This window comes from Miscanthus floridulus, chromosome 3 (assembly GCF_019320115.1).
Source record: "Miscanthus floridulus cultivar M001 chromosome 3, ASM1932011v1, whole genome shotgun sequence".
Lineage (NCBI taxonomy): Eukaryota > Viridiplantae > Streptophyta > Magnoliopsida > Poales > Poaceae > Miscanthus > Miscanthus floridulus.
In genome coordinates, this window is record NC_089582.1 from 112,853,298 (window position 1) to 112,918,022 (window position 64,725).

General features: G+C 45.0%; 3 protein-coding genes across 5 annotated transcripts; 1 reads left to right on the forward strand and 2 right to left on the reverse strand.

The window, feature by feature from the left end:
* Nucleotides 1–11,667: 11,667 nt before the first annotated feature.
* On the reverse strand, nucleotides 11,668–41,730 carry LOC136547610 (uncharacterized). Its single transcript, XM_066539568.1, has 2 exons — nucleotides 41,451–41,730; nucleotides 11,668–11,831 (listed from the first exon to the last, which is right to left on the reverse strand). The coding sequence occupies exons 1-2, from the start codon at nucleotides 41,728–41,730 to the stop codon at nucleotides 11,668–11,670; spliced, it is 444 nt and encodes a 147-aa protein (XP_066395665.1).
* Nucleotides 41,731–44,365: 2,635 nt separating this feature from the next.
* On the reverse strand, nucleotides 44,366–47,540 carry LOC136546530 (probable sarcosine oxidase). The gene is made up of 2 exons (XM_066538506.1): nucleotides 46,847–47,540; nucleotides 44,366–45,333 (listed from the first exon to the last, which is right to left on the reverse strand). The coding sequence occupies exons 1-2, from the start codon at nucleotides 47,433–47,435 to the stop codon at nucleotides 44,651–44,653; spliced, it is 1,272 nt and encodes a 423-aa protein (XP_066394603.1). The 5' UTR covers nucleotides 47,436–47,540; the 3' UTR covers nucleotides 44,366–44,650.
* Nucleotides 47,541–55,072: 7,532 nt separating this feature from the next.
* On the forward strand, nucleotides 55,073–60,660 carry LOC136546531 (KH domain-containing protein HEN4-like). Of its 3 annotated transcripts, none has more exons than XM_066538508.1 (7): nucleotides 55,074–55,686; nucleotides 56,193–56,612; nucleotides 56,905–57,156; nucleotides 57,872–58,249; nucleotides 58,511–58,593; nucleotides 58,724–58,749; nucleotides 60,297–60,660. In XM_066538508.1, exons 1-7 carry the CDS (start codon nucleotides 55,204–55,206, stop codon nucleotides 60,323–60,325), a joined length of 1,671 nt encoding a protein of 556 aa, XP_066394605.1. In that variant the 5' UTR covers nucleotides 55,074–55,203; the 3' UTR covers nucleotides 60,326–60,660. The 3 variants fall into 3 exon arrangements, with proteins under 3 accessions (XP_066394606.1, XP_066394605.1, XP_066394604.1); XM_066538507.1 differs by having other exon boundaries at nucleotides 55,080–55,686; nucleotides 58,724–58,835; XM_066538509.1 differs by lacking the exon at nucleotides 56,193–56,612 and having other exon boundaries at nucleotides 55,073–55,686; nucleotides 58,724–58,835.
* Nucleotides 60,661–64,725: the final 4,065 nt, after the last annotated feature.

Sequence of the window (64,725 nt, forward strand, 5' to 3'; positions counted from 1 at the left end):
TTGCAAAGGGGTTCTCTCAAGTTGAAGGCTTGGATTTTAGAGAGACCTTTGCATCAGTTGCAAGACTAGAAGCCATTCGTATCCTACTTGCATATGCATCACATCATGAAATGAAACTATATTAAATGGATGTGAAAAGTGCATTCTTAAATGGCTTTATCAATGAACTAGTCTATATTGATCAACCTCCTGGGTTTGAAGACCCTAGATATCCTAATCATGTCTATAGGTTGTCCAAGGCACTATATGGGCTTAAGCAAGCCCCAAGAGCTTGTTATGAGCGCCTTCGGGACTTCCTCATTGAGATGGGCTTCACCATTGGGAAGGTCGATACTACACTATTCACCAAGAAGCTTGATGGGCATATCTTCATTTGTCAAGTATATGTTAATGATATCATCTTTGGATCATCAAATGAAGACTCATGCAAAGAATTTGGTGAATTGATGTCGAAGGAGTTCGAGATGTCAATGATTGGTGAGCTTACATTCTTTCTTGGTTTTCAAGTCAAGCAAATGAAAGAAGGCATCTTCATCTCTCAAGAGAAATACACAAAAGATCTTCTCAAGAGATTCAAGATGGATGAATGTAAGCCAATCAAGACACCAATGCCTACAAATGGACATCTCGACCTAGATGAGGGAGGTAACCCGGTTGATCAAACTCTCTACCGTTCTATGATTGGTAGCTTGTTATATTTAACCGCATATAGGCCTGACATCATGTTTAGTGTGTGTATGTGTGCTAGATTTCAAGCTAGTCCTAAGAAAACACATTTAATTGCCGTAAAAAGAATCCTTAGGTATCTTAAGCACACACCAAGCATTGGCCTTTGGTATCCCAAAGGAGCTTTGTTTGAATTAATTGGCTATTCTGATTCGGATTACGCCAGATGCAAGGTTGATAGAAAGAGCACATCCAGAGGGTGCCATTTGCTTGGTAGATCACTTGTATCTTGGTCCTCCAAGAAACAAAATAGTGTGGCTTTGTCCACCGCCGAAGCGGAATACATTGCCGTGGGTGCTTGTTGTGCACAAATTTTATACATGAAACAATCTTTACTAGACTATGGAGTAGTCCTAGAAAAGGTACCTCTTTTGTGCGACAATGAAAGTGCGGTAAAACTTGCAAATAACCCGGTTCAACACTCTTGCACCAAGCATATAGATATCCGTCATCACTTTCTAAGAGATCATGTGGCTAAAAATGATATATCACTAGAAGGTGTAAGATCCGAAGATCAATTAGCGGATATCTTCACTAAACCGCTAGATGAGACTACATTTTGTAGATTGCGGAATGAGCTCAATGTACTTGATTTTAGTAACTTCACTAAAAATTGAGCTTGTGTTTCCCTTGCATTCATTGTAATATACAACATGCTTAATTTGTGGCAATGCATATAGGACTTGTCTAACATGGTTAAGATAACCGCCAAAAAGCATGTGAAGAAGCTTAACCTTGGATCAAACTTGACAAGCAACTAGATTTACTTACAAGTATTACATATGCATGAATGTTGTTTTGTCGTTTTGTTCCATTTGCCCTCTTGTTGCCTATTTTCTTAAAAAGAATTATAGCCTAAGGCAAAATATTTTGAAAAATATGAGGGTTTGAGAGAGGTCACTCACATCAGTCCCAATTGGTGTTTATTTGGATCTTATTCAAGTTGGGACTTGATTGGGAATAGGCAGCGCGAAGGAAGTTTGAAGATTTGCTGGAAAAGGTGCACCGGACGCTGCACCGGACGCTGTTGTCCAACGTCCGGTCAGTTCATAGGAGGTGAACTGCTACCGAAGGAGTGACCGGATGCTGCGTCTGTGCGTCCGGTCAGGAGGGGATCCAGCGTCCGGTCGATCAAAGGAAGAACAAGTTGTACTGACCGAACCCTGCCTGCGTCCGGTCATGGACCACCGGACGCATCTGGTCCCGATTCTAGAGGAACTGGACCTCTCTGGTATCGACCGGACGCTGGGTGGTAGCGTTCGGTCGCTACCACCGGAGCGTCCGGTCAGTGGATCTCGCGCGTTTTCAAGACTCTTTTCCGTTTCCTTCTCTATCGCATCGGGGGATCTATTTATTTTGGCCGTACCTTCGTTGTGATTCCCCATGACCTAACCTGAGTCCTTGCCACCGCCTCCTATGCCTCCACAGCTCGCCAGCCGCACGCCGCCGTGCTCCTACCTCGCCGCACCACCGCAACCTCGCGCCGGCCACCTTGCGCCTAAGCTCGCCACACCGTCGCAGCCCTGCAGTTGAGCTCCTTGCGCCGGCCACGCAAGCCACCACGCCTCCCTTGCCCGCACTCGCCCGACCCTCTTGCCACCACACCGCCGCCGAGGAACCCTCTGCCGAGCCTCACCACCCGCCTCTCGCGTGTCTGTGACGCCAGAATCAAGACCGAGGGGTTCTCAAGACCTTTGATCCAACCCTTACCCTACCTCCTTGATTGGTAAGGCCAGACTTTTTCAATCTTGATCTGTTCAATTGTGACCTAGATCAAATTGTAGTGCACTGATTCCCCATTGCATTCAGGGCTTTTGACCTAACCCTAGCCGGTTCCGAGGACCCCCCGCGTGACATCTCATCTTTTCTTGGATTTCGTCAGGTAGAAAGCCATTTGATTCAAGTTCACATCTACATTGCTTTCTCTATTAGGGTTTCACATCTATTAGATATATTGTATTTATTTGTATATCCATCTATTCTATCGTGTAGCGAGTCGGTGCCTTATGGTTCTTGTGGTAGTTGGCAGTCAACTTGGAGCCAAGCTCGCGAGTAAGGATCGAGGCCAAGCCTTGAGAGTGTCAGTTTGTCTGTTGATCTTCATCAGCATCAGTTCATCCTCTTGTCAGATCAGATGGCTCACACCAAGAACGTTGGTGGTGGCCCAGGTGATGATGATTGGAGGCCCCCGCCTCGCCAGCTAGTAGGATCGAAGGGCAAGTCAACCAAGCAGGTGACATCCAAGAAGCGCAAGTACCCCAACACAGAGACAGCGAGAGTAGTAGCTGTTGCAGAGGCCGTAGAGCGTGCTAAGAGAGGTGGTGCCCGCAGTGGTGTTGTCATTGCAGATTAGCTAGTTTCACCAGTAGTCAGAGCTACGATTGAGGAGGTTGAGCATCGTCACGGTAGTCTAGCTGGGACCGCCATGTTTGTAGGACGATGGGTTGCCATTGAGGAGGGTCAGTCAACAGTGCAGGAGCTAGTTCAGCAGACTTAGGAGGGTGAGCAGGCACAACAAACCTAGGAGGCCAAGGAGACAGAGCCGACACCCCAGCTTCGCCGCTCTAGACAGACCCGTGTACCAGTCTCATCGAGGCCACCGACACAGCGGAGGGGATCTCGTCCACCACCTAGACCATAGGGTCCACCTCCAGTGGTTCACCTCAACTTGAGGGCCGCCACAGCTAGACAGGTTCAGCAGCTGTGATTTGTAGAGTTTGAGGTTTGGTTTCCTCCGAGGAGGGATGAGAGAGCAGCTGAGGGTTTCTACATGCCACTATAGGAAGATTTCTACAATGCTTATCTCAACAGTGGGGTAGTGTTTAGATCTCAGAGAGTCTGTCGGATAGAGTCTATTATGGCAGCAGCCGGAGAGCACATTCGGCCTTACTTATCATATTTGCCAGGGCTGACAGATTTGATTGGACGAACAGGAATATATGTACCATCTTGGGTTCGTCAGTTTTATGCTTCACTCTTCATCGATCCACATCACAGATTTATTCACTTTGCTTTCAGAGGCAAAGATTACAGAGTGACGAGTGGCAGGGCCAGAGAGATACTGAGGCTATAGGAACAGCCTATCAAGATGCATGAGGTTTGTTATGGACAGCAGGAGCCTCCCAGGCATCCTCATGGAGGGCAGGTGCCCCCTACAGATTTAGTGCAACATTGCTTCAAGGAGCCCTTTGGTGAGGGGTCGAGCAGGAACCCCCGTGACTTGACTCCTACAGCGAGAGTGCTAGAGGCCATTATTAGGAGGACACTGCTTTCCAGGTTGGGATACAGGGAGGGCCTAACTTGCTTACAGCTCTGGCTTCTCAATGCCCTGATGTAGCAGATAGTATTTGATATCTGGGACCTCCTTCTTTCAGAGATGGAGGATACAATAGCTGAGGGATTCAAGAGTCGCAGGTAGCTTCCCTATCCTCACTGGATCATGTTTCTCATCCACAGAGTTGTGCTTGATAAGACTCCAGGTATGATGGATGAGTATACAGGTGCCACTATAGAGTTCCCAACTTATAACCTATCATAGAGGATCAGACATAGCACTCCTTAGGCACCCAGACAGCCTAGCCGTTGTCTCGATGTGCCAGAGTCCGTAGCTCAGTAGGATGAGATTATCAGAGGGATTACAGCCACTGAGGAGGAGGAGCTAGAGGCACATCAAGATGTGAGTGAGTATAGTGACAGCTCTAACGATGACTACCAGCCTATTCCTTAGATGCCTCCACGCAGACATGATGCAGAGGCCGGTAGCTCCAGTTCTGTTCCACCTACTCCGTAGACAGACCCCGTTCTCATTGCTATTCTTGAGCGGATGCAGCAGACACAGGATAGACAGGCACAGGAGACAGCTGCTACTTTTGCCCAGTTTTAGACTCGTCAGGACGAGTTCCAGAGGCAGCAGCAGGCCATGCAGCAGCAGCAGTAGATGCATCAGTAGCAGATACTCTTGTAGCAGCAGCTTATGGGTTTCATGTAGCATGTAGTGACAGCTCTTGGGGCCCCATAGCCACAGTCTTCGCCCCAGCTTGCTCCGCCTGCCACCACTTCGATGACTCCAGTGGTATAGCCCAGTGGGCTCCAGAGTCAGGGACAGCCTCTAGCTAAGTTTGCTTCACCTCTTGTACAGGTGTCCTAGTGGTTAGCCTCACCTGTGGTAGCCCCACAGTTCACTCCACTTCAAACGGGCTTCACACTAGAGCAGTCTTCCTCGCTATTCGTGCCTGACATATCAGTCTCTAGGAGTCTTGGAGCATCCTTCAGTGAGTTGACCGGCATGCCTACTCCGCCTCATATGCATACCACCGGTCCATCTATAGCAGATCCAGTCGTAGTGACTACTCAGAGGCTCCCCTCGTCTGTCGCCTCGTCAAATCCTATGACAGACATACTAGCAGCTTCACAGGTAGCACCAGCCCCAGCTCAGACCCAGACCACTTCAGCGACACTTCCTGCCATAGAGGGTCAGTCAGTTCAGAGCTCAGGGTCAGATGATGATGGCGCTCAGTTCCAGCTTGCCCCATGTTCTTTAGTGCCTGGCTCGTCCGCTGTAGCCCCACCGACCGACCCCTAGGTTTTGGTGTTTGACGCCAAAGGGGGAGAGGGTTCGAGTATGTAGACTCAGGGGGAGCTACATTTAGGGGGAGCTTGTTATATAGTATTAGCTTATTATATACATTTGGAGTTCTATTTGTGTGATACACTATTACTTATGCATTCATGTGTTTACTTTCATGCATACTATTATATTTATGTGATAGTGCTATCTATGTGATTGTGATATATGACATGTGTGCTTTCTACTTTGCATTATTTAAATGTCATATCACTTGTGTCATGCTCATTTGCCTTTGCTTCCGCGTTTATACTCCGATGCAAATGAGCTTTGTTAGTCGTACTCATTCTTAATTCACATCCTTTGAGTACATTAAGTTGGCTTGGGTCATATAAGCTTGACTAACAATTTTGTTCTTATCGACAAAAGCTTATATGAACCAAGCCCGTCAAAAACCTCACTCTTTCACATACTTGAGGTGGTATTGTCATCAATCACCAAAAAGGGAGAGATTGAAAGTATCTAGGCCCCTTGGTGGATTTCGGTGATTAATGTCAATACAAGATTACTATGACTAATGTGTGTTTTGTAGAGGCAATTAAGTTAGGTCATGGTAATGGAGATCAATTGGGCAATCGAGTTGGTCATGCCCCTATGATGGAAATCATTTTGGTTTTCAAAGGATTGATGACAAGGTTAAGGATGACTAGTTCTAAGTGTCGATTGGAGTTGGAGAGACACTTAGAGTAGTTTAGGTCTTTGTTTTTCCTTTGGCCATACTATTAAGGGGCGTATAGATGGGTAGCTTGACCTAGTTGAGACTAGTGAGTTAGGTGTGGTGCACACTTGTTAAAACTAGCTCTAGGTAGCTCCTATGAATGCCTAAGATCCTTTGGAGCAAACTTCATTCACAAATGATTGAGAGTTGGAAGTGAATGGAGGGTCAAACACTGACCGGACGCTGGCTCCGGTGCGACCGGACGCTGGCCGCAGGGTTCGGTCAGTTCATTTGACTAAGGTGAACAAGTCTGGTGTGACCAGACGCTGGAAGGTCAATGTGACTGGACACTGAGGACCAGTGTCCGGTCGACTCCAGTAAGGGTCCAGACTTGAGAAAGTGTGACCGGACACATCCGGTCAGTACTGACCGGACCCTGAGTATCCAGCGTCCGATCGAGTCCAGTAAGGTTCCAGTAAGGGTTTTATGCGACCGGACGCGTCCGGTCAGAGCTGATCGGACCCTGTCAGCGTCCGGTCAACTCATTACTACTGGTTCGTGGGTTGAACTGACCGGAGCATCTGGTCAACACGACCGGAGCATCCGGTCACCCCGTAGAAGCTCATAACGGTTTGTTTTTCAGGCTGCCTTATAAATAGAAGCTCCACTCGTGTGTGGAGTTACTTTTGCTCATTTCAACAGCTGAGAAACACGTTTGTGAGTGCCAAGAAGAGCAAGGTCCTAGTGAGGTGTTTGTGATTTGAGAATCCAAGAGAGTAGCCTCACTAGCAAATCAAGAGTAGCAAAGTGTGCATCCATCTTCTCATTAGGCTTCGTGTGGTCAAGTGAGAGTTCGTGCTTGTTACTCTTGGTGATCGCCGTCACCTAGACGGCTTGGTGGTGATTGGGAGCTTGGTGTTCACCCGACGGAGCTTGTGGGTGACCCAACTCAAGTTATGAGCAGCTTTGGCCAGTGTTATCCTAAACGCTAAACGGTAAACAGTCGGTCACCTACCGTTTAGCCTATTATTCGGGCAAAACGGGTGTTTAAACGGGAAAAACGGCCGTTTAAACGGTCAAAACAACCGATTAAACGGAAACGGTGTACCACCGTGTAGCGTTTAAACGGTGTGTAAACGGGCTAAACGGCCGTTTAGGCAAACAGTGGCTTTGGGTGATTCGCCGTGACGGAGTGTCAAAGAATCAACCCGTAGAGAGCACTTGATCCTTGCGCGGATCAAAGGGGAGCTACACCCTTGCGTGGGTGCTCCAACAAGGACTAGTGGGGAGTGGCGACTCTCCAATACCTCGGCAAAACATCGCCGCGTTCGTCTCTCCATTTACTTTGAGCATTTACTTTAAGTATTTACTTTGAGCAATTCAATACTTATCTTTACATTCATAGAATTGCCATGCTAGAGTAAGTTTGGAACATAGGTTGCAAGTCTTTTGTGCATTAATTTGATAGAAACACTTTTCTAGGCACAAGGGGTTAATTGGGCTATCCATAGGATTTGATTATTGCAAAAAAATTTAAAATTAGCCCAATTCACCCCCCCTCTTGGGCATCTTGATCCTTTCAGGGAACACTCCAGAGTATTGCATCAGATGGCGGATGATTGGTAATAGAATGGTGAGCTCCCACCGACTTCTTAAGCTGTGAAACATGGAACACATGGTGCATCGAAGAAAAAGCCAGAAGCTCAAGCATGTAAGCCACGGATCCCACGCGAGCCAGAATACGATAGGGTCCGAAGAACTTGAATGCAAGCTTCTGATTACTATGCTGTGCCAAGGATGATTGCACGTATGGCTAGATCTTGACGAAGACTAGATCACCAGCTGACGAATGACATCGGTCATCAGAGCACGATCAGACAACCAAGTAGCCAAGTCGGTGACGGGCGTGTCTGGAGAAGTGGCAAAGCCGAAATGGCATGGTGCATAACCATACAACACTTCAAAAGGAGAACGCCCCAAAGCTGAATGCCAATTGGTGTTATACCAAAACTCGGCCTGATCCAACCACTATCGCCAATGATGAGGGCAGGCATGCATGAAGCAATGCAAGAACGTCTCAACACACTGATTGACCCGTTCGGTTTGACCATCCGATTACGGATGGTAAGCGGTGCTCATCCACAATTCAACTCCTGCCAACTGAAATAGCTCACGCTAGAAATAACTTGTAAAGACTTTGTCATGATCTGAGACAATGGCTCGCGGCATATCGTGTAGCTTATACACTTGAGAGAGAAAGGACTGAGCAACTGACCGAGCAATAAAAGGATGTTTGAGAGCCAAGAAGTGAGCATACATGGAAAAGAGATCAACTATCACCAATATACAGTTAGAACTCCTTGAGGATGGAAGCCCTTCAATAAAATCCATGGATATAACAAACTAGGCAATGTCAGGAACTGGCAATGGCTGCAAGAGGCTAGGCAGCTTGGTATGGTCAGGCTTAGCTTGTTGGCAGATAATGTAAGCAGCGACAAAAGATTGAACTGCTTATTTCATGCCGGTCCAGGCAAAGATTTGTTTCAAATGGCGATATGTGATGGTCATGCCTGAGTGTCCATCGACAGTAGTAGAGTGCACCGCCGTAATCAATCGAGTCTGCAACTCAGGGTCAGCACCCACCCAGATATGAAACTTGTAACGCAGCAACCCATCATGAAGAGTGAAGTTGGGTACCGAATCCGAGGAAATGGCCAGCTTGGCAAGCAATTCTCGTGCTCGAGCATCATGAGAGTAGGAAGCCACCACTGCCTCCAGCCACTAGGCCTGACAAACTGACACTGTGGCCAAATGTACAGGAGGACAATGTGAGAGAGCGCCAGCCATGCCATTGTCCGTGCCTTTGCGGTACACAATTTGATATTGGAGGCCAATGAGCTTTGTAAAGACTTTTTGCTACCGGGGCATGTGAAGCCTTTGTTCTGTTAACTGCACCAGGCTATAATGATTGATGATGATCTAAAACTCGGCATGTTGCAGATAACTATGCCAGTGCTCTAGTGCTAGCAAGATCGCCATATACTCTTTCTCGTATGTGGATAACCCTTGCGAGCGGGGTCCTAAGGCTTTGCTCAGAAATGCCAAAGGATGCCCCCTTGCATAAGCACTGCACTGATTCCAGTACCACTAGCATCAGTTTCAACAGTGAAAGGATGAGTGAAATCTGGTAGGGCCAAGACCGGGGCGGTTGTTAGAGCTTGCTTCAGGGCTGAGAAGGCCTTGTCCTAGATATCTGTCCACACATAAACTACACCTTTGCGAAGAAGATCCGTCAAGGGTTTTGATATGATGCCAAAGTGCTTAACAAAGTGTCTGTAGTAGCCTGCTAGGCCCAAGAAGCTGTGTAATGCTTTAACTGATTGTGGAACAGGCCATTGCAAGACAGCATTAATCTTATCAGGGTCGGTGGCCACACCATCCTCCGAGATAACATGCCCCAAATAACGAAGCTGTCTTTGTGCAAAGTGACATTTAGACATCTTAACTTGCCACTAATCTTGCTAAAGCAACTGAAAGACCAACCACAAATGCTCAACATGTTCTTCATATGAACGACTGAAAATGAGAATGTCGTCGAAAAAGACTAGTACACACTTCTGCAATATAGGGTGCAGTGTAGTGTTCATAGCCTTGAGAAACGTTGTCGGGGCTCCGATGAGACCAAAGGCCATGACACGAAACTCGTAATGGTCGGTGTGAGTTTGAAAAGCAGTTTTGAACTCTTCCCCGCTCTTCAAACGTATCTGATGGTATCCGGCTGTCAGATCAAGACAAGAAAACCAAGATGCATATGTGAGCTCATCGAGGAGCTCTTCAATGACTAGCACTGGATATTTAGCCTTGACTGTGATTGCATTGAGCTGCCTAAAGTCCACACAAAAATGATACGTGCCGTCTTTCTTCTTGACCAGCAAAACTGACGAAGAGAATGGGCTAGAGCTAGGCTGGATGATGCTGGATTGCAACATTTCAGTAACTTGATGCTCAATTTTGTCCTTGATCAATGGAGGATAACGGTAGGGTCTCACTAAAAATGGACTGGCACCAGGTATTAATGGAATTCATGATCACAATCATGTGCTGGCGGATAGCCACCCAGAGGAGCAAAGATAGATCGGAACTCAGTTAATAGAGCTGCAATTTTAGACGGTACAGGCTCCTGACGAGCTACAGTGTCATCCGGCAACAGAGCGGTAACCTGAATGACAAAACCAGCAGGCAGAATCATCAGCTCACCTTGCAAGAAATCGTGGCCTTGACCATAGGGAATTAAAAGCCATTTGTGGTGCCAATCCACTTGCATTGGACTACAAGAAGCCAGCCAGTTCATTCCAACAATCAACTCATAAGATGTCAAAGGTAAAATCTTGGCTACAGAGACAAATTCACATTGCTGAACAGACCAAAACAACCGTTCAATATGAGAACAACAAATCAACTGAGAGCCATCAGCCACTATAACATGGAGAGCAGGACTGCAAGTAGATAGTCTAGATAACTAAGAGGCTAGAGACTGACTGACAAAAGTGTGAGTGCTACCGGAGTCCACCAAAATCTGAGCCTGATGTCCCTACATAGTGCCCATAAACTGAATAGCACGAGCAGTACCAGATGCTGCCATAGAAATAGCCACACACTATGGTGCATCATCTTCTTGTACCGATGTAGAGTCTAAACAACCATCCAAATGACAAATGTCCTAGAATTCCTGTAAGACATGGAGTTGGATAGTATCTGAACATTTGTGATCGCGTGACCACTTCTCACCGCAATGGATGCAGAGGCCATGAGCTCAGCAGTAGTCACACAGTGTGTTCAGCTTGGACTCAATACCATGGCTACGCCTGTCATTAGGCACAGCTCCTGCCGCGACCGGCTTGTCCTAGCGCTTAGGCCAGAGTGGCGGTAGAGGAAGGCGCATGGGACCCCATGGCATCGCCTTGGCAAATGTGAATGGTTCCGGCCGCCGAACATCACGCCGACGCACCAGATCCACCAGTTCTTCCTACAACAAGGCGAGCATGCAGGCAGTATCTAGAGTAGCAGGTTGTTGTAAATGTATAGCAGCACGAAGACCGTCAACAAATCACATAGCATAATACAGAGGATCGGTATTGCGACCATAAGCAATCAATTGCTCAACTAACCCAGTGTACTTATCAATATACTCCTGCACCGACCCAACTTGATATATGTGGAAGAGCTGGCGGATCAGAAGAGCATGATGATCCTTGCCAAAACGCTCCATGATAGTCTAACAAAAGAATTCCCAAGTGCCTTTATGAATCTGATCCTCCACAGATTGAAACCAGCAAGCCGCGGCCACGGCCATGTGCATGGTGGCGACCTTAACCTAGCAGCGGTGAGGCACCGTGTACATGTCAAAGTAATCCAAACAACGACCTAGCCACAATTTTGGGTTCTCGCCATCAAATGGTGGGAAATTCATTGTGGGTATGTGTTCGTGAGTTCCCTCCCCATGCCAATTGCAATTAGGAACCCCATCCCCATGCCAAGTGCGACGCGGAAAGCCATCAACCCCACCCGATCCACTAGGAGCACCCGCCATGAGAGCGGACCCAGAGTAAGAGCGAAGGAGCTTGGGGTTAGGGTTGGGATTGGGTGGAGTGAGCATACCCTAGACCGGGGACTGAGTTGGATACTCAAATCCCCGGTGGCCTAATTCCTCGCGGTGCCCTATCAGGCTGAATTTGGTCCAGCCAGCGGGAATAGTCGCCACGGACACCTTTGGAGGCGACGGCAGGACACCGGTTGGCATGGCCGGTGTGGCGTTGTAAAACCCTGGTGTTATGCCAACATTTAGGCACTGCAAATCATGCATATCATGCATCATCAAGCATCCTCATCATACATGCCTAATCATGAAAATAATAACTGAAACACTGCTTCGAAACATATGAAACATGCTCGTGAAACCTAAATGTTGCATACATTTGTTTAGAGTTGTTTTGCCCTAATTATGCTTGCTAGGTTAGTAGAACTTGTTTGGCAATGATTGTATATCATCTAGAATTATTTAGCATAATTTTTGGAGCAAAGTTTGTATTCAAATTATTGCAAAATTTTGCCTTAAAAATAATTCCCCAAAAATTAGGGTTTTGAGTTAAAATCGACTTTGATTTTATAATTCAAAATCTAGATAGAATTGGACTTTGGTTATAAAAGCAAAGTTGTAGAGAATTAATTTCTAATCAACTTTCATTTTTGGTACATTTTCAAAAGATGTCATTTTCTTGCTCAAAATGATATTTGAAAACTGGTATTTGAAAATCTCTTGAAAACATAATTTGAAAAAGGCTTTTCTTATTTCGCGGGCCGCCGCCTCGCTTCTCGGCCCACGGCCGAAGCCTGCCCAGTGAGCCTCCCGTAGCGCCGCGTGCCTCACCTTGGCCCAGCCTAGCCCCACGTGCATCTGGCCTGCTGACCGCGCTGGGTCGTGCCGTTCGCCCGCGTTGTGTCCCGACCACGGCAGAGCACGCCCGCCGCGTGGTGGCCATGCGCCGTCGACACCGCCGCACGTCGTTGCCGGCCTACGTCCGCTCCCACACGCCCGCCTACACCTACCGACTGCGCTACGCTCCTCTCCACTCCATCCTACCCGCTCTCTCGCTCTCCCGTGCTCGCCCCTCCTCCCGTGCGCAGCCAGCTCGCCACCGAGCGCCACCGCAGCCGCTAAGTGAATTCGCCACCCCTCCTCCACCATGGCCAACAATCAAGCGCCAGTAGCTCCACCTCGCTCTCCGACACTTGGTGCTCATGGTTGTGCCGTCTTTTGAGTCAAGGTAGCGCGTTCTCACGATTCCCCGACGTCAGCCATGGCGCCATCGTGCTCGACCACCGTGGAACTCCCCCTTCCTCCCCTTCTCCACCCTGCCTAGCTGCCTGCCCGCATTTGCCAACTCCTCACGAACCTTAGGCGCTCGCCCGCTTGCCCTGACTCGGCCGACAATGGCCGCCGGCCCCGATGGCCGAGACGCACCGCCGCGACATCTCGGCGCTGTCATGGCCTTTGCCTCGGCCGAGCTAGGCCATGTGGCTGTGGGCCGAAGCCCCTGCCAGGCCGCCGCTCTTTCCCTTCGCTCGGACCACGCAGGCCGAGTGTGGCCGTGGGCCAGCGGTTCCCACGGGCCGGCCCAGTAGCAATAGGATGTTTTATTTTCAGTTTTTCTTTATTATTTGAAAAGAGAAATAATTTGGAAAATGTTTGGATACTCAAAATTGCTCCAAATCTATTGAAATAAATTTTGCTAGGTTCCTTATCACCAGATCTACTTGGGAAAATTATTGCATGTCATTTTTTAGATACTTTTCTGTAGAACTTTATTTAATCATGAATATTGCTGATAACTTGAAAAATGTGTAGAAAAACCTATAAGCTTCAGAAAAATATGATTTCCAAGTTTGTTAATCTTCTTATGTAATGTACTTCCTAGGAAAAATATGTGTCATGCATGTACTGAAGAAAAATTTTGAGGTGTAGTTCAAGTGCCTTTAATGGTTGATTTTTGTTATTTTTGCTAGAGAACAAACTTTGTATAAAACGTGCATGTGATAATTTTTGTACAGTGATTGTATGCTATGAAGATCATAGGAAAAATGCTAAATCTATTGTTTGACACTTTTCACAGTACAAAGTATTTTCATGTTCATAATCATGCCATAGCTTGTTATTTTAGTGTAGGCTAATCCACTTATTCAAATACCATGAAAATCTGATGATAGACTACTTAGGGTAGTACTGTGCTATGGTAATTTTCTAAGATTTTTCTAAGTAATAAAAATAGATGTTACTATTCAAACCTATTATTAATTAGGGTTTAATCAAGTGTTGCTTTATGTGTGATTAAGAAATTAGTAAAGCTTTGGTGTATCTTTGAAGCATTTAATAAGATGTGTTGATTTAAGCATATTAGTAGTAGAAGAGAATGCAGTAGATGACATGTGCTTGTAGTATATGTTCTTGGATGATGTTGACTACCTTGCATTCAAACATATTCATTGTATTCATCTCATTCGATGCACCGATTGCATAAGCGCTTACGCACATTGCATCATATAGGATCGCAAACCGAGAACCCAGTCATCATACCTGAGGAGCCCGAGGAGCAGCTCGAGGTGTAGCCGTAGGAAGTGCCCGAAGCCGACGAGGAGGACGTTGAGGAACTTCTAGAGTGCCCCGATCACCGCCTGAGCTCCTTCGAGAGAGGCAAGCCCCGGAGCATTTTCTCCCGGTTTGCAATTATTAATTAAATGCTTTACTTTAATTAATGTATTACATTCAGGAGTTGTTTGCAACCGTTGCTGCATTATACCTTGTCTATCTTTGTTATACTATATCCTTGTTACCCTAGTATCTGAAGTTGAGTCAATGCTTAGCTAGCTTAGACCGATAGAAGTTGTAACAGAACCGACCAAATCATAAGAACGTAAGTACAAAAACAATCACCGAAGCGATCAAATTCCTGTACTTAAGCTCCCATAATCCCGGTAGTCCGGAAATCACGAAGGATTTCAACCAACTCTCGACATACAAACCAAGATCGTAATGATTCAACACAACACCTCATCTGTTACAACATTTCACAAGTAGCATTTGGATTACATCCATCAAAGTTGAATTAGAATATTACAAACCAAGTTTGAGTGTGCGAAAGCAACATCGTTTAGTACAAAACATCAAGGTTTTCAAATACATTGCCAAGTCTGAGTCATGTCCCACAAAAGCATTATCAGGTACGAGAACTAGTAGAGACCGCGCCCAACGGTCTAGTCTTCATCCCCAGCTAGGAGAAGGCAGTACTTGCAGCAACCAAAGTAGAACTGGTCATCTGCAACAGGTGGGAGATAAACCCTGAGTACGAGAAGGTACTCAGCTAGACTTACCCGACAAAAACAGAAATAAAGACACCAAGGATCATGCAAGGCTTTTCAGGTGGGCTAGCTTGACACAGTTGCAGAAAAGAGCTTAAGATTATGGTAACCAATTTAAACTTAGCATCAAGCTTATCATTATTTACCTATCCACTAGATTAGCACCTGTACTAGAGCACTCACTTATTAGGAGCAAACAATATTAACCATAGCAGGTATAATAAGGCTGTCATCATCATATCATCATTTCCGAACCATTATGTTATTAAGTGTATCTACATTGGAGATAAGCCCGTCAAGTTCTCACTAACCGGGAGAGACGGCGATTCGAATCGAATTACAACTCAGCTGAGGGGGTATTCCTAACTCTCACCCAGGCATACTTAGCAAGGGTAGCCGTGGGTTACCTTTGGTACAACTCAGGAACCAAATTCGTGGGTTCAATCAGCGCCAGCGCTCTCAGGGATTACCCTTCTGCCAGGACGATCAGGACTTTTAAATCACCTGCCCTTGGACTCACGCCTATGGCTCCCTTCCGAGGCGTACTTTATACTTATCGACTCCTGGCCTGAGTTGAGCTACTCGACTTCGCGGTCGGTCTCCAGACCTGGCCAACTAAGAGAGAGGCATGCGTTCAACATGAACAGGAAAGGCTCCAAGAATCAGTCCTTAAGCGACGCAGACGGAGTCACTGCAAACCGGCAAGCCTCCGTCCGGTCTTCATTTCAAATTAAGACTGGTTCTTTTCCACGATAGCAAATATAGCCAACCGTGCCACATGTATATTCCTATATCTCGCAGGTGACAGGAAATCACCCGACTTCTACCGCATTTAAGCAGGGCTAAGCACTACTCGAGCCTGAGCTACATAGGATTTAGGGTAACAATATCTGGACAAGGAATTGGGTAACCAATGCAGCAAGTGTTTGCACCCAACATCTAAACTTAATGCAACAATATATATATGTAACAATAATACTGTACTACATTTCGGAAATTAGGAGGCTTAATATGCTCCGGGGCTTGCCTTTCACAAAGTTGCAAGGACGGTGATCCGGGCACTCAACGGCGACATCGTCTGGCACTTCTCCTGAAGGCTGCTCCTCCTGAATCTCTGGTGTCGGCTGCTGCTGCTCGCTCAGTTCCTCGAATTCCAGCAGGGTTACTCCTTCTAGTACACCTATTGCATGCCGATGCAAAAGATAAATATCATGGATGCATAAGGAATGACATGATGCTCATGATGAATGGACCACAGTAAGTGTTTACGAAAGTATCACTGGACACTCGTTTACCGAGTAATTAGCTCTATTCAAATCACTTTAAGCATGTATCTACTTAACTTAAAGACAAGATCAACTTACCTAACTTGCATAACCTAAGGTAAAGATGCTCATCTTCAGTTAAAGGCCTAACACCTAGGAACATTACCACAACTTAGAAATAATAAAGGTATACATAATTGAACATTTAAGTTTCATATGCATACAAGTAGTCCCTTAATTAAATCACAACTGAAGTTCTACAATTCCAAATGACTTGCATAAGGACATTCTGGAAAGCTTATGAAATTCTCTACAAAACATTTGTAAACATCAAAGCATGATTCTTATGTTAACTAAATCAATTTCCAGCAAACCTAGAATCTGTCCAGAATGACGGGGTTACTAACTTAATTATTTAATGATTGTGCAAAAGCATACTTTGATCAAACCAAGTTTACCAACTTGTTTTGCATACCTAATAAACATCAGAAAGTATAGTGTCAACTTCTAAATAAATCATTTAATACCCTTTTCTAATTTATCTAGTTAATTAGGTGATTAAAGCAATATATAGTAAAACTATTTATAAAAATCTACAAAAATTACAGTAGCTATCTCATGCTGCACATAGACCATCATAAAAATTTCAAAGCCATTGAGTAAGTATAACAGTCTACACAAAAATGATAAGGCATACTGGCTTAAAATGGCATAATTAAGAAATCCTAATGAAAAGTGTCAAGCAACAGATTTCACATTTTTCCTAGCATCATTCTAGCATAAGAATAGTACCCACCAAATTTTACCTTTACTGGATCTATAGAAAAATTATGAAAATTCACACAAGATCCACCCATTAATAAAAGGAAATTCTATAACTTAAAAACTACACATGCACTAGCTCTGAAATTTTAACCAAAGACTCTACTAAACCAAAATAGAGGACCCACAAAATTTCATAATTTTTGGGCCACAGAAACTCAAGATAAAATTCAAACAAGTTTGCATGCTTCTAAAAACACATTTCAAACTCCTATTTAATTCATCTTATTTTTCTAAAACATGTGCTCATATACTATTTTTGTTAAATACTAGACAATACTAGGAACTCAACAAAAATTAGAACCATGGCATTTGGATCTATATACTAAGAAATACAAATTTTTGAATATCAATACAAATCTGTGAAATAATAAAACAAAATAAATAAGGAAACAAAACTCAGCCACAGCTGGGCCGGCCCGAAGAATCACGGCGGCCCGCGACTCACGCGCTGGCGTGGCCCAACGCGACGCGGCCCACGCTGGGCTCCCACCTCAGCCACGATGGCTGACAGGGAGGACCCACGCGTCAGCGAGACAGGCAGGGGAGGAGAAGGGGACGACGGCGAAGCTCGTCGCCGGTAGCTTCTCCGGCGAAGGCAAGGGTGTCTACGTGCTCGCCTCATCCTAGCGGACCTAGGGAAACCATCAATTGCAGCTAAGGAAGTGGCTAAAGGGGGTGGCGATGGCCACGACGGCGCTCGGCCACGGCACGGCCGGCTCCGGCGAAGGCAAGGCATCTCGGCCCTTATGGCCGACTCTATGAGCTTCAGTAGGGTTCACATAATCTAGCGCAAGGGGGAGAAAGGGATGGAAAGGGCTCGAGCAGCACGGCCACGCGCGCGCTCAGCCGGCGGTGGTCATGGTGACCCGGTGGGGCCGCGCTCACGGTGAGAGCTACCTGAGGTGAAAATGGAGTGGCGGTGGGGTCACGGACGTGGAGGGGCTCATGGTGGTGCTGCGTCAGGGACGAATTGGGCAATGGCGCTCGGTTTTGGGTGGGAAATGGCTCGGCAGTGCTTCGGCATTTCGGTCGCCGTGCGCGCGGAGGAAGGAGGGGGAAATGCGAAATGGAACGGCGACTCAGCTGGCAGACACGGGGTGGCTTCAAGGCGCGGCTACGACGCCAGGACATCCACAGCGCGTGGCCTGTGCGACAGAAGGCCGGCGACGAGTGGCGGACACGCGGCGTCAAGACTCTGCGTCGGTCGGCCACGGCGACTGAACGTTTTCTGAAAACAAACGCGATTCAGTGTTTATCGATGATGACTGACAGCACATATTCGACGATCATCAACTCCTAATCCGTGGTGATTTAGACCATGCCGTAGTTAACAAAGTTGCTCATCTACACGTTAACTACAACTCTTTCCACTGGAGCTCAAGCTGGTTTGGCTCGGTTAGGGAGATACATGGCTCCAAACATGTGTACACGAAACTGTACTACACTTTAGGACTTAGAAAAATTTGCTGAATATGAAATCAGCATGTACTTCTGACTTGTGGGCCATGTTTGACCATGTTCTAGACCTTTTCATGAGTTGACCATAAAACAACTTTTGTTCCTTGCTAAATTAGCTACAACTTTTGTAAAGAGTGTACAGCCATGCAAAGCTTCCAAGTTGGACTTTTTAAATAGTCAAACTATGACACTCCTAGGGTCAATTCAAGTCAAACATGCAATCAAGGGCATTTTGGTCATTTTGATCTACATGAACAATGTCCAAACAAGTAACCTAAGTGTAGTTAAGGTGTAATAGACCATGATCAACCATTTTACAAAATTGTTATACCATTTCAATTGATCACATGTGATGAAATAATCAAAACAAGCAATTTACCCAATGTTGCAATGAAATGTTTCAATGATAATGGCATGATGACATGGATAATGCACATGTTTATGAAATGACATGCAATTAGTAGAAGCCAAACACCTAGGGTGTTACAGCCCTCCCCCCTTAGAAAAAATCTCGTCCTGAGATTTGGAAAGCGTACCATTTAGTATAGAAAGTTGGATGATTTTCCTTTAAATAATCTTCCCGCTCCCAGGTTGCATCCCATTCACTATGATTACTCCAAACTACCTTGTATAATTTAACTACTCATGTATGAGTCACTCTTTCTTGAGTATCCAGGACTTGCACAGGCTTTTCTTCATAAGAAAGATTAGATTTCAAGTTGACTTTCCTTGTTGCTATTCTCTCCTCAGGAATACGAAGACACTTCTTAAGCTGGGACACATGGAATACCGGGAATATAGCTCCCATCTCCCGTGGTAGATCGAGCTTATATGCTACTCTTCCACTTTTCTCGATAATGCGGTAGGGTCCAACATATCGAGGCTCAAGTTTCCTTTTAATTCCAAAACGCTTGACTCCTTTCATAGGGGATACCTTCAAATAAACATGATCACCTACTTCAAACTCAATAGGTTTTCTTCTCTTGTCAGCATAGCTCTTTTGTCTAGCCTGTGCGGCAGTCATATTCTTCTGTATAGTTCGGACTTGCTCTTCGGCTTCTTTTACAAAATCAATACCATAGAATCTTCTTTCTCTGGGTTCCACCCAGTTCAAAGGAGTTCTACACTTGCGGCCATAAAGAGCTTCAAAAGGAGCCATTTTGATACTTTCTTGATAACTGTTGTTATAAGAGAATTCAGCAAGAGGTAACCAGTCTTCCCAAGAGCCTTTGCAAGAGATAAGATAAGCTCTAAGCATGTCTTCAAGAATTTGATTAACACGCTCGATCTGTCTTGATGTTTGCGGATGATAGGCAGAACTGCGGATTAGATGAGTGCCAAGATTCTGATGTAAGCACTCCCAAAAGCGAGCTGTGAACTGAGGTCCTCTATCCGAAACAATGGATTTGGGTACACCATGGAGACGTACCACTTGTTGAAAATAAATCTCAGCATAATTGTGAGGGTGATAGGTAGACTTGACCGGAATAAAGTGAGCAGATTTAGTTAGACGATCTACGATAACCCAGATGGAATCACAACCCTTTTTGGTAGTGGGTAATCCAACACTAAAATCCATGCTAATTTCTTCCCACTTCCAGCCAGGAATAGATAGTGGCTGCAATAGTCCGGGCCTTATGTGAATAGCCTTGACTCTACAACAGTTATCACACCTTGCCACATAAGCTGTGATTTCTTTCTTCATCTTGGTCCACCAATAATACAGCTTGAGATCTTGATACATTTTACTGCTACCAGGATGGATGGACAATTTTGAAGAATGGGCTTCATCCATAATTTGATTTCTAAGTTCTTTATCTTTGGGTACCACAAGCCTATCATTAAACCAGAGAATTCCCTTGTCATCGACTTTAAAGTGCTTGGTCTCTTTCTCTTTCATTTTCCGCTTGATGTGAAATACACCCACATCCGTCTTCTGGAGCTTGATAATTCGACTTCTAAGAGAGCAATCCACAGTGATATTATGGAGTACTACAGGATGAAGGAGGTGTGCCAGATGAAAGTCTTCACTAACTAAGGAATTGCAATGGGCCTTTCTGCTTAGGGCATCAGCAACCACATTTGCCTTACCAGGGTGGTAGTGCACTTGAAGGTTGTAGTCTTTGATCAATTCTAACCATCGTCATTGACGCATGTTCAACTCAGGCTGCGTAAAGATGTACTTGAGACTCTTATGGTCAGTATAGATGTTGCACACATTACCAAGCAAGTAATGTCTCCAGATCTTCAGGGCATGAACGACTACGGCTAGCTCTAAGTCATGGGTAGGATAGTTGACTTCATGCTTTTGGAGCTGGCGCGAAGCATAAGCAATTACTCGACCCTCCTGCATAAGAACACACCCCAAACCAGTGCCACATGCGTCACAGTAGACATCAAAAGGCTTCTCGATGTCAGGTTGTGCCAATACAGGAGCAGAGGTTAGTAAGGTCCGCAAAGTGTGGAAAGCCTCTTCACACTTCGGAGTCCACACAAACTTCTCATCCTTTTGCAGTAGCCGAGTCATGGGCTTGGTGATTTTTGAGAAATCCAGGATAAAGCAACGATAATAGCCCGCTAATCCCAAGAAACTTCGGACTTCTGTGACCGTAGTAGGTGCCTTCCACTCAAGGACTTCTTGCACCTTAATAGGGTCAACTGAAATTCCATCACCAGATAATACATGACCAAGAAAAGGTATCTTGTTCAACCAGAACTCGCACTTGCTGAACTTAGCATAAAGCTGGTTATCACGTAACCGAGTTAAAACAATTCTCAGATGTTCAGCATGCTCTTCTTCATTCTGAGAATATACCAGGATATCATCAATGAACACGACGACAAATTTATCCAATTCTGGCATGAATACAGAATTCATCAGGTACATAAAGTGTGCCGGAGCATTTGTCAACCCGAATGACATGACAAGGTATTCGAACAAGCCATAACGAGTAGAGAAAGCTGTCTTAGGTATATCTTCAGGACGAATTTTGATCTGATAGTAGCCAGACCTCAAATCGATCTTGGAGAATACCTTAGCCTTGGAGAGCTGATCAAACAGAATATCGATGCGAGGAAGAGGGTATTTGTTCTTGATAGTAACAGCGTTTAGGGGACGATAATCCACGCACATGCGTAGAGACTCGTCCTTCTTCTTCACAAATATAGCCGGACAACCCCAAGGAGAAGAACTAGGCCAAATCAACCCTTTCTTCAATAGCTCATTCAACTTACTCTTCAGCTCAGCCAACTCATTGGGTGGCATTCTATAGGGCCTTCGAGAAATGGGAGCCATACCCGAAATGAGTTCTATCTTGAATTCTACATCACGGTCCGGAGGTAATCTAGGCAAGTCATCAGGAAAGACATCTGGAAACTCACAGACAACCGGTAGATCCTTAATGGCTTTGGCTAAGGTAGCATTGGCTGTACTGTGGATAGCAATATCACGAGGTAACTGCACTAGAAAACCTTTCTTATCCACAGGATCCCTCAACATAACCACACGGGTTGATGTATCGATCAACACTCCATTCCCGCTCATCCACTTCATTCCTAGGATTACATCGATTCCTACCCCTGGTAGAACTACAAGATCCACAAGGAACTCTCGATCCCCGATCTCAATCTTTACATCTTTAACTACTTGGTTAGTCATGATATTATTCCCAGCAGCACTAATACAATAACCCCCCTTGACAATTGTAATCACATTCATCTGATGCTTAGATGCAAAAGTAGAACTCACAAAGGAATGCGAAGCACCAGAATCAAAGAGCACAACTGCAGGGTGATCATTAACAAGGAACTTACCAGTGGTGACCACTTCACCAGCAGGAATTTCCTCCACTGTAGTATAGTGAACATGCCCCTGACGGATGTTTCCTTGAGCATTCTTGGGAGGATGGGGACATCTATTTGCCCAATGACTAGGCTGGTTATAGTTCCAGCACGGCCTGTTTGCTAGTGGAACATTGGAGCTACTCTGCCCAGATGTATTCTTCGACAAGGAAATCGTATACCCCTTGCGGAAACTGGTTTTAGCTTGGTTCTTCTTCTGAGGTGGGCGGTACCGGACATTAGCATTGGGTGGACGGTACAGGGCCTTAGATACCATTGGAGCCTTGGACTAGGAAGCACCAGCCTCAAAGTTCCTTTTACGGTTCTTGGAAGCAGCATATATCTTGTCATTGTTCTCCTGAGTCAGAGTGTCACTGATAAACTCATTGAAGGTGACACACTTGCAGTTGCCCATTAACTTCATCAGTTTTGGGGAAAGTCCCCTCTTGAAGCTAGCTATTCTCTTGGCATTAGTATCGACGAACTCAGGAGCATATCTTGCCAGGTTGTTGAACGCCTGGAGGTACTCATTGAGACTCTTATTGCCTTGGGTGAGCTTCATAAACTCAGTATGCTTAATGGCCATGAGACCAGGAGGGATAAAGTGTCCCCGGAAGGCTGCCTGGAATTGGTTCCAAATGATCTCAACGTTAGCAGGGAAGGTGGTCCTGTGATGGGTCCACTAGATGCCTGTAGGGCCTTGGAGCTGGTGTTCTGCATACGTAGCCTTCATGCCTTCAGTCAAACGGAGCAATCCAAATCTTTGCTCTATCATGCTCAACCATTCATCCGCTTGTAAGGGTTCTTCTGCCTCACGAAAGATAGGAGGCTTCGTGTCCATGAAGTCCTTAAAACTGCTGTACTGGTTCAGCACGGGTCCCTGGCGAACATGCCGATCCTCACGGTTAGCCATCTGGCGCATAGCCTCAGCTAGCATGCGCTGACTTTCCACAACTATCTGCATTAGCTCAGCTGGTGTGGGCGGTGGCGGAGGTGGTTGTTCCTCATTTCCCATGCCACGACCGCGACGAAGGTTATGAGCCATCTGCAAAAGGTATAGCCAATGAGCACTGACGATGTGGAAATTTTTGTAGATGAACTGTATAATTATACCAAACTGAGTCCATTAGAGGGAATGCATTTAATAATCAACAGAGGCACAATCATTCATCACAATCACCCAACTCATCAAGCGCATCAATTGACATATAAATGCGATGAACTTAACCAACAACGAGATCCATAGACCGCAAAGGCAAAATTCATCAAATGCTAACCTACGTGGAGCATAATACGTTCGATAGGTTACATCCAAGCCATAGTGGTTCCAACTTACATCAAAGGTAACATAGGGTTCGATATTACATCCCAACGATTAACTTGCTACAAAGTTACTCGTTCATGCATGAGGATCAACAAAAGACTAGATCTAGCGCATTAGCTCAGTAGTAAGCTAAACTACGCATTGTCCTCGGAGTTAGTGTCGAGGATCTCTCCTCCATCTTCATCACTAGGAGGCTCTAACTCCTCATCTTCCTCCTCATTAGGTGGAGCATCCTTAGGTCCATTGACTTCCATGTCATCATCACCTTCAGCCATGATGACACCAGAACCCATCTCATCCTCATCAGGTGGCAGGATAGGGTGAAGTTGATTGTGTAGTAGGTGAACCTCCTCATGGAGATTGTCATTGTACTCTTCTGCAGCCGCCAACTGCTGCTCTAGCTCAATCTGCCTCGCTCTCAACACATTCTCCTCGTGCCAGGCTTCATTCCGTTGGTTCAGCATGTGAACCAACATACGCTCACAGTTGCGGTGAGCAACTGTCAACCTCTGAACCTCCAGGTTCTCTTGATCCCGTTCCTGTGTGACTTGCTCCAAACGCTGCTGAACTGCAGTCCTTTCAGCAGTCACCTGAGCCAGCTCTGCCCTCAGCCTTTCAGCCTCAGTAGGCTCAGGACGGGGCTCACGAGGAGCTAAACGGTGACGAGGCACCCTACCTCCAGCGGACTTACGAGCAGTGCGTTTCGTGCGCGCCATCTGTAGCAAAAAGTTACAACGTAAGGGGAGAATCATTTAAGGGATACGAAATTTAATTATTCGGGACCATCAGTTTTAAAGGAGGGAGTAATGCAAGAAATGCCATGTATGCTTGAACATGATGCATGCACGATCCGTACGTCCTCACAAACCTAGAAAAATTTAAAGGCTAGCGAAATATACGGTGGCATACATACATTCTCTCGTATACGGTAGCTAGTCGATCTACAACGATACGTTGTTAGTGTACCTGCAGAAAATTTCATTTCAGCCCAATAATTTCCCAAAAAGCATAGAAAACAAGCAGTAAACTAAATACTTTCATACATACATCCCCTGATGCATATACTCTAGTATCACAGCTACCCGTCAGAGATACCCATAATTAAGTACTCTCATAGATACATGATTAAACATGTAAGTATGCGAGCAACCACAACTACTCTCCCCTAGACCGACGGTTGGACGGTCATGCTCTCACAACTCACACTTACCAGAGCGTAGAGGTATTTTGATCCATACATTACCACCCAAGCGGATGGCATCCATACCATAGCACGCCGTATGGACGACGAAACAGAAACAAGCAGGAACCCCCAAGTTAGTACTTTAATAAGCCACCTAAGAGTCCTTATTTGGGCATAAGGGATATGACCACTGGCAATACTTAGTATTTAATTTAGGATTTTCACAAATACTTTTGTTTTAAATACACAAATGACATGTTTAGTGTCAAATCTTGCTCTGATGCCAGCTGTAACAGAACCGACCAAATCATAAGAACGTAAGTACAAAAACAATCACCGAAGCGATCAAATTCCTGTACTTAAGCTCCCATAATCCCGGTAGTCCAGAAATCACGAAGGATTTCAACCAACTCTCGACATACAAACCAAGATCGTAATGATTCAACACAACACCTCATCTGTTACAACATTTCACAAGTAGCATTCGGATTACATCCATCAGAGTTGAATTAGAATATTACAAACCAAGTTTGAGTGTGCGGAAGCAACATAGTTTAGTACAAAACATCAAGGTTTTCAAATATATTGCCAAGTCTGAGTCATGTCCCACAAAAGTATTATCAGGTACGAGAACTAGTAGAGACCGCACCCAATGGTCTAGTCTTCATCCCCAGCTGGGAGAAGGCAGTACTTGCAGCAACCAAAGTAGAACTGGTCATCTGCAACATGTGGGAGATAAACCCTGAGTACGAGAAGGTACTCAGCTAGACTTACCTGACAAAAACAGAAATAAAGACACCAAGGATCATGCAAGGCTTTTCAGGTGGGCTAGCTTGACACAGTTGCAGAAAAGAGCTTAAGATTATGGTAACCAATTTAAACTTAGCATCAAGCTTATCATTATTTACCTGTCCACTAGATTAGCACCTGTACTAGAGCACTCACTTATTAGGAGCAAACAATATTAACCATAGCAGGTATAATAAGGCTGTCATCATCATATCATCATTTCTGAACCATTATGTTATTAAGTGTATCTACATTGGAGATAAGCCCGTCAAGTTCTCACTAACCGGGAGAGACGGCGATTCGAATCGAATTACAACTCAGCTGAGGGGTATTCCTAACTCTCACCCTGGCATACTTAGCAAGGGTAGCCGTGGGTTACCTTTGGTACAACTCAGGAACCAAATTCGCGGGTTCGATCAGCGCCAGCGCTCTCAGGGATTACCCTTCTGCCAGGACGATCAGGACTTTTAAATCACCTGCCCTTGGACTCACGCCTACGGCTCTCTTTCGAGGCGTACTTTATACTTATCGACTCCTGGCCTAAGTTGAGCTACTCGGCTTCGCGGTCGGTCTCCAGACCCGGCCAACTAAGAGAGAGGCATGCGTTCAACATGAACAGGAAAGGCTCCACGAATCAGTCCTTAAGCGACGCAGACGGAGTCACTGCAAATCGGCAAGCCTCCGTCCGGTCTTCATTTCAAATTAAGACTAGTTCTTTTCCACGATAGCAAATATAGCCAACCGTGCCACATGTATATTCCTATATCTCGCAGGTGACAGGAAATCACCTGACTTCTACCGCGTTTAAGTAGGGCTAAGCACTACTCGAGCCTGAGCTACATAGGATTTAGGGTAACAATATCTGGACAAGGAATTGGGTAACCAATGCAGCAAGTGTTTGCACCCAACACCTAAACTTAATGCAACAATATATATATGTAACAATAATACTGTACTGCATTTCGGAAATTAGGAGGCTTAATATGCTCCGGGGCTTGCCTTTCACAAAGTTGCAAGGACGGTGATCCGGGCACTCAACGGCGACCTCGTCTGGCACTTCTCCTGAAGGCTGCTCCTCCTGAATCTCTGGTGTCGGCTGCTGCTGCTCGCTCAGTTCCTCGAATTCCAGCAGGGTTACTCCTTCCGGTACACCTATTGCATGCCGATGCAAAAGATAAATATCATGGATGCATAAGGAATGACATGATGCTCATGATGAATGGACCACAGTAAGTGTTTACGAAAGTATCACTGGACACTCGTTTACCGAGTAATTAGCTCTATTCAAATCACTTTAAGCATGTATCTACTTAACTTAAAGACAAGATCAACTTACCTAACTTGCATAACCTAAGGTAAAGATGCTCATCTTCAGTTAAAGGCCTAACACCTAGGAACATTACCACAACTTAGAAATAATAAAGGTATACATAATTGAACATTTAAGTTTCATATGCATACAAGTAGTCCCTTAATTAAATCACAACTGAAGTTCTACAATTCCAAATGACTTGCATAAGGACATTCTAGAAAGCTTATGAAATTCTCTACAAAAATTTGTAAACATCAAAGCATGATTCTTATGTTAACTAAATCAATTTCCAGCAAACCTAGAATCTGTCTAGAATGACGGGGTTACTAACTTAATTATTTAATGATTGTGCAAAAGCATACTTTGATCAAACCAAGTTTACCAACTTGTTTTGCATACCTAATAAACATCAGAAAGTATAGTGTCAACTTCTAAATAAATCATTTAATACCCTTTTCTAATTTATCTAGTTAATTAGGTGATTAAAGCAATATATAGTAAAACTATTTATAAAAATTTACAAAAATTACAGTAGCTATCTTATGCTGCACATAGACCATCATAAAAATTTCAAAGCCATTGAGTAAGTATAACAGTCTACACAAAAATGATAAGGCCTACTGGCTTAAAATGGCATAATTAAGAAATCCTAATGAAAAGTGTCAAGCAACAGATTTCACATTTTTCCTAGCATCATTCTAGCATAAGAATAGTACCCACCAAATTTTACCTTTACTGGATCTATAGAAAAATTATGAAAATTCACACAAGATCCACCCATTAATAAAAGGAAATTCTATAACTTAAAAACTACACATGCACTAGCTCTGAAATTTTAACCAGAGACTCTACTAAACCAAAATAGAGGACCCACAAAATTTCATAATTTTTGGGCCACAGAAACTCAAGATAAAATTCAAACAAGTTTGCATGCTTCTAAAAACACATTTCAAACTCCTATTTAATTCATCCTATTTTTCTAAAACATGTGCTCATATACTATTTTTGTTAAATACTAGACAATACTAGGAACTCAACAAAAATTAGAACCATGGCATTTGGATCTATATACTAAGAAATACAATTTTTTGAATATCAATACAAATCTGTGAAATAATAAAACAAAATAAATAAGGAAACAAAACTCAGCCACAGCTGGGCCGGCCCGAAGAATCACGGTGGCCCGTGACTCATGCGCTGGCACGGCCCAACGTGACGTGGCCCATGCTGGGCTCCCGCCTCAGCCACGACGGCTGACAGGGAGGACCCGCGCGTCAGCAAGACAGGCAGGGGAGGAGAAGGGGACGGCGGCGAAGCTCATCGCCGGTAGCTTCTCCGGCGAAGGCAAGGGTGTCTACGTGCTCGCCTCATCCTAGCAGACCTAGGGAAACCATCAATTGCAGCTAAGGAAGTGGCTAGAGGGGGTGGCGATGGCCACGGCGGCGCTCGGCCACGGCACGGCCGGCTCCGGCGAAGGCAAGGCGTCTCGGCCCTTATGGCCGACTCTATGAGCTTCAGTAGGGTTCACAGAATCCAGCGCAAGGGGGAGAAAGGGATGGAAAGGGCTCAAGCAGCACGGCCACACGCGCGCTCAGCCAGCGGTGGTCATGGCGACCCGGTGGGGCCGCGCTCACGGTGAGAGCTACCTGAGGTGAAAATGGAGTGGCGGTGGGGTCACGGACGTGGAGGGGCTCACGGTGGTGCTACGTCAGGGACGAATCGGGCAATGGTGCTCGGTTTTGGGTGGGAAATGGCTCGGTGGTGCTTCGGCATTCTGGTCGCCGTGCGCACGGAGGAAGGAGGGGGAAATGCGAAATGGAACGGCGACTGAGCGGGCAGACGCGGGGTGGCTTCAAGGCGCGGCTGCGACGCCAGGACATCAACGGCGCGTGGCCTGCGCGACAGAAGGCCGGCGACGAGTGGCGGACACGCGGCGTCAAGACTCTGTGTCGGTCGGCCACGGCGACTGAACGTTTTCTGAAAACAAACGTGATTCAGTGTTTATCGACGATGACTGACAGCACATATTCGACGATCATCAACTCCTAATCCGTGGTGATTTAGACCATGCCGTAGTTAACAAAGTTGCTCATCTACACGTTAACTACAACTCTTTCCATTGGAGCTCAAGCTGGTTTGGCTCGGTTAGGGAGATACATGGATCCAAACATGTGTACACGAAACTGTACTACACTTTAGGACTTAGAAAAATTTGCTGAATATGAAATCAGCATGTACTTCTGACTTGTGGGCCATGTTTGACCATGTTCTAGACCTTTTCATGAGTTGACCATAAAACAACTTTTGTTCCTTGCTAAATTAGCTACAACTTTTGTAAAGAGTGTACAGCCATGCAAAGCTTCCAAGTTGGACTTTTTTAAATAGTCAAACTATGACACTCCTAGGGTCAATTCAAGTCAAACATGCAATCAAGGGCATTTTGGTCATTTTGATCTACATGAACAATGTCCAAACAAGTAACCTAAGTGTAGTTAAGGTGTAATAGACCATGATCAACCATTTTACAAAATTGTTATACCATTTCAATTGATCACATGTGATGAAACAATCAAAACAAGCAATTTACCCAATGTTGCAATGAAATGTTTCAATGATAATGGCATGATGACATGGATAATGCACATGTTTATGAAATGACATGCAATTAGTAGAAGCCAAACACCTAGGGTGTTACAGAAGTCGGGTGATTTCCTGTCACCTACGAGCTATAGGTGGTTACCTGGATCTGCTTGGATGACTATGAAGTCATGGTATAACTAAGTGTTAAATGAAGCTGAGACCAGATGGAGACTTATAGAGTTTTAGACTGTAGTGCTTTCCGTCTGTGTCGATTAAGGACCGACCATTGTTGGGCCTTGAGTCATGTTGAACGCATGCCTTACATTTAGCTGGCCAGATAAAGTATCTTCTGACCGCAAAGCTGGGAGATTATTCGGGCCGAGTAGATTGCCCGCAGCGCACTGTGCTGGAGTAGGTGTGGTAGGACACGGGGGTGAGATGATAAGACCAAAGTGCAGTCGGTCGGCCCCTAGGTACATGTGGTTCCTGGCAAACTTGAGACTCCTAGATAGTTGACTCGGTGATCAATATCTCACTTTAGCGGGTGAGTGAGGTTTGTGTAAGGAATAAATCACCAGCTGGTTAGGAATCGATTCGAATCGCCATTGCTCCTGGATAGTGAGCACTTGACTTGAGTTACTTCATCGTAGTAATGTTGATGGAACACTTGGACAGTTATAATGAATATGACATTATGGAAGTTGTTTAATGATCATTGGTTATCATTATCTGCTTAATCACATGTTTGCTCTAGTATAGGTGCAAATCTAGTCGACAGGTTATAATTAATTAACTTGGCAATAAAGTCTTTAGAAAGGTTTTTGAAATGCCAAAAATGCTTTCTTTGTAAATGAGTCAGCTACCCTACTATGAAGCCCTTCATAATCCTTGGTGTCACTTATTTTCGGTTATGTCGGGTAAGTCTAGCTGAGTACCTTCTCGTACTCAGGGTTTTATTCCCACTTGTTGCAGATGGGCAGATGTATTACGGCTACTGTATCAACTGCCTTTATCAGGCGATGGGTGATGCTTAGGACCATGGGCATGGTCATTCCTTATGTCTCGTCTGATGCTTTTGTTGGAGATGATCATTCGCTGGCACTATATTTGAACTCTGTGTGAGTGTGTGTGGTTTTGAACAAATGACTTCCGCTACTTTTATTCAAACTTGTTTTGTAATAACTATGTTTAAACTCTGATGTATCTGAGATGCAAACTTTTATGTAATATGTGATGGTGACCGCTAAACTTATTACGATCTTCGCTGGAATGGAAGTTGGTTTGAAATCATTCATGATTTCACGGACTACCGGGTTATACGGGCTTAAGTTTGCTAAATTGTCTGCTCTGGCGGATGATTTTCTTACTTAATTTCGTATAATTGGTCGGTTCTATTACAGCTGGCATCAGAGCATGGTTTAGCATGTTACTGTTCACAAGTGTATTTAAAACAAAAAGGCATTTGGAAAACGTGATTTTCAAACTATAAAGTGTGCCAGTGGTCATATCCTTTATGCCCAGTTAAGGACTTTAGGTGGCTTAATTAAGTACAGACTTGGGGTTCTTGCATCATATTTCTCTTTCGTCGCTCATGTGGCGTGCTATTGTATGAGTGCCACTTGTTTGAGTGGTAATGTATGGATCAATTGCTTCTACGCCTTGGTAAGTGTGAGTTGTGAGAGCATGATCGGATACACCGCCGATCTAGGGTGAATGCTTATAGGATGCTGGAGTAATTACATGTTCTACGCATGTTTTACAAAGGTATCTCATATATGGGTCTTCTGTCTATTGAGGCGATGCCATCAATAGGACGATGGTTCGGATAGTTACTACCGTTATACACGTATCTGGGGATTCGTGTAGAGCATGTAGATAAAATTTTACTGCTTTTATGCATTCATTGGGAATTGGGCTAAAATGAATCTTCTGCAGGTACATAACAACGCTATCGTGTAGAATGTATTAGTTACGTATTTGAGAGATCATTTGTATGCCACTGAATTCGTCGCTAGACTTATTTATTTCATAAGTTTGTGAGAACGTACGGCACGTACATACATCATATTACTTGTGCATTTCATTCATGTCATGCATTCCTCCCCTTATAAATTGATTATCTCATTTTGATAAAAGTTGTATCACCTAAAATATGTTTCCCCGGGGTAATAAAAGAACTTTTGCTACAGATGGCCTACACGAAGCAGACCGCCCGTAAGTCCACCGGAGGAAGAGCACCTCGATGTCCGTTGGCCCTGAGGGAGCACCGCACCATGGACACCTTCTTGAGCAAGTTTGGCATGCTGACTTTGCTTTGGAGAGTGCTCTATGATGTGGGGTACCCAGAGGGTCAAGAACCGGTGTACTCCTGGAATGAGAGCCAGTTAGCAGAGGATGGACTCGCAGTGGTAGAGATCACGGTTCCTACTCTCGGGGATGCTCTAGATTGGGATGGTTGGGACTTGGAGTTTGAGGGTCGCACTCCTGCTGAGGGTGCAGAGGGAGCAGCCTTCCATGTCATCAGGGATATTATGAGCAGATTTCCCAGTGAGCTTGCAGCAGCTCTAGCTAGCACTTTTCCTAGGGATGATCCTCGTGATGCCATTTGGGTTCAGCCTCAGGGAAGTGCCTTGGTTAGAGGTCCAGCTGAGGGACAGGCTAGCGACAACCATTCTATGAGTGCTATGTTCACCGCCATCAGAGCGTATGAGGGTCTCGAGAGTACTTACTAGACTTTGACTGGCTTACGTGGTCAGGATAAGCTCAAGGGGAGAAAGCAGAAGAAGAGACAGGCATGTGCTATAGCTAGTTTGTAGGAGCAGTTGGCTGATATGAACTTACAGCGAGACCAGGCAGTTGAGAGTGGTGATAGAGCTATGCAGCGGGTGCATATGTTGACTCAAGCCAACAACAATGCAGACCGCATGATTGGATAGTTGGTTCAGGAAAGGAATGAAGCCTAGGACGAGAGGGACCTTCTGCTGTAGAGGGTCGATGAGCTAGAGGAATACAACGGCAACCTGCATGAGGAGTTTCACGTGCTCTACAATGGGGTTGGCCCATATGCTCCACCAGATGCCACTGGCATGGACATCGATGACGACAATGAGGACGAGCCTGTAGTTTCACCTAGGGGCGATGGTGACGTCTCTGATCCCGACGATGGCCCCGAGGAGTAGGCTAGTTGCCTTGCGCTAGTATCTAGGTCCTGTCACGATGACCTTTCTTTTGTTGGCATGTAACCTAATGTGTTTGCGTCGAACTTATGAGACTTGGCATGGGGTTGGAACTTGATTACGAATGCGATATTTGAACGCATAAAAGTCCAGTGTATATATGCTGGCAATTTGGTTGTATGGACGCGATGTTTGCTGTTGAAGTAATTTGATTAAGTGATGTTGTTTTAATTGAGATGCGATTGTTGTGCCTCTGTTTTATTGTATGAATTTATTCTCTCTAATAAATTTAGTACGGCATAATTTTTCCTTCACTCGCAATTATTACAGCTTCACTCAATCATTACTTGTTGCTGAAATATGCAGATGACAAACACTCGCTGAACCACGTATGAGGCCGCTGAGACCGGTGCTAATGGTGCGGGGACCGGTGGTGGTGGTGGAAACCACGGCAACAACAATGAGCCTCTCCATGAACCGCATTTGCCACCTCCTCCCCCATTTACCCCCGAGATGTTCCTCGCATAGTTGTTTGGGAGTTAGCGCAACGCGAAACAATCCCAGAAGAACATGGAGGATTTTCTACGCACCATCGCCAACAATGTTCAATGCGGTAACAATCAGGGTGGTGGCATTGGAGTGAACCAATATAGCAGCTTCAAAGATTTTATGGACACCAGGCCGCCAATATTTAAGGAAGCAACAGAGCCACTCGATGTTGAGGAATGGATCAACACTATGGAAGATAAATTCTGTGTGTTGAGGATGACTGAGGTGTTGAAAACAGAGTATGCTGCACTTTAGTTGCAAGGACCAGCGGGAATGTGGTGGAAGCACCATCGCACCACCTTCCCTCCAAATGCTTAGATTTCGTGGAGAGAGTTTGCTGAGGCCTTCCGTGGAGTTTATATTCCACCCGGGCTGACCGAGATGAAGTTGGGAAAGTTCTTGGTGTTGAATCAGGGCACCAAGACTGTGACGCAATATTTGCATGCCTTCAACAACTTGTGTCGTTATGCTCCCGACATGGTTGACACAGATGCTAAGAGAATCGCCAGTTTCAAGAGGGGACTCAATCCAAAAATGATGAAGCATGTGGGTACCAACAACCGCGTCAGATTCAATGACTTCATCAGCGACTGTCTGAAGTAGGAGAAGAATAACAATGCCAGCACCGTAGCCAAGACGTGCAAGAGAGCCCTTGAAGGTGGTCTATCCCAAGCTAGAGCACCTATGGGAGGTCATCCTCCATATCGCCCATCGGCACCTGGCACGAGGTTTAGGCCACCTCAGCAGAGAAGTCAGAATTTCTGTGGACCCCGGAAGCCTTACAAGATGGCAGTACAACCCAACAAGGCAGCCACAACTGCGGTACAAGGCAGTTCTAAGGGAGCTGTGGGATCTACTAGAACAGTGAGGGGACCCTGCTATAACTGTGATCAACCCGGCCACTTCTCGAGGTTTTGTCCGTATCCGCCCAAGAAGAAGCAGTAGACTTATAATGCTAGGGTGCATAGTACGACTGTAGATGAAATTCCTGAGGGAGAGCCCGTCACTGCTGGTAAGTTTCCTATCAACGAAAACCCTGTAGTTGTTTTATTTGATTCTGGATCATCGCATTCTTTTATGAGTCAAGTATTTGCACAAAAATATGAACAACTATGCACAGAATTGGGTTATGGTTACCGTATAAGTTCAGCAAGGGCTGATGTTTTGACCAACCAGATGGTTCGAGGGGCAACCCTTGAATTAGGTAGCAGAAAGTTCCAAGTGAACTTGATAGTTATGCCTGGACTAGTTTTGGATGTCATTATAGGGATGAATTGGATGAAGGATTGGGGAGCAGTCATAGATACTGGAAGTCGAGTACTTACCCTTAAGGATCCCCTGGGTGAGGGTACTTTCCAAGTACCATTGCCTCAGAGAACAGACCTTATAAGTGTTATATGTGCTACGGTAGTCATTCCTATTCATCAGATTCCAGTAGTGTATGAGTTTCCGGATGTATTCCCGGATGAGCTACCTGGTCTTCCACCGGATAGGGAGATTGAGTTTGGAATTGAATTAATCCCTGGAACAGCTCCGATTTCAAGGAGACCCTATCGGATGCCTCTAGATGAACTAGCTGAGCTGAAGAAGCAACTAGAAGATTTATCGAAAAAGGGGTTTATCTGGCCAAGCAAGTCTGAATGGGGATGTCCCGCCTTGTTTGTGAAGAAGAAGAAAGAGGGCACGTTGAGAATGTGCATAGATTACAGGCCACTCAATGCTGTAACCATCAAGAATAAGTATCCATTACCTCATATTGATGTTATGTTTGACCAGTTAGCTAAGGCCAAGGTGTTCTCAAAAATAGATTTGAGATCCGGTTATCATCAGATCAAGATTAGGCCACAGGATATACTGAAAACTGCATTTTCCACCAGATACAGGTTGTATGAGTATCTTGTCATGTCCTTTGGCTTGATAAATGCTCCTGCATACTTTATGTTTTTGATGAATATAGTTTTCATGCCAGAATTAGATAAGTTTGTGGTGGTGTTCATCGATGACATTCTGGTGTACTTCGAGAACGAGAAGGATCATGAAGAGCATCTGAGAATTGTCTTGACCAAACTTAGGGATCATCAACTGTATGCTAAGTTTAGCAAATGTGAATTCTGGTTGAAGAAAGTTCCTTTCCTTGGTCACATTCTGTCAGAAAATGGAGTTTCAGTCGATCCAAGTAAGGTGCAAGAGGTTATGAATTGGAAAGCACCAACCATAGTTCCTGAGATTAGAAGTTTCTTAGGACTAGCCGGTTACTACTGTCGCTTTATACCAGACTTCTCGAAGATTGCCAAACCTATGACAAGTCTGCTATAGAAGGATCACAAGTTTGTGTGGACAGAAGAGTGTGAAGCAGCTCTCCACACTTTGCGGAAACTGTTGACCACTGCTCCTGTTCTAGCACAACCAGATATCGAGAAACCATTTGATGTGTTTTGCGACGCATCGAAAACTAGATTGGGCTATGTTCTTATGCAAGAAAGGAGAGTCATTGCTTATGCTTCACGTTAATTGAGAAAGCACGAGGTCAACTATCCAACACATGATCTTGAACTTGTTGCAGTTGTACATGCCCTAAAAATTTGGAGACATTATCTACTTGGTAATGTGTGCAACATTTTCACAGATCACAAGAGTCTTAAGTACATCTTTACCCAACTAGAGCTAAACATGAGATAGCGCAGATGGTTGGAATTAATCAAGGATTACAACTTGAAGGTGCAATATCATCCTAGAAAAGCCAATGTAGTGGCAGATGCTTTGAGTATAAAGTCACATTACTTGAATGTGCAGCCATTACTTGAAGATGGGTTCGATCTGATGCATCCTGCTGTGTTACATAGTATTAAAATTAGTTGCTCTTTGGAGAGTAAGATAATAGAAGGCCAGAAAACCGATAAGGGAATATTCCACATCAAAGAGGAAATCAAAGAAAAGCTGTCTCAGCACTTTAAAGTGGCTGAACATGGCGTGTTGTGGTTTGACGACCGTCTTGTGGTTCCCAAGGATCGAGAGCTTAGGAATAAACTCATGGATGAAGCTCACCTTTCTAAGCTATCTATCCATCCCGAAAGTAGTAAGATGTATCAAGAACTAAGACCTCGTTATTGGTGGACCGAAATGAAGAAAGAAATTATAGCATATGTTGCCAGATGTGACACATGTTGTAGAGTGAAAGCTATTCATATGAAATCTATCGGTATGTTGCAACCCTTATCAGTCCCTAGTTGGAAGTGGGACGATATAAGTATGGATTTTATCTCGGGTTTGCCCACTACTCAAAAGGGACATGATTCGATTTGGGTAATTGTGGACCGTCTTACCAAGACCGCTCATTTCTTGCCTGTCAAAATAGAATATCGACCACCTCAATATGCCGAGAAGTATATCGCAGAAATTGTGAGGTTGCATGGTATACCAAAGACCATAGTATCTGATAGAGGCTCAAAGTTTACGGCTCACTTTTGGGAATATTTACACAAAGGCTTAGGAACTAGTTTGATTCGTAGTACCGCTTATCATCCTCAGACAGATGGTCAGACTGAACGAGTGAATGCTGTTTTGGAGGATATGTTAAGAGCCTGTGTATTGTCTTCTAAAGGATCATGGGAGTCATGGTTACCATTAGCTGAGTTTTCTTATAATAATAGTTATCAAGAAAGCATCAAGATGGCTCCATTCGAAGCTTTGTATGGCAGAAAATATAGAACACCATTGAATTGGGTCAAGACTAGAGATAGAAGGTATTATGGCATTGACTTTGTAGAAGAAGCCGAGAAGAAAGTTCATATTATTCAGCAAAATATGAAGGCGACCCAATCACATCAGAAAAGTTATGCAGACAGAAGAAGGAGACCCCTTGTGTTTGAAGTTGGTGACTATGTTTATCTAAAGGTCACGCCAATGAAGAAGAAAAGGTTTGGAGTCCGAAGAAAGCTTGCCGCTAGATTCGTAGGACCATACAAGATCTTGGAAAAAAGAGATCCGGTAGCTTATAAGTTAGAGTTACCTGAGACAATGAGTACCGTCTTCCCAGTTTCCCATGTATCACATCTCAAGAAATGTTTGCATGTTCTGGAGGAAAGAATAGAACCTCGAGGTATCCAACTCAAATCAGATTTGGTGTACCGTGAACAATCGGTCCGTGTTTTAGACACTAAAGAACGTGCTACTCAGAATAGTGTGGTGAAAACATACAAGATACAGTGGGATCATCATGATGAGGGAGATGCAACTTGGGAAACGGGAGAGTATCTACAAAAAGCTTATGAAGATTTTTATAACAAATGGTTCGTAACCCAAATCTCGGGACAAGATTTTTATAAGGGGGGAGGGCTGTAACACCCCGATGTTATGCCAGCATTTAGGCACTGCAAATCATGCATATCATGCATCATCAAGCATCCTCATCATACATGCCTAATCATGAAAACAATAACTGAAACACTGCCTCGAAACATATGAAACATGCTCGTGAAACCTGAATGTTGCATACATTTGTTTAGAGTTGTTTTGCCCTGATTATGCTTACTAGGTTAGTAGAACTTGTTTGGCAATGATTGTAAATCATCTAGAATTATTTAGCGTAATTTTTGGAGCAAAGTTTGTATTCAAATTATTGCAAAATTTTGCCTTAAAAATAATTCCCAAAAAATTAGGGTTTTGAGTTAAAATTGACTTTGATTTTATAATTCAAAATCTAGATAGAATTGGACTTTGGTTACAAAAGCAAGGTTGTAGAGAATTAATTTCTAATCAACTTTCATTTTTGGTACATTTTCAAAAGATGTCATTTTCTTGCTCAAAATGATATTTGAAAACTGGTATTTGAAAATCTCTTGAAAACATAATTTGAAAAAGGCTTTTCTTATTTCGCGGGCCACTGCCTCGCTTCTCGGCCCACGGCCAAAGTCAGCCCAGCGAGCCTCCTGCAGCGCCACGTGCCTCGCCTTGGCCTAGCCCAGCCCCACGCGCGTTTGGCCTGCTGACCGCGCTGTGTCGCGCCGTTCGCCCGCGCCGCGTTCCGACCACGGCAAAGCACGCCCGCCGCGTGGCGGCCATGCACCGTCGACGCCGCCGCATGTCGCAGCCGGCCTGCGTCCGCTCCCATGTGCCTGCCTACACCTATCGACCACGCTGCGCTCCTCTCCACTCCATCCCGCCCGCTCTCTCGCTCTCCCATGCTCACCCCTCCTCTCGTGCGCAGCCAGCTCGCCACTGAGCGCCACCGCAGCCGCCGGGTGAATTCACCGCCCCTCCTCCACCACGGCCAGCAATCAAGCATCAGCAGCTCCACCTCGCTCTCCAGCACTTGGTGCTCACGGTTGTGCCATCTTTTGAGTCAAGGTAGCGCGTTCTCGTGATTCGCCGACGTCGGCCACGGCGCCACCGTGCTCGGCCACCGTGGAACTCCCCCTTCCTCCCCTTCTCCACCCTGCCTAGCTGCCTGCCTGCATTCACCGACTCCTCGCAAACCTCAGAGGCTCATCCGCTTGCCCTGACCCGGCCAGCAATGGCTGCCGGCCCCGCTGGCCGAGCCGCGCCGCCGCAACGTCTCGGCGCCGGCATGGCCTTCGCCTCGGGCGAGCTAGGCCATGTGGCCGTGGGCCAAAGCCCCTGCCAGGCCGCCGCTCTTTCCCTTCGCTCGGACCGCGCAGGCCGAGTGTGGCCGTGGGCCAGCTGGTTCCCACGGGCCGGCCCAGTAGCAATAGGATGTTTTATTTTCAGTTTTTCTTTATTATTTGAAAAGAGAAATGATTTGGATACTCAAAATTGCTCCAAATCTATTGAAATAAATTTTGCTAGGTTCCTTATCACTAGATCTACTTGGGAAAATTATTGCATGTCATTTTTGAGATACTTTTCTGTAGAACTTTATTTAATCATGGATATTGCTGATAACTTAAAAAATGTGTAGAAAAACCTATAAGCTTTAGAAAAATATGATTTTCAAGTTTGTTAATCTTCTTATGTAATGTACTTCCTAGAAAAAATATGTCTCATGCATGTGCTGAAGAAAAATTTTGAGGTGTAGTTCAAGTGCCTTTAATGGCTGATTTTTGTTATTTTTGCTAGAGAACAAACTTTGTATAAAACATGCATGTGATAATTTTTGTACAGTGATTGTATGCTATGAAGATCATAGAAAAAATGCTAACTCTGTTGTTTGACACTTTTCACAGTACAAAGTATTTTCATGTTCATAATCATGCCATAGCTTGTTATTTTTGTGTAGGCTAATCCACTCATTCAAATACCATGAAAATCTGATGGTAGACTACTTAGGGTAGTACTGTGCTATGGTAATTTTCTAAGATTTTTCTAAGCAATAAAAATAGATGTTACTATTCAAACCTATTATTAATTAGGGTTTAATCAAGTATTGCTTTATGTGTGATTAAGAAATTAGTAAAGCTTTGGTGTATCTTTGAAGCATTTAATAAGATGTGTTGATTTAAGCATATTAGTAGTAGAAGAGAATGCAGTAGATGACATGTGCTTGTAGTATATGTTCTTGGATGATGTTGACTACCTTGCATTCAAACATATTCATTGTATTCATCTCATTCGATGCACCGATTGCATAAGCGCTTACGCATATTGCATCATACAGGATCGCAAACCAAGAACCCAGTCATCATACCCAAGGAGCCCGAGGAGCAGCTCGAGGTGCAGCCGCAGGAAGTGCTCGAAGCCGACGAGGAGGACATTGAGGAACTTCCAGAGTGCCCCGATCACCGCCCAAGCTCCTTCGAGAGAGGCAAGCCTCGGAGCATTTTCTCCCGGTTTGCAATTATTAATTAAATGCTTTACTTTAATTGATGCATTACGTTCAGGAGTTGTTTGCAACCGTTGCTGCATTATACCTTGTCTACCTTTGTTATACTATATCCTTGTTACCCTAATATCCATAGTCGAGTCAATGCTTAGCTGGCTTAGATCGGTAGAAGTCGGGTGATTTCCTATCACCTGCGAGCTATAGGTGGTTACCTGGATCTGCTTGGATGACTATGAAGTCATGGTATAACTAAGTGTTAAATGAAGTTGAGACCGGACGGAGACTTGTAGAGTTTTGGACTGTAGTGCTTTCCGTCTGTGTCGATTAAGGACCGACCGTTGTTGGGCCTTGAGTCATGTTGAACGCATGCCTTACATTTAGCTGGCCGGATAAAGTACCTTCCGACCGCGAAGCTGGGAGATTATTCGGGCCGAGTAGATTGCCCGCAGCGCACTGTGCTGGAGCAGGTGTGGTAGGACACGGGGGCGAGATGATAAGACCAAAGTGCAGTCGGTCGGCCCCCGGGTACATGTGGTTCCTGGCAAACTTGAGACTCCTGGATAGTTGACTCGGTGATCAATATCTCACTTTAGCGGGTGAGTGAGGTTTGTGTAAGGAATAAATCACCAGCTGGTTAGGAATTGATTCGAATCGCCATCGCTCCTGGATAGTGAGCACTTGACTTGAGTTACTTCATCGTAGTAATGTTGATGGAACAATTGGACAGTTATAATAAATATGACATTATGGAAGTTGTTTAATGATCATTGGTTATCATTATCTGCTTAATCACATGTTTGCTCTAGTATAGGTGCAAATCTAGTCGGCAGGTTATAATTAATTAACTTGGCAATAAAGTCTTTAGAAAGGTTTTTGAAATGCCAAAAATGCTTTCTTTGTAAATGAGTCAGCTACCCTACTATAAAGCCCTTCATAATCCTTGGTGTCACTTATTTTCGGTTATGTCGGGTATGTCTAGCTGAGTACCTTCTCGTACTCAGGGTTTTATTCCCACTTGTTGCAGATGGACAGATGTATTACGGCTACTGTATCAACTGCCTTTATCCTGTGATGGGTGATGCTTAGGACCATGGGCATGGTCATTCCTTACGTCTCGTCTGATGCTTTTGTTGGAGATGATCATTCGCTGGCACTGTATTTGAACTCCGTGTGAGTGTGTGTGGTTTTGAACAAATGACTTTCGCTACTTTTATTCGAACTTGTTTTGTAATAACTATGTTTAAACTCTGATGTATCTGAGATGCAAACTTTTATGTAATATGTGATGGTGACTGCTAAACTTATTACGATCTTGGCTGGAATGGAAGTTGGTTTGAAATCATTCGTGATTTCACGGACTACCGGGTTATACGGGCTTAAGTTTGCTAAATCGTCTGCTCTGGCGGATGATTTTCTTACTTAATTTCGTATAATTGGTCGGTTCTGTTACAGGTGTCGAGGACGGAGCGGCTCACGGACTTGCGCAGGGCGGTCATCTCTTCACGCAACATCTCCACCTTCTCGTCCGTCTTCCGAATCGCGTCCACCTCCGCACGCAATTCCTCCACGGTCGCATCCATCTTCGGGCGCCAAGTGTCGAACGCCTTGGTGTCGTCCTCTAGGGAGGCGACGCGCTTGCCGACGGAGTTCTCCACCAAATCCATGCGGGAGGTGAGGTTCGACTGCACGGATCGGAGTTCGTCGAGGATGAGCTTGGTGTTGGGATCCATGGCGCCTAACAGCTTGCGTAGCCGAGTGAAGTGATCGTGGAAGATCTCGTGGGGCTCCAGCGGAATTCTCCGGCGATCGTCTTCTGCGCCAACCAGCGAACAGCCGAGGAATGCAGCTCTGAATACCAATTTGTTACGCTCTCAGACAGGGTTCATGGATTCCAGGGTAGCGATCATACAGAGTTTAGACTGGTAGCAGGGAACGGAAATAGAGGAAGGGAAGCAAAGCACAAGGTTGGGATCAGAGGAGTGCTTGCAGAAGGCAAGTGTTTGTTACGATATTCTTCAATGATCTCTCATTCCTCACGCCATTACATATTTATGTTCATGCTCACACCGTGGTCCATTCCTCCCCTGTGATGCGCTGGTTGGGCAACCTAGGCCTGTTGGACCTTCGCAGCTGCGGCCCAGAGTCCTGCTGCGGCTCATAATTCTGCGCTCCTTCTTCAGACTCCTGTGGCGGAAGTGGAATAGTAGACGGTCCGGTCGTAACAAAAGGTTGCTCAGGAACATGTTGGAATTCAACATAGCTCCAAGACTGCGTCTTTCCAAACGTCACGTCTTGCTCTATGTCCATGTACATCCGCCCTCACTCTTAGTCTCTTAGTCATGATCAATGGAAAGAATTTACTTGATCACTGATGCTTGCTTTATGAGTACTTTGCGGCACAGAGACGACAGCAAAGCCTGGACGTCTCCTGAGCCGGGTCATATACCTTATCATTTGATCCATATATCTAGAGGCTGGAGCGTATCCACAAATGCCTGACGAATAACAGAGCATCTCCTTTCACGATCTGGAGTAACCTGCGGAGTCATTGGTCAAGGTCTTGTGGATGGAGATTGGAGATGGCAACGGCGCTAGTTGTAATTTTCAGAGACGAAGTTCAGGCATCTCACGTGCTCAGAGTGGCGCATATTGACTTGACCCGAACTTTGGCCTTGGTGGTGACTCAGCAACTCAGCATAAGACTGTCTCCAACAACCATTACCCAAAACACAAGACCCGTTCTATGTTTTGGTAGTACTACAGGTAAAGGGTTTAATACATATTTTTTGTTTTCTCAAACAACATGACTCAAAGAGAACACTTTCTGCAAATGAGTCTCCAAGAGAGAGGATACTCACATTTGAGTTATATCTCTCCTAACACACAAAATGAGTCTTCCATATAGGTACTCTGTTGGAGTCTATAGGTATTCTATTGGAGACCCATAGATGGTTGTCACAAGGATACACGTTCCTCCGTCCCACACACTTGCAGGCAATAATGAAGTTTTTAGTCGAATTTGTTTGCAGAGGTACTGACTCATCGGCACGTCGTCTGTGCTTCGTTGATGGGAAGTAACTATGCAAGAATTGCATGTCTGAAATTTTTCAATGAAATAAGCTTTTATAAATATCTCCTATATGCATTTTCTAAACGTTGAAGCCTTGAAGCCGTTCAAGGTGCTACTATACCTGAACTTTCACAGTTAGGGCTTGTTTGGATTCAAGCCTCCCAGGCAACGCCTGGCCAGGCAAGCAATCCCAGGCGTAGGATTTCGTCCGCCTGGGGTCACGATCGTTGCCTGGACAAGAATCTGTCTGCCAGTCACAATCCAAACATGCCCTTAGCGCCTAGCGGCCTTTCATGGCAGGCCTCGTGGCACCGCTTGAATCGCAGGTCACAGCTGGTGTGTATCCAACCACGTGCACCATTCCGCCAAGTCCCCGCAGCTATCTGACTTGGAGTCAACGTGTGATGCGAGCCGGCTTAGGGCAAGAGAGGTGCGTGTCATTTCATTGATAGATAGGTGCGTGTCATTTCATTGAACTTAACTCGTGAATTATATTTATGACAACTAATAAGATCAAAATTCTAAAGTCATTTTTTTCTTTCTCGAATGCGCAAGAGAGGTGCGTGTCATTTCATTGATAGATCGGAAAAAGATCCGATGACAAGTCAAAATTCTAAAGTCAAATTCAGGATCTATGATGCCATGAGACATAGGTCATTGTAATTTAAACTAAGACTTTAATTGAATGTATATATTTAGTACACACGGAGGTGCTCTCTCAAGGCTAATATGTGTCTGACTTTGGTTGGGCTTTTCAACCTGCTTTAAGCAAAAAAAAAAAAATTGCAAAACGATAACCTTTGAGTACAGAAGGACAAAACTACAACCAACCATAAACAGACAAATCAACAGGAAACCTGCTGTGCCATCCCTGTAATCGTGATGGAGATGCCGCCTAATCGAACAAGCAGAACGTCTGGCCCTGAGGACCTGCTTATGGCTAAGGATCAACCAGACATTCCATCATCATCATCATCATCAACTGAATAGTAGAACAAAGGCCCATCTCTTCATCAAGTCATTGATCAATACAATTGACTCCTGAACTGTTCTGTTTTTCATTTGTCACCAGTCAGAAAGACGTGTTTTTTGGAGGTACCTGAATTCGAGCACGTTCCTTCACTGTCCTTGCAATGTACCGTCTGTATCGGGCAAACGGCTGAGGGGCAGGTCTCTTTCGTGCTGGATTTCCATGAATAGTTTTTTAGATCAAGTGGATTCCATGAATAGTTGACTAAAGATAGGTCGCTACGCCAAGTGATTGCGCTATGTGAAAGACAAAAAAGAAAATAATCTGCACAATAACGAACTTGATTTGCTATCATTCAATATAACTGATCAGACCAGTTTATTACTGCAGTCTGCAGAACACTTTATGCATACGTACTGAAACATTCGTCTGCAAGACTACAGCAAACTGAGGAGATGCGCACACTTCAATGTTTGAAAATACAAGAACCCAACGGACACTAAAAAAACGAGTTGCCAAGAACACACTTTGACATCAAAACATGAAATGGAGCCCCGTCTCCGATCCAGCAAGCCACGCGGTTGCCATTGCCATCAGCCTTGAATGAATTCTACAGCAGGTTTCCTTTGGGATTTTCCGCAAACCGGCCGATCCTTAAGGGGCGGAGGTCTACTCCGGCCTCGGCCGCCGTCGTGGCCTCCCCGTCCATGGCCATCTCGGCCAGGATCCTCCCGACGGCCGGTCCCATCTTGAAGCCATGGCCAGAGAACCCGGCGCCGACGACGACGTCCTTGCTGAACTCCCCGCCGAGGAAGTCGACCACGTAGTCGTCGTCGGGGGTGACGGAGTACATGCAGCACTGCCGGATGACCGGCCCGCCGGCGGTGTCGACGTGGCCCGGCATGACGGCGTCGATCCACCGCGCCACGGGCTCCACCAGGCCGCCGGCGGCCACGCCCACGCCAGTGGACCAGTCCCTGCCGTCCGGGTCGCAGGGCGGCCCGCCGTGCATGGCGACCTTGATCAGCCCCGGGAACTCCATCGACGGGGTGCCGTAGATGTAGGGGTCGCCGTAGCTGGCGAACGTCGGGAAGCCGGCCTCCGGGGTCAGCTCCTGCTCGTGCCCGGGCTTCACCTTCCAGTAGCAGATGAGCGTGTGCACCGGCTGCACGGGAAGTTCCAGGCCCGTCACCGTCTTGATCAGCTTGCTCGTCCAGGCGCCCACTGTCACTATGCATTTGGTGCCATGGAACTCCTCGCCGCTAGACGTCCTCACCAAGATTGTCCCCTCTCCTGATCGAGCATGATGAGAAGTATGTAAAGAATCAGAGCTCTAGTTAGTCCATGGATTTTGTTTTCATCACTTCGTATTATATGTTTTTTTATGACGTATATAAAGCAGAGAGAAAAGATAAACTGAATTATTGTGCCGTGCAAACAATAGTACTCGTGGATGGTTGAGGCTAGAACTTTATTTCTTTATTAAAAAAAACAATAGTGCTAACATTCAAGGACTTGTTTGTTGGACTGTCGGTTGGTGTTGTATTGGCACAGGTTCCACAAACGATACTATGAAACAAAAGGAGTGCACTGAACGGGAATATCTGTTACAATAATTGGCAATCATGTGCCAAAAGATACGGTGCGGCAAGTTGTACAATTTCCAATTAAAAAGGAAAGAGGAAGGCGCAACAACATGTTTAAATTGCCTTTTGCAAGTGATGATGGTACATTTTTTGTGATATGTTGCTACTTATAACAACGACGCATATGTTCTAGCTACAACTTTTGTCAGTGATGTTATTTACTCCTTAGTCTGTACTCTTAATAAAATGATGTAAAAAGAGAATGGAGTTGCTTGATGGTAGACCAACATTGCAAAGGAGCGTATTGACCGACGTCAATGTGTGCATACTTATAGATCATGAATCATGATGAGCACACGAACAATTTTCAAAATTTTTGAAGCTTGCTTCTAGTTAAGGTTCCAAATGAATTTGCAAAAATACAAGCTTATATAAGGCATATATATATATATATATATATATATATATATATATAGGGAGAGGCTATTCAGTAGCCGGCTACAAAATAAGTTATTCTGTAGCCACCTCCATTTACTATAATTTTATATACTAATTTACCATAATGTCAATACATATTTACGATAGTTGGGTTACTATAACACATAGGGATATTTACCATAACGTTATATTAAACCACTTAGTAAGGAGTTACTATAATCTCGTAAATTAACATAGTAATTATCGTAACTCAAAGTGGCTACAAAATAAGTTATTCTGTAGCCGGCTACAGGACAGTAGTTCTATATATATATATATATATATATATATATATATATATATATATATATATATATATATATATATATATATATATATATATATATAAAAATGCACCCGAAACACCCCTCGTCCAAATCCTTCGCGTCGACTTACTATTTTACATTGCGCATAGCACTTGAAACTATGCTAGCTCTTGAGTCTTGACTAAACTCAATATATATGCTCCACGCTACGCAGATGATTAATTGGTTAGACGCGAAATGCATGCCAGAGCCATCCGTGACAGCAAAGGAACGTGTGAGCCTATAGGCAGATCGAGCTCACAAGTCACACCCAACTCGATCTTGCTTGCTTGCCACTTGCCAGTGACTCGTCAGAGCGTCACGGTCACTCACATGCAGGACAGCAGGAGGCGCGCGCATGGCGCATGCTTCCAAGAGAATTAATTAGTTTGGGTACGGTGGAGGAAGAAGACAGTGCACGAGACAAAACGCGCTCACCTTCACCTCGCTTGGAGCCGGTGACGACGTCCACCACCTCAGTCCTGTCCCTGAGGACGGCGCCGTTCTTGACGGCGAGCGCCTGGAACATGGCCACGGCCTTGGTGGCCTTCATGACCCCGCCCAGCTCGCTCGGCGCCGCCGTCCACCCGTCGGGGACCCTGAACACGCCCGCCCACGGCCAGGACGCCGCCGACGGCTCATCCCCGCCGGCTGCGGTGGCAAGGGCGACCTCGGTGGCGCCGCCGTTCCTGATGGCGGCGACGAGCGCCGGGTCGTCCCGCGGGCCCAGGTCGAGGTGCGGGGTGGGCGTGAGCACGGCGTACCCGGCGTCGGCCTGGGCCTCGTCCCAGAGGCGCCGCGACAGGCGCACCATGGGCGGGTAGTGCGCCTGCGGGTACGTGGCGCGGATGGTGCGCGACTCGCCGTGCGAGGAGCCCCGGTGGTGGAGCAGGTCGAACCGCTCCAGGAGCAGCACGCGCGCGCCGCGGGAGGACGCCGCGTACGCCGCGCAGCTGCCCATGATGCCCGCGCCCACCACGATCACGTCGAACCGGCCGTGGCCGCCCTCGCCGTTGGACGCCGCCATGGCGCTTGCTTGCTGGCTTGCTGCTCCCTCCTCGCTGTCGCTGCGCTCTTGAGTTTCTTATGAGGCGAGTAGACGACTGGCCGCTGTGCGAGGGAGTGTAGTGTTGTAGGACTAGACTTGGTGAGAGGGAGTGTAGTGTTGTAGGACTAGGCTTGGTGAGAGGGACAGCGCACGGAGGGACAAAGAAGCTTATCTTGTCTTGCTTACCAACAGGAGATCCCCATCTTCTAGTCGTGATGAGTTATTGGCTTTTCTAAAATCACATTGATCAAACATTACAAAAGGAAAATGAATGGTACAGACGACGAATTGATTAAAAACTCCTATCCAAAACTCAAGGCCGAACACGTAGGAGAATTTTTGTACTGACTGTCGTAAAAAAAAACACGATGTATAAAATCCCGGCGTTCGAAAACCGTCCTAGAAAGTGTGCAACAACTTGCCCGTTTGATAGCTTGATGAGCACAGAGACCAAAGGCTGAGTAGGCTGTGTGCTGGCAATTACTGAAGCCGACGTATGCTGACCGAAATGGATGTGCCCTGCAGTGGCAGTGTTTTATCTTGGGGTGCATGGGGCCAAAATGCACGCTCCTAGCTAGCGTGCTATCATTTCAGCCGTCCGTTTGTGCCCAAAACGTGAAAGAGGGTGCGCGCTGCGGGTCTACCACGTCTGGCCAGTGGTCGGCCCACGCGCGCTCCACGCCGCACATTGCACCGGCGCCGCCCGGCGTACATGCATGTATCGTGTGTGCATGATTGCATCATCTTTGCCTCGGTAAATCACCGCTCACCTTCGTCGCACTAGCGGACACCCTCTCTTTGTTGAGCGCCTGCAGCAATCGGGCAAAGCTTGGTAAAGGCTTTGTCGAGTGTTGCACTTAGCAAAGGGCATTCGATAAAAAATTAATCGGTAAAGAAGTCTTTGCCAAGTGCTTTTTGTTGGGCACTCAGCAACCCGAGTGCCGGAAAAGCACTCGGTAAAGATTTACACTCGGCAAAATGAAAATGCGAAAAAAACCAAAAAATAATAGTAAATTTTTTTTCGGGGGAGGCCGCCACCGGCCAGCGGCTGTCCGTCTCCATCGAAATCGCTGCATTTTCTGCGCAAAATTCACGGCTAACACGGCCGGCGAGATTCGAACTCACGACCTCTCCCTCGCGTGTCTACTGCTCTACCACTGCACTACACTATCACGTGTGTCATTCCGTTATATTATACTAAACCGAGAGTAAAATATTTGTTTGAGGCCCTAAACGGATTCAAATCAAAAAGTGGTCAACTATAAAGTTTCATAACTTTTCGAGATCTACAATTTTCATTTAGGAAGTTTTTCCATCCGAGGTCGTTTGAAAAATTCGAATTTCAAATTTGAGAGATTCAAACGTAGTTTTGCATGATAAGATGATTTCAAATAAAAAAGTTGTCAACTACATAGTTTCATAACTTTTGGAGATCTACAATTTTCATTTAGGAAGTTTTTCCATCCGAGGTCTTTTGAAAAATTCAAAATTTAAAATTTTCAAATTCAAACGTCGTTTTTGCATGACAAGATTTCAAATCAAAATGTTGCCAACTACAAAATTTCATAACTTCTCAAGATCTACAAAGTTTATTTTGGTCATTTGTTCATCCTACATAGTGGTAGTAACATTGTTCACAAATCTTATATATCTCTCTTCTACTTTTATAAAACTAATATGAGAGATATGAGAGAGATGTAGACTTTATGAACAACGTTATTGTCGTTTTGTCAAATGAAGAAACGACCAAAATAAACTTTGTAGATCTTGAGAAGTTATACAACTTTGTAGTTGAAAAGTTTTTCATTTGAATTCATTTAGGGCCTCAAAAATTGTTTTGAAAAAATAATTTGCCAAGGGCCAAAAAAATACATACGGCAAAATGCCTCTTTACCGAGTGCCAAAACAAAGGCACTCGGCAAAGACGCATTTTGCCGAGTGCCAACAAATGGCACTCAGCAAAATACATCTTTGTCAAGTGCCAGGAAAAAAGGCACTCGGCAAAGACGCATTTTGACGAGTGCTGAAACATGGCACTCGGTAAAATACATCTTTACCGAGTGCCGAAAAAAACACTCGGCAAAGCCATCTTTATCGAGTGTTTTTTTTTTGCCGAGTGTATTTTATTTAGCACTCGGCAAAGACCGTCTTTGCCGAGTGCCCGATAAAGTACACTCGGCAAAGCTTCCGGCACTCGGCAAAGTGCCGGTTTCCGGTAGTGTCGGTAATCTTTTGCAAGCATTGGCAAGACGCCGGCGGTCAATGCCTACACGTAAAAAAGTTTTTTTTAATGTGCATATACACCTTTGTATTTTTTTTATTGGACAGATCAGATCTCAAATGCATAAGAGCATGTGAAACATGTCCCTCACCGATGTGGGTCTAGGTTTCAGTTTGACAAATCTGTTGCTAAGGCTAATGGCTTAGTTTACTCGAATGTGGATCTCTCTCCTTTCCTCTAAAAATGTTAAAAAATAATCATGAAAAGGCATATGATATAGTTTTTTTATCAAGCATATGATACAGTTAGTTGGCAGTTCCTTGAAGATATGCTGACTTCGAGAGACTTTGTTGCGAGATGGAGAGGCTAGATTATAAAAGTGGTCAGTTTTTTGTTGTTGTTGTTGGTGGTGTGTGTGTGTGCGGGGTGGGTGGGTGGGTGGGGTTGTGGGGTGTGTGTGTGGGGGGGGGGGGGGGGGGGGGGGGGGGGACTTCTCCTGGCATTAGATTGAATGATGAAAAATAGTTGGCCTTTAATCTTGTTCTAGATGTTTTCACCAAAATGTTAAGTAAGACAACCAGGAAAAAAAACTTACTAGAGAGGGTGTTACCTTCAATCTACGAAGCGGACATCATTAGTTTACAATATGCCGGCGATGCACTGATTTTTCTAAACAATGATATAAATGTAGCTAGAAATTTAAATTAGTTAGTGATGTGCTTTGAGGAGAGTTGTTCGGTACCAAGATCAATTATCACAAAAGTGACCTATAAACTATTGGTGAGGAGGAGGAGGATGCCAATTTTATGGCAGATTTTTTTTGTTGTAAAATAACTGAATTTCCTATGAAATATTTAGGAGCTCCTCTACACACTTCTCCAATCTTAGAAAACAAATGACAAAATAATCAAAAGGGCCATTGCAGTTTGGAGAGGTAGGCTCAGTCATATGGAATAAATTGACCCTTCGAAGTCTTGCCTAGTAACCATTCCCTTCCAAAAGTTGTGGCTTCTTGGGTCAAACTTTAATTTAGGACCTGTTTAGTATAGTTCTAGCTCTAGGATATCCAGAAGATATAGGCCAGATTTGTTAAGAAGTTTATAGATTAAACTAAAGTAGTTTAAATAGTAATATCTAGACCAAATTAAAAACAAAATAAATGATCTAAATTCTCTCCATGTATTTTCATATTTAGCTCCATGATTTCTTGGAACTACAAATTCGTGGCTCCAAGAGATCCATCTTTTTTATTTTTGAAGATTGGTGTTCTTGCCCCCTTTGAAAGCCAATTGCTATTTGAGCATTGATTTTTTCAACTTTGTGATTTAACTATTGACTTTGAATACATGTTGAACAAATATTTCAAATAAATGATTTAACTTTGTCCTTAATACATCTTGAAATTGAACTATGTATCGTCGTTTGACGCGTCTTAGAATCCAACTCAGTACAATCATTGGATACATGTTGTCGGTGCAGAAAGTGACCAACACGTAAATATTTGTAGTTTTGCCGTACGTTGTGATCGGATGTGGTCTAGCACTCGATGACACAGGGTTTATACTAGTTCAGGCAACGTGCCCTACGTCAAGTTTGAGTCGGTCGGTGACTTTATTCCTGTGCCCAGGTGCTCGAAGTTTGCTATGGGGTTACAAACGAGAGGGAGAAATATGGGGGGCACAAGAGGTTCGGTCGGACTCTGGTCTGAAGGGCCGAGAGTGACGGAAGCTCCGCTATGTGCTAAGTATTCGAACGTTTGTTGTTCATTGGGATCCTTAGCCGTTTGGATCGTGTGTGTTGTTCGAGTTGTTGTAGACTGATCTTCTCCTTGGAGTTGATCGATGGCTTGTCCTCTGTTGGGAGAGAGCGCATCCCCTTTTATAGATGAAGGGGACGGCCTTACAAGAAAGAGAGAGTACGTATGCTACTAAGTCTTGTTGCCCACGCCGTCAGGTACACGATGATGGTAGGCGCCCACAACACTGTTGTTGTCAGACGCATGTGGGAGGGTTTACCGTGTTCACTATGTATGGTAAATGATGGCGCCCACAACACTGTAGGGTAAAACTTCGGCGCCCACAACACTGCTTGGGTTCTAACATGTCTGGAAGGTTGCAGGGCACTCTTCTGACATGCCCTATCGGTACTGTCCTGTAGGTGTACTGGGTACGATTCTCGGTATTACGGTTAACTTGAGCACCCTATCTTACTTGCTCCGCCCGTTTCCTAGTCCTCACCGAGCGAGCGTCCCCGATCGGTTGGTCCTAGTCGGCTCTGACTGCGCCAGTCGGAGAAGAGCTGTAAGCAGAGGTTCGGTGTATCCCTGGTCGGAGACGCAGGTTGGAGTCAGAAGCGGGCGTCGTTCCTCCTTGACTAGACCTTCCGGTCGGAGAGGCGGGCCGGAGTTGGAGACGAGCGTCGTTCGTCCTTGGCCAGGCCCTCCGGTCGAAGACTGGATCACCTTTTGGCATGTCGTTAGGTTTTTGGGTCGGCCTAGGAGTTGCGCGTTGTTCGCGACGTCGTCTGCTGGGCCGAGCCTTTGCTAGGAAGCCGGTCCATGAGGGACTCCAAATTTATGAACCCGACACATGTTTTTCTAACTCATATAAGCATGGATCATGAGTCTAGGTCACATACGAGAAATAGAGGAGTGTGAGAGTATTGTGGAAAGTAAAAAAAAGACTATTGGAAGATCCTCTTTCTCTTTAATATTAGGGATAAATTGCTTGACTTTTTACGAATTTCGTTCCATGCAAACTCAAGGTGTCTGAACTATAGACTAACCCACTGAGACAAAGAATTAGCTATCCAAGAGTGTCAAAAGTGACCAATATAATATAATGCTTGAAATTTGTCTATATATGTGAATTGAGATCAACACTAGAAGCAAAATTATTTCATCAAACCTAAAGTAATAAGTGCAATTGAGATAATAATGCCATATCTATTCTAAATTCCTACTGTTAGATCTTCCTCTATTCTAAATTCCTACCGTTAGATCTTGATCATGTGATCCCTTTCCCCTTTATATATGCCCTCCTCTTCTTTCTTCCTCCCTAACCCTAACTTCATTGCGACGGCGGCCGCCTACCTTACAAGCCACTTGACCTATACCTCTAAACAATCTCTCCTGGTCTTCGCCTTGCCTTGTTTGTGTGCCGGCCACCGCCTTCCACCCTCGCCCTTCTATTTGCTCTCACAATTGACGGCTACATCTTAGAGCCCGCAATCAGGATAGCCAGATCTAGCTAGATATACCTCTGAGAGCATGGAGAATTGCCATGGAAGTGGACCATTCTATCGTCCGCCCATGCAAGAAATTCATCCACCTATGCAAGAAATTGTGACTCAGAAGGTAAGAAACTCGGGTGTTGGCACCTGAATTTTGCTATACATAAGTTTCCTCCCTTTGCTTTGACAAGGACTTTGACAAGTTGTAAGCACTTCTTTTCTTCATCTTGTCTAGCAATATTTGTTTATGGCACCTCCACCTCATGAAATTCGTCCGCCCATGCAAGAAATTTGTCCACCTATGCAAGAAATTGGGACTCATAAGGTAAGAACTTGGGTGTTGGCACCTGAATTTTGCTATTCATAAGTTTTCTTCCTTTGGTTTGACAAGTTGTAAGCGCTTCTATCCTTCTACTCGTCTAGCAATATTTGTTTAGGGCACCTCTGCCTCAAGAAATTCGTTCGCCCATGCAAAAAATTCGTTTGCCTATGCAAGAAAGTGAGACTCACAAGGTAAGAAACTTGGGTGTGGCACCTGAATTTTGCTATTCATAAGTTTCCTCCCTTTGCTTTGATAAGGACTTTGACAAGTTGTATGCGCTTCTTTCCTTCGTCTTGTCTAGCAATATTTGTTTAGGGTACCTTCGCCTCATGAAATTCGCCCGCCCATGCAAGAAATCAGTCCGCCTATACAAGAAATTGGGACTCACAAGGTAAGAAACTCTGGTGTTGGCACTTGAATTTGCTATTCATAAGTTTCCGCCCTTTGCTTTGATAAGGACTTTGACAAGTTGTAAGCGTTTCTTTCCTTCACCTCGTCTAGCAGTATTTGTTTATGGCACCTCCGCCTCATGAAATTCGTCCACCCATGCAAGAAATTTGTCCGCCTATGCAAGAAAGTGGGACTCATAAGGTAAGAAACTCAGGTGTTGGCACCTGAATTTTGCTATTCATAAGTTTCCTCCCTTTGGTTTGACAAGGACTTTGACAAGTTATAAGCGCTTCTTTCCTTCGTCTCGTCTAGCAATATTTGTTTAGGGCACCTCCGCCTCAAGAAATCCGTCCGCCCATGCAAGAAATCCGTCCGCCTATACAAGAAATTGGGGCTCACAAGGTAAGAAACTCTGGTGTTGGCACCTAAATTTTGCTATTCATAAGTTTCCTCCCTTTGCTTTGACAAGTTATAAGCGCTTCTTTCCTTCATCTCATCTAGCAATATTTGTTTATGGCACCTCCACCTCATTATTCTTCCTTGTTTTTGGTGGCTCATTACCGTTAGATCTACTAGCACTTTGTGTGATGTCTCGTCCTATTTCTAGCACTACCCAATTGACGGTCCTTCACCTCTCATCGCTGGTGACGGTGAAAAACCCTCCAACACTGAATCTAAGAGCAATTTGAAGAAGGGTGTAGAGAGGAAGACCAATTTTCGTGGTCCCATTATCGAACTAGTTCTAGTCATCCTTATCAAACGAAAAAACTATTATGTTGTAGATGATATTTTTGTGTATACATAAGATTGCATAATGTGGATGGAATCTTAGTTTCACCAACACATTTAATGTACTATACCATCATCATGGTGTCAACGTTGAATGCTGCCGATGCTTAAGAGCAAGGCTCATAATATAGGCGGCAGGCCGGCTGTAAGGATCTTTGCAGCCTTCTCTTAGCCCACTCATATAGCAGTCAGCTCTTCACTATTACTCCCTCCGATCTATTTTATCTGACACAAGTTAGAATGACACGGTCTCCTAGATTACACTTTGACCATTTATTTGCTTTAGATTATATTATTTATACTTATAAATTTATAATCATTGGATAGTGTAATTCCTTACAAATCTAATCATATAAAGTTTGTATTATAATAGTTAAAAATTATTAGCCTAATTATTGGTCAAAGCTTTTAAAATTTGAATCTTAATATATATGTGTCAGATAAAATGGATCAGAGGAAGTAATACATGGCCCACTTATCCCTGTCATAGAGTTTTTTTGTTTTATGTCTAAGCTGGCTATAAGTTACCGTCTGCTTCTTTTCTTTTTCCTCCAGCTCTCTGCGTTCAGCCGGCTGCCTACTATTATACTTAGCCCTAAGAGATCCGTATCGTGTTCGACATTACTGTGTCGTCCATGTTCGATCGGACGGTGCGAATCCGTGCGCTCCGCCACAGCAATTGCCGTAACGAGCTCCGGCGGTCAGCGAGCATTGACACCAGTAGCAGTAGTTTATATATATATATATAAAAGACACCAGTAGCAGTAGGGTTTTAGCTTAACCGTCTAATCCCCATGGAAGTCGTCTCCACCCCGGCCGGCGCCGGCGCCGGCTCCTCCTCTTCTTCCTCCTCCTCGACCCCTTCCCCCTCCACCAGGCGCCCTACGACCACGCTCCGCTTGCTCTGCCCCTCCAGCCGCGCCGCCGCGCTCCGCCCCTCACGGGACCTCCACGTGGACCAGCCCCCCGTGGGGGATGAGGCCGTGCTCGTCATCTCCGGTCCGGACGCCCCTGCCGCGGCGGTCAGGGCGTGGGAGCACGTGGTGGGCCACAGAGTCGAGGGCGAAGAGGCGATGGGAGGGGAAGAGGAGGAGAGGGAGGTGACGGGCGCCGTGGGCTGTCGGATGCTGGCCGCCGGTGGGCAGGTGGGATGCGTCCTGGGGAAGGGAGGGAAGACGGTAGAGCGGATGAGACAGGAGAGTGGCGCCCAGATCAGGGTGTTTCGGAATAGAGAGCAGCTGCCCCCCTTTGCGCCGCCGGGGGATGAGCTGATCCATGTACGTCTGCCCTTCTTGATTTAACACAGATGCTTCAATTTTGCTTGGGTGGAAAATTAGACCACCTTTTCTTATCGCTTAGTGGTGAGCTGGAAACTTGGAATTCCCTGGCTAGTAAATCCTTGTGATATTGGTGGAAATATTGATGCTTCCTTGTGATTTGTGAATCAGAAAATGATCTCAAGTACTGCGTTGTGATAGACCGATAGTATAGAATCGTGAAAATACAATACTTTGAGAGCATGGTGCTTTGTATAGCATATAACAGAAAAGGTTCAGCACCACCCTAGTAATATGCTCATATGCCTACCAGAACATATGAGTAGATTAGATTGAAATCAGCTAACTTGTGTAATATTTCCTGCTTTATACTTTGCTCTCAGAAAGTTCAGTAGTTGGGCAATCCATAGCTCAAGTTTTTCATTCCAGGGGCTATTGAATCTTTCACTTGGCTATTTAATCTTCAAAATCCAGGTCTTTCTGATATGATAACCTTTTCTTGTTAGATAAGTGGGAGCTTTCCTCAAGTACGGAAAGCACTGTTAGCAGTTTCAACCTGCCTCCAAGATAATCCTAGGCCAGACACTCATAATATTCCGATGGGAAGACCATTTGGGCCTCCAGGTAGTGGTCCTGGATGTCCCCCTGGCATGGATCCTCATTCTCAAAGAAGTTATTTACCACCACACATACCTGATTACCACACAAGGAATTATCCAAGCAATGCTGGTGCCCCTGGTCCTAGATTCTTTTTTGAACAAGAGATAGTGTTCAGGATGATAATTCTGAATGAAATGGTGGGCAGCATAATTGGAAAAGGTGGTTCCACTATTCGGGCATTGCAAAGTGAAACTGGTGCTTGTATAAAGATTTTAGAGTCTGTTGCTGATTCAGATGAGCGTGTTGTTGCAATATCTGCACGTGAGGTATGTCTATGGGCCAAAAAAGGTTTTACTCCTGTTTCAGTGTTTTGTCTGAAGTGATCACAAATCTTTGTTTTCCTTATGAGGAACAACTGAACAAGAGTTATTTTATGGTAATTTGGTGTTTGTGTCTGTTCCTCTTCGAGAACTGCCATATCATCCAAATGCCTGGCTAGTTGACTGATGTCACTATATTCTGCCAAATTATAATAGGGATTTGGGATTAATTTTTCCTTAGAATTATATTATCTGCTGTCTGTAATATTGGTTGATGGATGTGTATCTCTTGGTGCAGAATTCTGACATGATGCATTCTCCAGCGCAAGATGCAGTTGTTCGGGTTTACTCTAGGATCTCAGAGGCATCTATGGATAGAACTTCTCCTACACCTGCAAGGCTTCTCGTTCCATCACAACATATTGGTTGCCTGCTAGGAAAAGGTGGATCCATTATTACTGAGATGAGAAAGATTACAGGAGCTAGCATTCGAATTTTCGGGAATGAACAAATTCCAAGATGCGCACAGCGAAATGATGAGATGGTTCAGGTATACCACAGTTGTAATAAACCACCCTATTTTTTGTTCTGAATCTTTAGAAACAATGCTGTACTCTATGCATGCTATGGTACAGTTGTACATAAGTCTGCATGACCTTTTGAAGGTTTCACTAATATGCCTGGAAGCTACTTGCTGCATCGGATTGGAGGGTGCTTTTTTTAATCTAGTTGTGTGGTATAAATGCAAAGTTGGATAACTAAAAACACTTGATGGAAAATACCAATAAACTCTGACGTGATTTGAACGACATTAAATAGTTTGCCTGTTCTGCTATGTTATCCTTCAAGCCACATAGGGTTTATACGGTGAAGATCATTTACTAGCAATGAGTTTTACAGCTATAATTTAAGGTGTCCAGTTATTGAATATCTAGAATGCTTTTTCTATGGAAAAGCAGTGCATGGTTCAAAGCAGGAATCCTTTAAGAAGAATTGACTTTCTTTTCTTTTACTTTGTTGCATATTTTGTAATTCTTTTGTGCTAATTTTTCCAATCTTTGTTATACTGTAGTGATCCTCCATGTCAAAATGATGCACATTATACATTGCCTAAATCAATCAGTTTTCTAAAGTTCACCTGAACTGTCCCTTAAAAAAATGTATTTGATTATTCATACTAGTGTTTGATCAGGTAATGAACGAGTAAAGATCTAGCAACCTATAAGGGAAACATATTATTCACCTCTGGAGTACCTCTTTCTCAGGTCACTGGTAGCTTCCAATCCATTCAGGATGCATTACTTCATATAACTGGAAGGATCAGGGATGTCATCCTTCCCAAGCCACACCCCAGTGGAGGCATGCCTCCATACCCACCTGTTGGAAACATCCCAGTTCACCAATCAAGACAAGAACCACCTCTGCCGCACCTACATCCCAGTGGGGGTATGCCTCCATACCCTATGCATTCTTTCAGACCTGATGCTCCTATGGGCCACTTTGAAACGGGTGATCATCGGCCACCTCCTGTACATTCGATGGAATATATGGGTGCTGATAGGATGCCATACTCATATGGTGGTGAACAAGGAGGACCTCGCCCTTTTCTAGAACAGCCTTCACCAAGAACCTGGCCTCCTGAGGTAAGCTGCATGCATTTATTTTTAGACGAATCTTTAAGGTGGGAGATTATAGGGAACTGGTGTTTACCACTTCTTTTAGCTGTGGTGTTCACAAATGTCTTCTTTATGAGTTTTTGACATGTGCAGCCTAATTTGGAACAGCTATTGTCAGAGTTTTTAGAATTCTGTACTAGGCTGTTACCATTCTCACATAGCATTTCGTTCCAATTTAGGGGCTCTAGTGGTTGAATTGCTTAGAATTAAGTCCGTTTTCCTGGACAGGCACCGAGGACAAACAGTGAAGCTCCCAGAAACATGCTTGATGCAGTGCCAGCCACAGATTTGAGAAAGGGACCAGTGGCATGGTAAGCTAACTGCCAAGTGTTCTTTTCAAGTTTGACGCTTCTCTTTTGGATTATAGTTCTTATAAACTTTCTTCTAAAAGTTAGGGTTTCTATCCTAAAGACTGACTGTTTGTCTGTTTTACTTCACCAGTGAAAACCAAGTGGCTACACCAACAGGTACTACAACTGAAGTTGTTATTCCTTGCAAGTATATAGACTTTGTTTGTGGAAACAGTGGCAGTGAAATTGAAGAAATAAGAAAGGTACATAGTCTTGTTTTTTATTTATCTAACATACATCAAGGATAGGACTTCCCGATTAGGATAGGACTACATCAAGGGTCAGCTTTGAGCCCTTATTTGTTTGCTTTAGTGATGGATGAGGTCACAAGGGACATACAAGGGGACATCCCTTGGTGTATGCTTTTCGCGGACGATGTAGTGCTAGTTGATGAAAGCCGGACAGGAGTGAATCAGAAACTGGAGTTATGGCGGGAGACTTTGGAGTCCAAATGTTTTAGACTTAGTAGAACTAAAACTGAGTATATGAGATGTGACTTCGGCATTACTACTCGGGAGGAGGAAGATGTTAGTTTGGAATGTCAAGTAGTGCCTAGAAAGGATACCTTTCGATATTTAGGATCAATGCTACAAAGGGGCGGGGATATTGATGAAGATGTTAGCCATAGAATCAAAGCAGGGTGGATGAAGTGGCGGCAAGCGTCTGGTGTCCTATGTGACAAAAGGGTACCACAGAAGCTAAAAGGCAAGTTTTATAGGACGGCGATTAGACCTGCTATGTTGTATGGTGCAGAATGTTGGCCTACGAAAAGACGACATATTCAACAGCTAAGTGTCGCGGAAATGCGTATGTTGCGTTGGATTTGCGGTCATACAAGAAGGGATCGAGTTCGGAACGATGATATACGTGAGAGATTAGGGGTAGCGCCAATTGAAGAAAAACTTGTCCAACACCGGTTGAGATGGTTTGGACATGTGCAACGGAGACCTCCAGATGCACCGGTGCGTAGTGGAATCCTAAGTCAGGATAGTAACGTGAAGAGAGGCAGAGGAAGACCGAAGTTGACTTGGGTAGAGGCAATAAAAGGAGACTTGAAAGGATAGAATATACCCAAAGACTTAGCCTTAGATAGGAGTGCTTGGAAGACAGCTATTCACGTGCCTGAACCTTGATTGCTTCTGTTGGGTTTCAACTCTAGCCTACCCCAACTTGTTTGGGACTTAAAGGCTTTGTTGTTGTTGTTGTAACATACAGTTAATCTATGAAGGGCGGGCCTGGTGTAAGCGGTAGAGTCTTACCGTCTGTGACCAGAAGGTCCCGGGTTCGAGTCGCGGTCTCCTCGCATTGCATAGACGAGGGTAAGGCTTGCCACTGACACCCTTCCCCAGACCCCGCACAGAGCGGGAGCTCTCTGCACTGGATACGCCCTTTACATCCATTTAATCTATGCCCGTCTCTTGTTGCCTTGTGCTCATCAAGGCAACCAGGATATGCCGCACAGCTTTTAACTTTATCATCGAGTTAAAGAGGGTCTCCATGTCAGTTTGTCCTTTCGCTAGAATGTAGTCCATGCACACTTGGTCATATTTATTTGTAGGATCGTACTAGTTCAATTTTGATAATATTGTAATCACGTTGTAAATTTTTAGTTCGTTTTGGAGTATCCAAAGTCCTAAAGCTCTTTGGTAATGTTTATCTTCCAGATGTCAGGTGCTTCAATTACAGTTCATGATCCGAAACCTGGTGACACAAGCTCAATAATTGTTATATGCGGGGATCCCGAACAAACAAAGAAGGCACAGAGCCTGATTCATGCCTTCATCTTCTGTGGCCTGTATGATTGATACTATGCAATACCATCATTTGTTTTTGATTCTTGAATTTTATTAGAGCAGTTCCATGGGCAGAATTTGGCCCCTGATTGGATGTACATGTACCATTGGTACCAAGGTGGATGTAGGTAAAGCTGATGCATGCCTTGTAAAAACAACATCGATGTACATTTCTGTAGTATTGTGTTTTAGTTTCGGGGAATGACCATGGAATGTGGTGGGTTGGTTGCACCTATGTGGAATGTTTCACCCCATGCCATCATTGGTAGTAGAGAAAAATTTCACGATTTCATCTCTTGTTTGGGAGGCAGCTCTCTATGTGATTGGGATATGTAATTTCCAGGCAATGCCATCTGTCGACTGTGGTCACAGTTCCTGCTGCTTCGTGCTGGCACAACTTGACTTGTCGAGACATAGACGACCAGAGTCAACCACCCCTTGAGATCCAACATTATTGATTATGGTCGTACGCTGTATGGCATTAGTTTTCCTACGTAACTCCTTACGTACCAGCACCAGTGCAAGACGTGCCAGTGCAAATGGACAGTGTAATTGCCATTGAGCTGGAGGGGTCCAGTGGACCAGATCAGATTAGTGAAGCCCATGAATAGATGCCAGTACACGTGATTAGCCGGCCGATTTGTACCCTAGGAAATCTCGAAGAGGGAGCATCAGAGTATATGCATTGATCCAAACAAAGATGTATGCTACCTTGAGCCTTCAGCCCAGAATGAGCCACAGATCCTATGGCTGCCTTGAGCCAATGAGCCACAGTCCACAGATCCTCTGGCTCTGCCCTCTGCGAGACCGTCTCCAACAACAACACTCAAAATACAAGACTCATTCGACATTTGGGTAGCGCTATAGGTAAAGAGTTCAATACTCATTCGGTATCTTCTCCAACAACAAGACCAAAAAAAGAATCATTTCTGCAAATAGGTTTTCAGGAGAGGGGATGCTCCTAAAATGAGTCTCCCGTATATGTACTCTGTTGGAGGCTGATTTTATATTTCTTGCTACTTATTTTAGGTTTAGGTACCCATATAGGTTACTTGTCGGAGGCAGTCGGAAGGCATAATGCCTGCAGGCTGGAGCTGACACCTCGTCCCTAGACAGCAGGACAGGAACAGTTGAGAGTCTTATGGACTTGGTCCCTAGACAGGAGGACAGCAGGACAGGAACAGTTGTAAATCTGCATATCGCTTATGGACTTGGTCCAAAAAAACCTGCGAGTCTTCCCAAGGAAGTTCTTGGCAGTTGCAAGCCTGACATTTGTAGCATATCTTGCTCATATGCTTTCGGTTCCATCAACCACAACAAATTCCCATCCCATGCGTGCATGCTTTGGACAAGGATGTCAACGAACCAAGTCGTCTCGTCACCGGCTTTGCGTCATGCGTGAACTGTACTAGTAGCATCTTGCGCTTTTAAGCATAGTAGTTAGCTACCAGTTGCGGCTGGGTAGCGCGGTATGGAACAAGGGTGACGCAGTGAAGTGCGCCTCTTTTGGGGAAGATACAGAATACCCTTCAAATGAGCAATTTATTACTCTCTTTTCCCATCAAACTTTGATCTGATCCAAGTGGCTGCACTACACTATTGTTTTACTGACAGGTTCTCTGTCTTGACCTAGTGCAGTGAAGTTCTTCCTTTGCATAGAAGCAACCACCTTCCTGAAAACGTCAGCCCTCTCGCGTTCATGGATTTTGCATGACCTCTTGTAAGGTAGCAGGTATATGTGCCATCGTCACAGCTTCATTCCAACAGGCTGTGCCAGGCAGGAAACCGAAACTAACAGCCATGCTTTACACCCTGTTCGCTTGATCGTATTAGCCATGCTACATTGTTTTTCTCTCACAACCAAAACAGCATCAGCCGGCCACAGAAACGATCAAGCGAACAGGGTGCTGGTTTCTGCCTCGGGGTTAGCTTAACTGCAAAATGTCTATGCCACGGAAGTGCAGGAATATGGGGAAATGGGAAATGCATGCATTTTTGTTCATTATTTAGGTTGAACTGCACATGTCTCTTGGCTGTCAACCAAGACGCTAGGGAAATGACCGAGCAGTTCATCATTTTGACATTTGAAACCTAGGGTCAGTAATGACTGGTTCCTGCATTATCATGAAGAACTGAGAACTGAAGAAGAACAAAAAATGGGGGCAAAAGAGTCTTATCGTCACAGCTTCATTCCAACAGGCTGTGCCAGGCAGGAAACCGAAACTAACAGCCATGCTTTACACCCTGATCGCTTGATCGTATTAGCCATGCTACAGTATTTTTCTCTCACAACAAAACAGCATCAGCCAGCCACAGAAATGATCAAGCGAACAGGGTGCTGGTTTCTGCCTCGGGGTAGCTTAACTGCAAAATGTCTATGCCACGGAAGTGCAGGAATATGGGGAAATGGGAAATGCATGCATTTTCGTTCATTATTTAGGTTGAACTGCACATGTCTCTTGGCTGTCAACCAAGACGCTGGGGAAATGACCGAGCAGTTCATCATTTTGACATTTGAAACCTAGGGAGTAAGGACTGGTTCCTGCATTATCATGAAGAACTGAGAACTGAAGAAGAACAAAAAATGGGGGCAAAAGAGTCTTGCATACGAGCATTTTCCTAGTTCCAGTAAATAACTGTTGCTCATGTTTTTTTACAAGTAAAATGACAATGGTCCCTTTCTTGTAGACAATATATATTGAGATTAACAAATACAACGAAAAGAATAGTTAGCTGTAAATGCGAGGAGTGTAGAAACTCAAATCCGGCTGTATCAGTCAGAAACTCGAACCCGGTCGTGTAAATTCCACCACAAGAAGATTAAGAAGTTTGAGCTACCGCTTTGTTTGCAATGTGTTTTTCAATACATACATTTTTTTAGGGTATTGTCCATATTCCATCTTTCAGCTTATTTAAGGATGAAATGGGCCCCGTCTCTAGAAAACCTTTACCGCGGTTCAACAATGTTTGGCACAAAAGGCTAATGCGACTCAGGCAGCAACCAACTAATCCATGGCCGACAATATACTCCAAACTATAAAGTCGTACGTTTCTAGATACACACTTTTTATTTAGATATAATATATATCTTGATGCGTAGTACAAACTATATGCACGTAAAAAAAGCTAACGACTTACAACGTGAATGAAGTGAGTATATATATATATTAAAAACGATAATGCTACCATTAAGACATCCAGAAGGCCGAACGTCTCGCTCTACCCGTGCTGCTCGCCTAAAAAACCAAATCCCCACGAAATTCCGTCTCCCCCATTCCACGCTCGTGCGTCACGGCTTCAGGGTGCCGCGCTTCCGCCTCCATCCCACGCCGCCCACCCACTCGGCGCGCCGCCGCCGCCCGCCATCCCCTGCGGTGCCCCCCATCCCCGCGACACCTACGTCTCCGTGGAAAGGAGGAATCCTCCGCGTGAGGTACGCTGCTAGCCGTCCCCACCGAATAGCTGCCGCCGAACCTGGTCGTCGGCGCCTCGCCCCTCGCCTCCAAGTCCATGCGCGTGCTCGGCCGAGACGAGTGTAGTGGTGCCTCCGTCCCCCACCGTGTTGCCGTGCTTCCTCCTTCGCCGCGCCTAGGCCAGGTGGCCAGGAGAGGGGGGGCGTCGTTGGCCAGACCTAGGCCCAAAGCGGCATTAATTATCTATTTTTTTAACCTCTTAGCTTGTAGTTATGGTTAAGTGGTGCACCCCCACCGTTGTGCTCTAGCTTCGCCTCTGCTAGTGTCCGGATGTAGCCATGCCCTATTAAAAAAGAAAAAATTGTCTGGTGGACATCCAAAGTGATAGTCGTCTTTGCTGGCGGACACTAAAATAATCAATTTCCTGAAGACACTCTGTTTTTTGCAAAATATGCTGAAACATTCATTTCTAACTTGGACAGAAATGAAATTTTAATAGGCCACAGTGTACGCCAGATATTTTTAAAAAACAGAGTGTGTTTCAACAAATTTGATTTATTTTCAGTGTCCGTCAGCAAACGATTGTCACTGTGGATGTACGCCGGACAATTTTCCCATTAAAAAAAGAGCAAAATCAAACCTCAAGAACGAACCGTTGGCTTTCTTTTCCAGACTGACCCAGCGGGCCATCCTGTTCCGCCCCCACATGTCAGTATAACGGTCAAAGCGCCGCACAGTGCCTTTCTTGGGAGCTTCCTATACTGCACTGGTCGCAACGGCTCCCCGATAAAAAGAGCAGAAAACCCGCGCGCACGCAGACTGTCACGCACTCACGCTCGCTCACACCGGAAGAGGGAGGAGGCCTGGCGTTGAGGACGGAGCAGGAG

Coding starts and splice junctions, on each gene's coding strand:
- LOC136547610 (XM_066539568.1), bottom strand. CDS start 41,730: ATGGATCCCAACACCAAGCTCATCCTCGACGAACTCCGATCCGTGCAG. Junction 11,832..41,450: donor CCGCTCCGTCCTCGACACCT/GTAACAGAACCG, acceptor GCATAACACCAG/GGTTTTACAACGCCACACCG.
- LOC136546530 (XM_066538506.1), bottom strand. CDS start 47,435: ATGGCGGCGTCCAACGGCGAGGGCGGCCACGGCCGGTTCGACGTGATC. Junction 45,334..46,846: donor CGGCTCCAAGCGAGGTGAAG/GTGAGCGCGTTT, acceptor ATGCTCGATCAG/GAGAGGGGACAATCTTGGTG.
- LOC136546531 (XM_066538507.1), top strand. CDS start 55,204: ATGGAAGTCGTCTCCACCCCGGCCGGCGCCGGCGCCGGCTCCTCCTCT. Junction 57,157..57,871: donor GAAATGATGAGATGGTTCAG/GTATACCACAGT, acceptor CCTCTTTCTCAG/GTCACTGGTAGCTTCCAATC. Junction 58,836..60,296: donor AAATTGAAGAAATAAGAAAG/GTACATAGTCTT, acceptor TTTATCTTCCAG/ATGTCAGGTGCTTCAATTAC.